This window comes from Anguilla rostrata, chromosome 1, assembly GCF_018555375.3.
Source record: "Anguilla rostrata isolate EN2019 chromosome 1, ASM1855537v3, whole genome shotgun sequence".
NCBI lineage: Eukaryota > Metazoa > Chordata > Actinopteri > Anguilliformes > Anguillidae > Anguilla > Anguilla rostrata.
In genome coordinates, this window is record NC_057933.1 from 44,445,361 (window position 1) to 44,517,449 (window position 72,089).

Consider the following 72,089-nt stretch of genomic DNA (forward strand, 5'->3'; position numbering starts at 1 on the left):
AAACAGCATGACATAAATGCTGTAAATCTTATTCAGTTTGATTTTAGCCAAAAGTACCCCCCGAAGAGATGTCTACGTTCAGTTCATGATACAGATCACAGGACAGCCCACAAAAGCATTGGAAGAGACGTCATTTTTAACAGTTTTATTAAAGCAAGCAGGTTTCAATCCAAATTACTTCAATGCTGAGCTATCGGTTTTCACCGCTTTCTCTCCCACCATATTTCAGGCATTCACACAGTAAAAGGAATAAAAAGGAATGCTTTCATTTTTTCATTTAATGGAATCATTTTTCTATCTCCAACCTTCCATTTTTTATCGTTTTCATTTTTTTTTTCCATTTTTATAATTTTATTAACTAGGCCTAGGTTTGAGCTTCTCTAGACCTGGCTGAATCAATCATATTTCTTTCCTTTTTTTAGAGACTGTTTTCTTTCTTTTTGCAATGTTTTAAGTGTTTTAACTTTTTTCGATGTTTAATTTTTTTCTCCTCGGTGAAGCAAGTTGAGTCATCTGGTCCTGCAAAAAGGAAGACACATTTTAGAGACCGGGCAAATGACACTTAAATTCAGTATAAAAAAAAAATTAAAAACAAATTGTAGAGTAGGGCTGCCAAACTCTGTCGCTGGTTTTCACACCAATCCTAAAAAGCACACTGCACTCAACCGCTAGAGAGCGCACTGAACTGCTAGTTATAGTAGTCAGGTGTGCCAAATTACGGTTGAAATGAAAAGCTACAGGACAGCAGATCTCCAGGGACAGGGTTGGGCAGCCCTGGGGTGGAGCATTCCTGACCAGCCATGGCATTCAAACCAAATTAGACCTGGCATCTGAGCCGCAACCGGGCACGTGCACAGAATCATTATGGAACATTTCACATTTTTTATACTGACGAGGACAAAGATTTGTTCTAATGACATGTTCCAACTCAATTAGAGCGCAGTGACATTGCCAGTTTCCTGCACTGTTAATTAGCTTCATGTAAATTGCCAAGCTACATCACAAACAAAAAAAAGTCACCAATTAGTTAAGAGCAGTCAACCGCTTATGAATTGTAAATAGGTCGATAAAATACAAATGCCCATAAAGACCTTCAGTATAGAACAAGGCTACTCTTGCTGACTCAGATGAAAATCACAAATCTTCAGATGCTCTTGCAGTAGTGCATTTAACAAACTGTAACCTAGGAAGCTACAGGAGCAAACTCAGACTGTCCCTAAATGTATTGTGAATTTTACATTATTAATAGCAGAAATATTGGTAATGTCTAATCAGTGTTAAAAGACTAGTACCGAGACATTGCAGGACCACACACAGCACAGTAATGCTCAAAATGACACTGGGGGGGCGTGGAGGTTGTTACTTTGGAACCTACCTTAAACAGTTGGAACGCCGGGGGCGTTGGTCACGGATTTCTGAGCGGCCTCTTTGGCCTGGTGGGCCTGCAGCACAGCGACTGCTTCATCCACCTGCAGAGCGGGCATCTCCAGTTAAGCTCAAGCACAGCAATGCAAGGGCACCAAAAACCACCCACTGGCACAGAAGCCTGGCTATGGGGGCCAAGCGTGTGGGGAAACCTCAAATCTTAGGCAAGGCAGTAAAACCTAACCCTCACACATCAGGGAGGTTCCACAGAGCTACTGCAGCTCCTGAAACAACAGGGGCACACTATCTACTGCTGTCTCAAGTTCTCAAGCTTCACACAAATGTCAGACTAATTGTGTGCTCAGCTGTCAATTTTTTAGCTTGATGTCACCATATGCTCTTCTGTACCCATATTCTTGGAGAACTTCGGGTGATTTCACTATAATCATCTTTCCATAATGGCAAGCAAACCGCTAACTGTTCAGCTGCAAGCTCACAGTGGATTCCCTCCATTTCCTGAGCTCAGTCTTGGTTAAATGAATTTGAATGCACCCCAGTTTGGGTTAAGTGAACCCAGTCCAGAAAGAGAAGAGGCTGAGGGAGACGCAGACCTTGGAGCGCAGGGACTCGGGCGACTCCAGCATGTGCAGGAGCTCGGAGTTGTCGATCTCCAGCAGCATCCCGGTGATCTTCCCCGCCAGGCTGGGGTGCATGTTCTGGATGAGGGGGAAGAGCCGTTCGCCTGCGGGGCGAGAAGAGAAGCGGTCAGCCCGGGTCAGCCGGTCAGCGTTCACACGCGGGGGTACAGCAGCAGGGGGCGCTCATCCGGCTGGAGGGGAGAACAGACTCACCGAGCATCTGCTTCTGCTCCTGGGGAGGCGCAGCGGCCAGCATGGAGGCGGTGAGGGGCTCCTGTCCCTGCACGTGGACGGCGGGCTGCGCGGGAGCAGGGGAGAGCACGGTCAGGCGGGCGCTAACATTAGCGCGGGTTCAGACGGCGGTCGGACGGGCGCGGCCGGCGGGCTCACCTGCTGCAGGGCCACCTGGGGCTGCGTGTTGAGGTGCTGCTGGGGGTTGCGCACTCCGGCGGCGTACTTGTACTGAGGGACGCCGCGCACGGGGGCTGCCGCGGCGGCGGCGGCGCTGGAGGGGCGGGGCCCCATGGCCTGGGTGGCTGGAGGGAAAGGCGGGTGGGGGTGGAGTCATGTCAATGAAATAACCGCACAGACGCCGGTACAGGCTGTTTTAAGCATGTGACGGGGGCGGGGCTTACCGACTCGCTGGGAGGTCATCATGCGGGGCACCTGGGAGGCGGCGGGTCTCATGCTGCTGAAGGTCTGGGGGCGGGGCGCAGAGGGCCGCATGGCGTTGGGCATGTTCTGGAAATCTGCAGCGCGGCAAACGCACAGGAGCTAAGTGCAAGTCACCTCCCACTGCCAACACAGGCTCTCCCTACACTTAAGTGGGTTAACGGTCCACTTGCTCCCCAAGTGTCTGATACATCACACCCTCCTGAGGCCCTGACGTATTCCTACCGGAGCGTGATGCACTAAACAAAACGAGCCCCACTCATGTGTTACCTAGGAAAGTAACCTAAGCACATTTAACACTCCTATTCTTTTGTCCTGCGGCAAAAGCACAGTTGACTGGCTAGACAGAGTAGCTGTGGGGATCCATAATCTGCTCGATCCACAGTAAAGAGCAGGATGACTCAACGTGAACAGGGCAGCTACAGTAAACCTGGACAGGACTGTACGAACGGCCTGATGCTCATTGGCTGTTAGCCGGCTGTGTCGCAGGGTGACTCACGCTGGGGTCTCACGCCCTGGGTCGCCCAGCGGGGGCTGGGTCTCAGCTGGGCCAGCTGGCTGGTGGGGTAGTACGCAGCTCGATTCTGCGCCTAGAGGGGGAAGAGTAGATCACAAGACAACCAGGTTCACACACACACATTGGACAACCGACCGCTCCCTCGCGTTAAAAGCCAGAGTCGAGCGCGAGCGAGCCGCACCTGCGGGATGGCGGCCATGAAGTATCCGGAGGGCGGGGCGGGCTGGTAGGGGTTGATGACGGGGTTGGGCACGGCGCGGACGCTGGCCATGCGCTGCATGTACTGGTTGGTCAGGTGGGCCTGCCGCTCCTCCTTGCGCTGCGCCAGCGCCACGTACAGCGGCTTGGTGGCCACGATGCGCCCGTTCATCTCCGTCACCGCCTTGGTGGCCTCCTCCGGCGACGAGAAGCAGACGAAGCCGAAGCCCTTGCTGCGGCCGCCCTCCATCATCACCTGCGGGGCGGGAGAGAGAGAGGGGCCTGCCTGAGTCACCGGGTTAAAGCGCCAGAGCTCGCAACAAGGGACCCTGCCGAATTTCTGTGCCAGTCACCGCCAGCAGCCGCAGCCAGCAGAGAAGCGTTCAGTTTGACACGAACAAGCCAAATGGCAAGGGTCTCCTACAGGCAATTCGGCAAGAACTCCTCCGAGATCAGCAAATATGATTTGCTTGTATTCAGTGCTCCGATTGGTCCAGATATTACACCCGTATCATAACAGAACTCAAGCAATATAACATTCTTTTTCAGTTGGATGCACACCTGGAGGCTGTGACTGTGTATACGCCCATTCAGCTGTAGGCAATAGCCTTCCACATTATTTCCTCCAACTACGATTTAGTAATACAATTTAGTGATTAACTCCATCACATGTCTGGGCTGATTACTGCCACTGCAGCAGTGTTACTAAGACAGTGCATGAGGCTGGTCACAGATGGCACTACCTTTGCACTGGTGATCGTTCCAAAGGGCGCGAATTCCTTCCGCAGCCGTTCGTCGTCGAGACCGTCGTCCAGGTTCTTCACGTACAGGTTGACCCCCTGGTGGAAAAAGATTGCGGTGCCGAACCAGGCAGTTTGGTTACACACAACAGCTAACACACACTGAACCAACAGTCAGTTAGTGAGTAAAACACAAGAATAGCTTCAAGGTAATCCACATGTCACACAATGCTTAACACTCTAGACTGCATGTACAGGGAAATGGCCAACAAACAGGCTGCAGGGCCCATTCATACTACGCACTCTTACATTTTTTTTAACTTCATCAAATCAACAGCTACAGAATACGATTGTCAGGGGGATCATCGACACACCAGCTGAAAGCAAGCGCCTGGTTGAAACCCGTATCAGCGAACAGTGCGGGCCTGAAGCTCACACCGCTCGCAGGGAGCGCAGGCGGGCACCCACCTGGTAGCGGGTCATCCTGTCCTGCTTCATCTGCTCAAACTTGCGCTTCAGCTCCGTCTGCCGCTCCACCTTCTTCTGGGCGCGGCCCACGTACACCAGCTTGCCGTTCATCTCCTTCCCGTTCATGTCGTCCACGGCCTGAGAGGGGCGCAGATAAAAACGCTGCTGCAGACGCCGCACGGGGAGAAGGCAGGAACCCGGCGGAAATTTGGGGGGGCGGGGTCAGGATCGGAAGAGGCGGGACTCTGCTCACCTTCTGCGCGTCTTCGTGCCTCTCGAAGCTGACGAAGCCGAAGCCCTTGGATTTGCCGCTATCGTCCATCATGACCCGGATGCTCAGGGCCGGCCCTGTGGTTCAAAATGGCCCAATCACGAAAGAGCAGACTCCAGCCTGTCACAGGTGCCGCAACCCATCCACCAATGAGCATTCAAAATGTTCTATTTTAAGCCCTGGTAATCAAACATACCGTATTTGCCAAATATTTCTTTCAGCTTCTCGTCATTCATGTCATCACCGAAGTTTTTGATGTAGACGTTGGTGAACTCCTTGGCCCTGGCTCCGAGCTCGGCTTCACGCTCTTTGCGAGACTTGAAGCGACCGACAAACCTGCAGAAGAGAGGAAGCCGACCTATCAGCGCCACAACTGCGTTTTACAGCACCATACAAACCAGAGCATGGGGTAGCACTCCACTAAACTACAGACACTTAAAGGGCAAGTACAGTCTGTTTTTTTATTTTTACATTTAAGACCACAGCATGATTAAAGTTTTGTGGCAAAGCATCCAAACAGGAATCACAGGGAACGAGTTAAGATTTTATAACATGTTAAAAACAGTACTGAAGTTAAAATAAACTAAGCACATCCAGAAACGTCCTATGTTTTTATTTCTTCAAATAACCCTAAGAGGCCATTGAAACGGAATACATTTTGAAAAAGTCTGATTGTTTGTAGCACAAATTTATCCCCAGCATTCATGAGACAATGTGGGGCCCATGAACTACTATGTCACTGTAGCAGCCATTTTGGCCAGTGCAACCCACTGTGGAGGGTGCACCGAATTTGACAAGGCTGCACCACAAAAATGCTGAGTGCAATCTCTTAGTTCAAACTCAATAAAAACCTGCATTAGTAATAGGGATGTGAACAACTTGTTAATTGCTGAGCCTAAACAAACACCTCTGGGAAGTAACCTACTGTTGCGGGAAAAACCATCACAACTCGACTTGAATGTAGTGACAGAGCTGCCTCTCTCCATACCGTTCTACCCATATCTGACTGTTGTGATAACAGTCCAAGTGTGGAATAGCACTAACTACGTGTCTTATGTGACTATAACTTTGGGTCATGACTATAAAGATTGGGTCATGTGTTAACCTTTGCAGTGGACGAAGAAACACACAATCTTGGGGAAAAAATTTAGCAGTGCTTATTTTTAGTGTTTGAATCTTGTGGTCTGCACCGATTCAAGTAGTGGCCTGTTTTTATTAGCAGAATCCTGCATCAAGCGGTTAAAAAAATAAAAAATAAAAAAATAAATTAGTCTGTAAATTGCCCTTTCAGAGAGCAACTAGTCGACAGTCAGAAATGAGTTTTTCACATCCCTAATTAGTTAGTCACAAAACAATGCGATTACAACACGGGTCAGATGTTACGTTCTTGCATACCTAGTACGATGCTCTTAAAGTTACTCATAGAAGGACACCATGTGCATGTATTAGTCCCTGCGTATAGCTATAGGTACAGAAGGTATGCAGAACACACTTACACTTTTCTGTCATTGAGCAACATGCCGTTCATTTTCTCAATGGCTCTTTCGGCAGCCTCCTGGGTCTCAAAGTGCACGAAGCCATAGCCCTTTGAGCCATTCTCATCACAAACCACCTTGGAGAAAGGACATTTGTGGGTATGAGAGACTGCACGTCATGCGTTTCAAAAGGACAGTCTCCCCCCAGAAGAGATTTGTTTTTCAAGTTTCAGTAAACATTCGTTGGTAACCAGGGAATGCTTGTTGCCACAGAACTAGCTCTGCACAAAAAGCAGCACCGATGACCTTTGACTACTTTTATCTCAAGGGGGCTCTGGGACTGGGGATGAACCCCAAATATGGAAATGGCTCATCAGTACAAAGAACATGTTGACTGAAACTAAGAAACAGATCACATCTGTTGACCACATCAATTCATCAAGCACAGTACAGCAGCAAATCAAGTCACTCAAGTCATGCAAAAAATTTTATTCACACCAGCACACAATACTCCAAAGCCACATCTGGCTACTTACCTTACAGGACAAGATGTTGCCAAAGGCAGAGAAGGTATCATAGAGAGCCTTGTTGTCAATTGATTTGTCGAGATTCTTGATGAATATGTTGCCCACTCCACTCTTCCTCAGGGACGGGTCGCGCTGAGACCACATGATGCGGACGGGCCTGCCCTTGATTACGTCAAAATTCATGGTGTCCAGAGCACGCTCGGCTAGAAAGTAGGATTTACATAATTCAGTCACACTCCTCTATGGAGTTCTATAAAGGCAATGTTCATGATGTCTTAATAGTTCTTCCTTTTACGGTCATTTCCCATTAGCTAGATTAAATGTGCAACATCCTGAGATGCGCCTCATATTAAAAATGCGTCACCGCTTCTCTTCCCTAAAAGCTCCACCCACTTACACGCCGTTCAAAAACGTGCTCATGCATGGACCATTTATACACATCTACTTTGGCTTAGAGCTGTAAAACCAATTCAAACGGGTCTAAGAAATTTGTAAAATCCAACAAAAGACGATTAAATAATGGGTATGTTCTAGCATATAAATGTATTAAACGCCAAATCTTAAATTGCGAGATACATACGGGAGGTTGGCTAACTGGCTAATTAACATTGTCCAACCGGTCATTTAACGTATTCACTCCAATAACATTAGCATTAGTTGCCTGACCAATAATCAACGCGTATATAGCAACTTAACATTTATTTTTTAAATCGACGCATTTACTGCCCTTCTAAGTCCATAGTTGGTTTCGACTTGAAAGGGCTAGTCTAGGCTGACTCGCCAGCAATTCAAACAAGCTTGCTAAGCAAACATAAAAATGAAACATATGGCGCACACACCTCACTTTCCGAATAATTGTGAGTATTAGAAATTGTTTATTGTTAACTGTTTATGTCCCACCCAGACAAACGAGATATTTAAACACTAGTGGAGTACAACAAGCTGACACAATAAACAAATTAGGCTAGAATTAAATCGTTGTCCATCTGGCCTTCAGCGGTTTAGCTAGCACGCTAGCACGGAGCAACATGTGCGAGTTTAAAATGTCTGCGTCGCGGCGTTGACACTAACGCCAGGCATCGAGCCACCACCGATAGCCTAAAAAACAACTAACACACTTACCATCGGCAGGCTGCTGAAAATTGACATAGGCATATCCAAGAGAACGCCGAGTGATCATATCTCTGCACACCCGGATAGACAAGATGGGCCCGGCGGGGCTAAATTTCTCATACAGCATGGCTTCAGTGACATCTTGGTGAAGATCCCCAACATACAAGGAGGCCATCGGGTAACTGGGAGCACTTGGATTCATCTTCACTTGCGTGTTCCGTTACAAATTTAGAGTGACAACTAGTACCGTAATAATAGCGTAACTTTTGTTTTAATTAAAGATAAACGAATCAACCCGACATGCAAAATTCGGTCCCTAAATGACAAAACTACAAGACTTGGCTATATGCTAATTATATATCTATCAAGCTAACTTCACACAATGCGTAGGCAAATGTTTGCCAGCCAAGCTTATCTTCCCAGGTAAAATTTTTGTTCGCCAGCAAAGTAATTCCTTAAATTGTCGGCTTCTCACAAACGTGCGGTTGGTAGTAATTAGTCTGCTATCCGCATTCAGTTTCAAAAATAAAAATCTAAAAACTTGACGTTGACTTGGTCTTGGTCTGTCTTGGTCTGTCTGACAAGGATACCTAGGATACAAGGATGCTAGTTATCTTACTAGCTAAAATCTTTACGCAATTCTAAAATTCAGGTAGGCCTTCCCCTTAGTAACGTTAGCCAGCTAACTAGCCAGGTCGCTTTGATTCGGTTATCGTTGTTTTTGCGTGTTGTATCGTCCAGTCTACGTATTCTTGCTTCACCGAGTTTAGTTACAAAAAGATTTTTTCTTATTTTTGTTTTTTGTAATTTTTTTTGTTTTTTTAATTTTTTATAATAAGATGTGTGCCGAGGCAAGCTCAGGAGCACACACGCTCACACACGCCACGAACAGCCGGGGTTTAGGGGAAGGACGCTGATGGGACACCATAATATATACCCTCGCATCGTTACGTCAGTAGAACGAACCATTCCAGTGGCGTAGATTTTGGGGAAAAAATAATCCAGGAAACAATACAGTTTTTTAAAATTTACTATCGTAGATAGAAGTACAAAAAATAACAGACAATCGTGTTATGCTTCTTTCCTTCTGTTTTTAGAATACCAAAAACGATAACGAATTACACAGTTACGTAAGTTATAATTCATATCTTCAAACAAAATTAGATTTGAATAACTGTATTTGTGTATGTGAGTTATGTAAAAAAAAAAAACTTGTCCAACATCTTCGTCAAAAAAATGTTTGTTGAATGTTTATATAACTTACACTTTGGGAAATATTGTTAAATAAATACACATAAAGATCTGCCTGAATGAATGAATAAATGAAAAATGAATTTCAATAAATACATAAACAAATAAAGAAAACCAATACCACTAACGTATTATTATTGCAGATTGTGGTAGCCTACTTACCATGGAGGTAGCTTTCATGTCTTTGTTTTGACTCAAACAGGAGAAGGTGAAAATGATAACTTCTTGACAGGAAGCAAGCAAGAATGCCATACGCAACATGGGTTATTGAGGTATTTAGTGCAACTTTGCAGGCTTTCCAAGAAATTGAAACTGAAATGAATAAATTCACTTACATAGAAGATGGCCAATAGGTGGCAACATCTACTGTAGCCTACCAGCTGCTCTTGATGCCTTTGGTGTAAAGGGACTAATGGAAACTGAAACTTCAGGAGAGTGATAATATCTTTAATTCCTGAAACCTGTCAATTTTAGAAGGGGGAAAACTTCATCATTAGTGCATTAGAAACATAGCAAAGGGTAGAACATTACTACTGGGACACTCGGATAGTACAGCTTGTAATGATGTGCTCAGTCATAAGTATGTGGTGGCCATCTATAAATTTGTAGTGACTGTAACCTGTAATGTTCAAGAACTCAATATTTTAGTTGCTTGCAGCTCATTGGTAATCCTTTGTAGGTTTTCCGATCATAACCCTGTGAGAAGTCTTGCCAGATTTTAGTGGAGTATTGTAGAGGACACAAATCAAACTAGTTTATAGTGATAACGTGCTGAAAGACAAAATTTTCTATTTAGACAGTGGATACCTCGTGCGCTATATGGGTTCTCAGAGGAGCAAGGGTCTCTTTGTATGTTTTGTGTGAATACTCTGAGGTAGGGTGACCCGACGTCCCCGTTTTCCTGGGACAGACCCTGCTTTTGGTGCCCTATTTTCTTTTCTTGTGGGGAATTGACTGAACAATTAGTGCTACTGATTGGCCAGACTGTACTTACACCTGACTCCCAGGTAAAGGGAGGCTGGAAAACCAGCACGGCCCTGAAAACCGTGATTTGAAATCTGGTCACCTTACTCTGAGAAAGCCTGTTATGGAGAGCTGTTGAGTAAAGCTGGCAGTATACTCAGTAAGAAAAAAGAAGTTCAGGATTGAGAACCACCGGCGAACATGTCCACGGACACCGTTGTCGGTATACTCTGTGAGAACACTGCGCCATTTAAAGTCACTCCACGCCGCTGGGGTGTGAATAATTACAAATAATTACGAGGCAGCTATTAACCGGGGCTGGAATCTCAACCAGACCTCTCACGGCTAACCCAGGGATGTATAAAGAGAAGGGCTACACGAGATCACAACACAAAACAAAAAGTTTAAAGTGTTTGAAGTGGCTTTAGTTTATCTAGCTAAGCAAAAAAATAAAAAAGGCGAAGGAGATGGTACGTTCGCCCTCTAAATCAGAGTAGGACGGAGAATGGAGAGTTTTGTCTGTACATTCGGCAAATGCGGAGTTTAGGCGAGGGGGTCCACTTTCTCTTATTTCTGAATGTGTGCTAGGCGTTTTGATGACTTGCTGAAACAAGTGGCAGCATTCATAAAACATGCGGGAACTCACAGAATTCCCATCTCTACAGAAGAGAGATTGGCGTTGACTCTCTGTACATTAGCATGTGAAGTCTGCCCTCTGAACGCTCAACCGTGACATATTAACCATGTGATATTAGGACCAATAGCTGAGGGGGGGGGGGGGGTCGGAGAACAAGAAATACGTTTTCCAAAAGTTCTCCCTGGAGGCCGTCGCACACTGCACCGTACGAACACACAACACCGTGTCTTTTTGTTCTTCAGTTGTTCTCATTGCTTCATTTTGCTCAAAAAGTTCTACTTCTTACGAAGTATACTGCCTACTTAAGGCAGGGGAGAAGGAAATACTTTGAGACTTACAAGAAATAAGTCTAAAAATACTTTAAGTTCCAAACACGACACAGCACAAAAATGTTACACGACGAGTATGTCATGAACTGAAAATTTATGAGTAGGATCACATGAACCATACGGACTGAGTTTGGAAAGAGTGGCAGAGAGAGAATATGAGTGGGAATGTGCTTATATACAGTGGCTTTGGAAAGTATTCAGACCCCTTCACTTTTTCCACATTTTGTAATGTTACAGCCTTATTCTGAAATTAATGATTAAATTCATTTTTATCCTCGTCAATCTACACACAATACCCCATAACGTCAAAGTGAAACAGGTTTTTTTTGCAAATTCTTTAAAAATAAAAAACTGAAATATTACATTTATATAAGTATTCAGACCCTTTGCTATGACACTCAAAATTGAGCTCAGGTGCATCCTGTTTCCGTTGATCATACTTGAGATGTTTCTACAACTTGATTGGAGTCAACCTGTGGTAAATTCAATTGATTGGACATGATTTGGAAAGGCACACACCTGTCTATATAAGGTACCACAGTTGACAGTGCATGTCAGAGCAAAAACCAAGCCATGAAGTCGAAGGAATTGTCCATAGACCTCTGAGACAGCATTGCGTCGAGGTACAGATCTTTGGGAAGGGTGCATTAAAGGTTCTGAAGAATACAGTGGCCTCCATCATTTTTAAATGGAAGGAGTTTGGAACCACCAGGACTCTTCGTAGAGCTGGCCCCCCGGCCAAACTGAGCAATCAAGGGAGAAGGGCCTTGGTCAGGGAGGTGACCAAGAACTCGATGGCCACTCTGACAGAGCTCCAGAGTTCCTCTGTGGTGATTGGATTCCAGAAGGACAACCATCTCTGCAGCACTCCACCAACCAGGCCTTTATGGTAGAGAGGCCAGATGGAAGCCACTCCTCAATAAACGGCACATGACAGCTCACTTGAAGTTTGCCAAAGGGCACCTAAAGGACTCTCAGACCATGAGAAACAAGATTCTCTGGTCTGATGAAACCAAGACTGAACTCTTTGGCCACAATGCCCAGTGTCACATTTGGAGGAAACCAGGCACCGTTCATCACCTGGCTATTGCCATCCCTACGGTGAAGCATGGTGGTGGCAGCATCATGCTGTAGGGATGTTATTCAGCAGCAGGAACTGGGAGACCAGTCAGGATGGAGGGAAAGATGAACAGAATAAAGTACAGGGAGGCCCTTGATGAAAACCTGTGCCAGAGAGCACAGGACCTCAGACTGGGGCGAAGGTTCACCTTTCAACACGACCCTAAGTACACAGCCAAGCCAATGCAGGAGTGGCTTCGGTACAAGTCTGTGAATGTCCTTGAGTGGCCCAGCTAGAGCCTGGACTTGAACCCGATCAAACATCTCTGGAGAGACCAGAAAATAGCTGTGCAGCAACGCTCCCCATCCAACCTGACAGCGCTTGAGAGGATCTGCAGAGAAGAATGGGAGAAATACCCCAAATACAGGTGTGCCAAGCTTGCAGTGTCATACCCAAGAAGACTCAAGGCTGTAATTGCTGCCAGAGGTGCCTCAACAAAGTACTGAGTAAAGGGTCTGAATACTTCTGTAAATGTGATATTTCAGTTTTTTTATTTTTAATAAATTTGCATTCAATTTCTGAAAACCTGTTTTCACTTTGTCATTATGGGATATTGTGTGTAGATTTATGAGAATAAAAAATAATTGAACCAATTTTATGATAAGGCTGTAATGTGACAAAATGTGGAAAAGGTGTAGGGGTCTGAATACTTTCTGAAAGCACTGTAAGTGTTGCTATTTTCTAGGCCAAAAACATGAATCACACTATGGTCAGCAGTTTAAGGGCAGGACTAGGTGACTGCTTGGCTGATTCTTGAGATTAACTTCACGCATGCATATACAAATTTTCAGATAGCCTTGTCAATCAACATCCTGAGAAGGGGATTCCTTTTTTTAGTTGCACATAGGCATTTAATTCACTCAATAATTTTGAGCACCAGGTGATACAGAGATTTCTGTATTCATACTTTTTAATGGTTCATGTACTTCTAAATAATACCACCCTCACAAACTGCTCTTAATATAATATGTAATGAATTACGTCTGTGGAAAAAATAGGACTACCACCCTATTCAAAACGGCTACGTGTAGAAGGAAATAAAATTGACCTGTAACAATTAGGACCATGTCACAAGTTCTAAATAACAGCACCCCCTGTTGGCAGGATGGATTACTACACAACATTCTCAACTGAGGCATTTTAAATGATTTCCTGCATTCCAGCATTAGTTGTCCCTTACAGTTTCGCACAAAGTGTCCATGTGATCCAGCTCAACTAATAAGGTGGAGTCATATTACATTCTCGGGACTGCAACAAGGACGTCCACTAACATTTTTTCAGAACGTACAATTTGATCCATTGCGCTTTTCATAAAGTAATTTTGCAAGTTATTTTACTTTACAAGAGGTCATCCTCTTTCCTCTTCTCTGCTTTGGGCCGTGGGTGTTGGAATGAGCTCTCTACTAGAGTCGCTGCCTATCTTCCATTAAAGAGTCAAAATACACTTTTTAAAACTGCACCATGACTCTACCTATGCTAAATCTAAAACTGTGTCCTCTAACCCATTTCCTTCTTAATAATACTACATTCTCCCATTTGTATCCAACATGGCATCTAACTTTGTAAGATTATGTACTGACTATTGCTATCAGTTGCAACTCTGATATCTTAGCATCAGCAGTGTTTGTTGCTTAAATCTGTATGTCTGCGCTTATATAAGTCACTTTTGATAGGAACGTCTGCTAAATGCATAATTGTAGATGTAATCTATAAACAAAGAAATATTTTTTTCAAAGAAGAAGAAAAGAGAAGAAGAAAAAACAAAAGACATTCTGATAATGTTGTTTAAACTAAATTGTCACCTGGTGACAATCTCATTTAAATTAATGAAATGTTGAGTGCTAACTGAGATGGCAGGTAAAGTAAAGTATTAATTATTATGCTCTTCAAATGATGGATGAAGCAGCCTCAAGGCAGAGTTTAGGATCAAACTCAACAGGTTGGCTGCTTGGGCTGCATAGACAGACATTTTGTATTTATTTGATTTACATTCGATTGTGTTTTTAAAATTGAATTATACTGACTGAATTGCATTAATTGTTTTAGTATTATTTATTGCATGTATTTCTGAAATATTGAACTGAAAATTCTGTCCACCACGTTCTCTCGAAAACTGCAGACTACAGGCGAACACCATTGCCAGAAGGGGGCGCAGTCCATGTAGACAACGACGCATATACGTTGATAAAAATGTTGATGAAATACCATTTCATATTATTATACACAGAATAACCACCCATTAGCCACATCTGTCTGCCAGGCCATATTTTTTAATGAGATAATTACTATACAGTCCCCCCCCCCAAAAAAATACAGAAAAATACAGAGCACAACAATTTCAAAAGAAATATCCAAGAACTAAAATTTTTGACCAAATTTACTTAATGAACCCAAATGCTCATTCTGTGATATCTAAACTGTCAAAATCACATATAATCACAAATCTCTGTTTATCTCACATGTATGCCTGATACATGGACAATGGACTAAACCCCAAATAATTAAATGGTCGGTGCCTTCTTGGTCAACTAGCCTATTTCAGCAAAATATTACCAGTATATACATGGTAAGTAATAGTTATGTGGACTTGGGTGTTTTGGGCATCTTTAATGTATTACCAAAAACGTTTTTTGCATGTATTAGGCTCTACATTTTTCCAAAAAATAGAACAGTTCCAGTCTAAATCATAATGTTCACGTAACGGATATTATCGCAGTTTGTTATGAATTTCAAATGTTTAATGAAATATATTACGTTTATTCACGAAACAAATCCTCTATCATTTGTTGTCCGGGTTGACATAAAGTTATTCAAAATTCTGTGACCTCATAGGCCTACACAACTTCTAGTACACTGGGGTGGCAGGTATGCCGTCTTAGCAGGGCATGCCCCATAACTATACAGCACCAAGAGTTTGGCACTTTTCAGTACAGAAATAAATACAATGACCACAGACTCTCAGCCCCTAAGAACATTAATTTCTGTATCTTCAGACCACATGTAAACACACAGAACTCAGATACAGCTTCATATATCCACACAATAAAGCCTCAAACTTGTGTTATTTTGTGGTTTTTTTCTTCATGTTCTTCTTTTGCCGATTTCGTCATCACAAACGCTCCAGTTCCACAGTCAATAATTCCCCCCATTGGACATTTAGCTACATCTGCCAAAAAACAACATCTGATGAAAGTAGCCAATATGATTGACACTGCAGTAGACAATAAAACTTGCCTGACTATTCACAAAAGTGCACGACACATGGATAGATAATGTAACTGGGTGCACTCATCATTTACGCCTCACTTTTTGATGTTGGAGAGTTGCTGTATGTGCCCACTCAGATCTCAGGTTGTGATATATTCATTGGCTCATTTCACAGAGATTTATGATTATTGGCTCCAGGTAGAATTGATTGCATCCATGTTCCACCCCTTTTCCTGAGTAACCTGATGTTCTGTACTTGTTTACAAGCTGAATTTAATAATAAATAAATAAATAAACAGAATAAATTGAGGCAGTTTCAAATTCATAGTTCAAATTTCAAATATATTAATTCTCACATTTTAAATTCAAATATTTTTGAACCTTATTTTCTTCCATAGAAGTGCTGCTCACACCTTTTGCTTTTTCATTTTTCACACTGCATATCCTGTCCATATATGACCTAGAATAGAGACTCTTTCCCGGGACAGTCCTCTCCTCATCAGTCAGGCATTCCTCTGTAGTTATTCTTCTTGTGTCTCCATGACAACACGGACTTGGCCTACACCCTGGCTTTGGCTAGCCTATGTGCAACTGACACACCCAAGCTGACTGTGTGCAGCATTTCCCAGAACTTCCAAGGACAAAAACTCCCAAAGAGGGACAGGCCTGTTTGGCAAAAACCACATAATGGTCATTTGAGCTCATGGTGTGGGCTTTTTTTCCTTATCCAGAACTGGAGACACTAGTACCATAGTGGCATGAGTCTGTAAATACTGAGCACTGTACAGGGTATATTGACAACCTGTATCAAACAAGGCCATGACACCAGACCAAAGGGATTGCAAGTGGCATTAACAGGGACACTTGCAGCTTGTAATAGTGTGGCCCTCCTTCTATGCTTCTTCCACAATTGAAGCAGAACAGAATTTTCTCTGAATCTCCGGATCTATTTGCTTACTTCACTGTGAGTCACTCCCAACAGACAGTGATTCAGTGTGTATGAGTCAGCTTTCTGATGAGCAGAAGAGAGATGCAATCTCTTCAGCCTTCCTCTCGGGCCCCCCAACTGCAAACACCTCTCAGGGAGAACGGGATCAGAGCACATTCTTTTTTTTTTCACTAAGCATTAAACAGATGGCAATTAGTCACAGTTGTGACAGGTCTAATTAATCTAAACAGATAGGCAGTAGGCTGAATTTGTCACTCTGTCATTCTTGTGCCCTGGACATTTCACTACAGATAAAGCCAGTATTTAACAGCACGCTAACAGCTATGGAAGCAATGTGTTGGATGTCCTACTTTGCTTACAGGCCTAAAGTGACAGCACATTCAGAGGTCTTTAGTGGAGGGGCTCCCAACTTTTTGACATAGTTTTGAGCAACTATTTTCTGTGACTCATCCACCCCATTATTAAAAACGTAGATCTATATGTTCCAATATGGAATAAAAATGTTTGCAGTGTTGGGGTACAATTTGCCCAATGGCGAAAGTTTTAACTTGTATTGACCCTCAATCAATACAACTCAATATACATTTTTCTGAAACATGCAAGCAAACATTCAAAAGCAAAAATATATTCTCTGTAACAAACGTACGCAATAAACTTACAAAACTTAATATATGGAGTGTAATATATGTACATTAATTATTTTTTTTGTATGCCGCATACAAATTTATTTTTTATTTTGATGTCCATGGGAATTAGTCTGTGTATCAGAAAGGGTTTTAGCCTGGCTACGCAACCTTGGATCTCAAGGTAAGAGCACCCAGGAAAACATTTTGGATCTTCCATCGGGCACACAGGCATGTGCAACAGAGACAAGAAAAAACTCTGAATTGTTCAGACAACATGTATAATAGTACCAAAACACACATACTGTTACATTTTCCTCACACAATACTTATTTTACTTTGTTCTTTTTGTGGTTTGATGACACTACTCACTTTCCAAAAATGTGTATTCCGTCATGCAAGGTAAAACCAACCATAGTTTGGGTATGTCAATACAGCAGTAAAAACACTGCTGCTAATTTTTCAACATTATTCTACTATCAATATCTGTGACTAAATATGGAATGCATATTTTATATTTTTTTTATTTATCAATTTTATATCAATTGATTGATAACTGGTGAAGAGGACAGTCCACGCTTTCCAACAGTATATGGCATGTTTTATTTTAAGTTTATTACAAAGAGAGAGACCCACTTATCTGCGTGAGAGGTTGCTTCAGTACAGCATTGTGCAGTCAACTGTAACATTAGTAGTGCAGTAATATACAAGCACTCGTTGGGTTGTCATGACTTGTCATTTCACAAGTCTCGGTGGTGCTCACATTTGGAATTCTAAAGCCTTAAATAGAATAAATGGGTGAGGATTGTGCAAAAGGGTTAAGCATACATACTTACTAAAAGCAGTTGAATGGATCCACCTGGTACTTCTTCCTTATTGGAAGGCCTCACCCCAGTTCCTCTAGCCGAGTCATGATCACACAGCAGCGTCTCAGCTACCATTGTTGATCAGGGAGTGAAGACAAGCATGTCTGTGACACGAGCCATATTTTTAAAAATGTATTACTATTTTTCACTTGCTGTCAAGTTTCTTCTGGATCTGCTCCAGAACTGCTTTCCCCATCCCCCGCGTACACAGCCAGTTATATTGACAATGACATTAGCTGGTGCACTCCCCTCACTCCTGTGACACTGAGTGACCCGAGTGACTGAGGCTGCTAGCATGGCCAAAGTCGGTATGTCCACTTGATGAATGATTGATTTCTCTCAGTTGGAGTATTACATAAAGCCGATTGGCAGGGATTTTAAGCAAAACCCCCTAACTTGTTCCCCTGATGGGTCTACACTTATATCTGATACTCATAGTTGGTGCTCTAGCAAGTTGAAGACACTCTCATATTCAACTGCACTGTGCCTGCTGTGGCAATATCACCTTGTGACGTTATGTTGTTTATAGAACTTCAGTTTAGCTGCAGAAAAGTGAAATATTACAGAACAGAGAGACAGGACCTAGGATGTGTTTCACATAGCCAATATGCAAATTTTAACATAGATCAACTGTATTTGTAGAGTGGGCAAAGAAAATTGCAGAATGCATATCAGAATGTGAAACTCAAATACAAATATGTTTGCCATAAAAAACCATGCAACAATGCAATCTCTTTGGGCAAAATAGATTAGAAATCATACTGGCCAACCACCCAGCCATGAGGGACTGAAATTGGGTTTCTGGAGCTATGAACCCTCATCCTGGTGAGTTTAGTGCCGTCCTCCGGGTCTTAAGTTCATGCTGCCCACCTCTTCTCCCTTCCATGTTGCATACACCCACCTCTTCTCCCTCCCATGTTGCATACACCCACCTCTTCTCCCTCCCATGTTGCATACACCCACCTCTTCTCACAATGTGTGCCATACAGTTTACAGGCCTATGTTGCTTAGCAATTTTTAAATCTCAAGATCTCAATGACCGTTTAATTTTATGCATGTGCCCAATTAAAAGCTTTGCGGTCAAGAGGTTAATATCAGACTCAGATGGTGTGTTAACGTAGGATTCTGCATTTTTGACACAGATAAGAGCCAAAATCACACCACATTCTATAAATGCAGATATTGGTCTTACTTTTTGATTGTTTATTGATCATATTTACACAGCTGTTGTTCATTATCAATGTCTTTTTGGCTAACAAAGCTAACAGCAAACAGTGTGAGATGTGGGTATAAAAATTGGGAGAGCTTGAGCCACTCAAATTATCATGTAATTCGTGGTGTGTAGCTCAGCAGGCCTGGGTCTACAACTAACCCTTTAATGTGAACTAGCCCTTTACGAAACGCATATGGATTACGGTAATCTGACATTTTGCAGTATGACCACCCAGCACTGCCACTTTGCTATATAAATAAAATGCAATTATTCAAGACACATAGCTGTAGCCCAATCCAAACTATAACAGGCTGGCTCCATTAGAAACCCAACACAAATTTGCTTGAAAAGCACGATCTACTCTCCACTCATTAGACGGACATCCAATGAGCCTTCATATCCAAAATCATCAGCAATCTCCTATAATTTCAGCTCCTGAGCTCTGTTGCTCTTGATAGAATGTATCCTATAGACAGTCCATTCAGTCTCTGAATGTGTTTATAAAGCATTTTGATACGCCTAGTTGAATAGCTGGCACTCTTCTTTGCCGTCTTCCTCAGCTGGCAAGCAGACCTTAAAATATGACTGCCAAAACTAGCTAACAGGTATGACAATTAGACACTTGGACAAGCATAGACATATTTCCCAGCAATCTTTGCATATCAGGAATTAACATTAGTATGAAAGAAATTACCACAAATAATTTCATTGAACAATTTAAACAATGTTTTCTGTAGAACGGGCATATAGGTTAAGTTTTACATGATCACAGACTGTAGTACAACAAAAGCGTATTAACCACGATCGAGAGGTGTGCTTATTGAATGATATATAAAGCGGACAGCACTCATAGACCTCTAATGTGTTTTCCAATGCGTAACAAGTGACTCGTATGTAACAGTTGGCGCGTGAACGTATTTTTTTCATGCAGGGCAAGTTATCGGTGAAGTTTGGGGCCCCACTAGTTCTGACCCCGTTGCAAACGTCCACCTCTTTTGCCTTCCATATTGTACACAGCTGCTTTTCCCTTGCATACTGTATACACACCTATTATTAATCAATAACACCAATTTAAGTGGACTGTATGAATGACTGCAGCAGATTTGAAAGGTTTTTTAGGCTCTGGCCCTGGCATGTGAATGAGCCTAAGCACAGTCAAGCCATTCCATTGCAAAACTGCAGGAAATAAAAATATGAGCCATCATTACAGGCATTTAGCAGACACTCTTATCCAGAGCGACTTACACAACTTTTACATAGCATCCATTTATACAGCTGGATATATACTGAAGCAATTCCACTTAAGTACCTTGCTCAAGGGTACAACGGCAGTGTCCTTACCCGGGAATCGAACCTGAGACCTTTCGGTTACAAGCCCAGTTCCTTACCCACTGTGCTACACTCCGACCATCAAACTTGTCCCATCGCTCGAGCATTCAAGCAAATGAGAGCATGACCCATTAAAATGAACAAGGCAGATACGAGGCTGATGTGAGGAGCAGAACAAGCAAGGACAACGCTTCAGCACCAGTGGATTTGGACCAGACAACTCAGCTGGAAAATCAGGAGGCAAATGATCAGGGCAGCTGAAGAGAAGGGATTTGGCAGTAAACGAATACCTAGGTATGAGATCAGTAATTAACTAAATGCTAAGGTTTACTGCAGTTTACAGGGGTGTAAATTATTTGAATAGACAAGACTGGAGAGGCTTTTTATAAAAAAGCAAGTTTGGTAACTAGCTGGGTAAGTTACGAAGCTAATGTTAGCTATCTTAATTTTATAGGGATGGTTATTTGGCAAAGAATAACTTCTACCATCTTATTTTAAATGCGATCAAAACTAGGTCTCGTAAGAAGACTAGGGGGGGAATTTTTTTTTAGCAAGAGGCATGTTGCATGATGGTAGATTGTATATAGACCAAAAATGGTACCAAAATGAAGGCTAACTCCAGCTTCCTGCCCTGGCTCCCCTAGGTCTGCATTTACACACCGAGGACGTCAAAAACGCTGCAGGCCAACGGCAGGAAGTCGCACAAGATTCAGTTCTGCTTTGCTCAAACTGACATTTTCAGAGGAGGAAGCAAGTTCAGAAAATCCTCAACAGAGCTGTGCCTAAAATCGATAAAGTGACTTGCAAATTGTGTGTTCTGGACTGATAAAACGCATCAAAAAAGACAGCATACATTAAATTATTATTATTTTTATTTCCACTTACATGAAATTACATTTTCCCTCCAAATAACAGTTATGCTTGGGTGTTCTGTATGAAAATCTCAAAGACATGAAACAAAGCTAGCCAGCATCACAGCAGTCTTCCGTAACGTCCCCATTAACTACTACTTAGCCACATGCATTTTAGGCAAGTATCAAAAGAAAATAAAATAACAAACCCTTAAGTTGGAAATAGCAATTACTAGATAAGCACGTGGGAAAACTCCCACTGCTCTGATCAATATACAAGATTATAGTTACAGTCTCAAGCCTTTTTTGAATGGTTGCTTTGTTCTTAGGGTTTCTATACCTCGTACTTCTGCTGCACAGGAAAATAAAAATGACTTGTGGGTACCCCAAGGTGAGAAATTGCGTTGAGCAGACAGCAAATGGAATGTTACCTTTCTTGCCCGTATCTGCCGTTTGACGTTTGGTTTAGATGCCCGTAGCCACTCTGCTAGCGGCAGATTTAAACCTGCAGCTGTGAACCCGGGACGGGCCCATGTTGGCTGCGCCGTGAACTACAGACGTCAAGAAGAATGCCAAACACTTCAAGATGACTTACATATGCTGAACATACATAGTGTATATGTATATATACACACGCATACATATACATATATATATTATATATATATATATATATATAAAAAAAAAACTAAACTACACTTGCCACTTCTGCATGTGTGGAGAACCTGCCCTCCCCTTGCCCCCAACTCTCCACATTTTTTTTTTTTTGTGTTGTTGCAAGGCCCCCATTGGTCCTCACATGAAAATGACAAACTGACACACCCTAACCCATGTACCATCATCCCCCACCCCCACCGCTCCCCCAAAAGAAACTAAAAATAACTAGGAAAGGAAGAGGTGACATGGTGGTGAGAGAATTAAGAGGGACAGAGACAGAGAGAAAGAGGGAGAGAAAAAGAAAGAGGGGGGGAGAGAGAGAGAGACAGAGAGAGAGAGAGATAGAGAGAGAGAATGAGGCAGGAATAATGAGGTGGTCTCAGTGTTGGTGAGCTTTGATGACAGGCTGATTGGAGACGAGGCCTCAGTTCTCTCGACCCTCTTCAGTGTCCTCGCCGTCACCCTGGTTGTCTGAGGTCCACAGCTGCAGGCAGAGAAGGGGAGGGGGGGATGACATCACCTCTCTGTTGCTCAGATTGGGGGAGGGGTTGGGGCCTGGAAATCCCCACATATGTCAAATCCTGACTATAAATAACTGCGGGAATGGAAAACATCTCCCCCTTAAGTCTGTTCTTCCTGGAGAGCAGAAGCAAAACTGCGCAAGGCCTTTCCGAGCGGCCCGCGCCGCACTGCATATACTCACTGTCAAATTGTCTCTCAGTAGCTGCATGATCAACGTGCTGTCTTTGTAGGAGTCTTCGTTCAGTGTATCGAGTTCTGCGATCGCGTCATCGAAGGCCTGAATGATTGGAAGGGGGGCGGGGGTGGAGACGGGAGAGAGAAAAGGTGAGGAACGCGTACAGCTAGCTCACGGGTCACAGCCGGAGCGTTCTGACGGGCGCTCTGGCCCCCCCCCTCGCGGGACGCGTACCGTTTTGGCGAGCTGGCAGGCCTGCTCGGGCGAGTTGAGGATCTCGTAGTAGAAGACGGAGTAGTTGAGGGCCAGGCCGAGGCGGATGGGGTGCGTGGGCTGCATGTCGCTCTTGCTGATCTCGAAGGCGTCTTTGTAGGCCTCCTGCGAGGTGGTGATGGTGGCTGAGGAGGAGAGGGGAGAGGCGGGGGGGAAGGAGATGCTCAACACGCTGACAGTACGCAGTGTCCCCGCCCGCATTATCATTGAGAAACGGGGAGCGGGGCCCAGCACCCCAAACCCTCTGCTGAGGCTGCTTTAGCACCAACGTCTGGCGACATGCAAATCACAACCATGTGCTCCGAGGATTTAAGGCGCTACAAGATTTAGCCACGTAGTGCAGCCTTCTGTGAACTGAGACACACAGGAGCCGGGAGGCTTGCACGTTCAGCGTGGCGAACAGCAGCGCTCGTGGACTGCAGGACTCGCCTCTTTCGGGCCCTTCCAGGGGTCTGTTTAAAACGAGCGAAAAATGAAAAATAACGAAAAGGCTGCATTCCTCCAATTCCCAACGAGACAGACGCTGGCAGCCTCATAGAGAACATGGAGGAACAGATACAAACTAACGAACAGGAAGCATACACAGGACCGGTACTTAACATGGGAGGGTTCATTTTTTTGGAGCGCGAGAGCGTGGAGTCACTCCTTCATGGTCTGGTGTGATGAGGTGAGCGGCCGTCTCCTCCGTTTCCTACAGCGAAGCGGCACAATGGCCCGACTGTTCTGCACAAAGGGAACTCTCTCCGTTTCCCGCTGCCTCAGTATCTCTCTCTCTCTCCATGAAGCCACTGTCCCTCGCCCCGCTGCTGAAGGAAAGTGACTAACGCTGGAGAGCTACCCGCAAGCCTGTCTCGTCATGTGCCGTCAGAGGGACAACTCACGTAAAATTACCCAGATAACCGGCCGGTAATCACTAAAACAAGGCTGCAGTACGATGTTTGTGCGAATGCTAACAGTGACGTAAAAGGGGCAAGCGTGTGACGGCCATACCGAGATGGGAAACTACCGGTAAACTCCACGACTGGAGAGAAGGCCAAGACATTTCCTGGCGTAGGCTACTTCTCAGTGAAGGCCAGTTTAAACCTGTGGGGAAGTTTCATTATGACTTGCTCTTTGCAAGTCTCAGTACCCCTGGAAACAAGAATAATGGCCTCTTAACAGGCACAGCAAACAGCTCAATTGGAAAAATGAGCAGCTACAAAACCAACAGGTTACAAGGTTTTGTTTGGAGGGGCATAGTCTGGGCCATGATGTACAACTTTCCCCTTCACTTTCATTGACAAAAGAGACTATGTACATCCCAGTCAGCTTCAACTGGACTCACATTAGACCAAACATCTCCCTGTTCAAGGGGGATTCAGATAATGGAACTGGCCCAATATCTTCTTTCTGTGCCCATACGTTGATGGGTGTGACTGCAACAGCCAATGGCGGTTCTTCCTTTTTCGCTTAAAGTTATGAATGGGGCGTCTGCGCGGCGAGAGGAAGTACAGTGCCCTTCACTTTACGCAATACAGTATTTCACAACGGAGGAGGCGCATTTAAAGCGACACGCACGCGTTATGCAACGCAGGACCTAGAGAGTGAGGCGTCTGAAAGGACAGCAGACAGCGACGTGCTTCAGTGGCGCAACGCGTGTAATCATTACACTGCCAGTGCTACTGGATTCTCAAAGAAAGGCAGACCGAGTCTGAAGGAATCTTCTGGCCCCAGAACAGCAGTCGCAGGGACTCCGCCAGACTGGAGACTCGAGCAGGCACAGGCAAGATCGCGATCTGACGCCCAGCTTTAGCTCAGCCTGCGGAGGACGTCAGCCACGGTAATGTCAAACCACGACGCCCGCACCCCGACAGACAGACAGCCCGCGCGCTCCAGGATGTGACGGCGGAAACTGGGCGTCCTCGTCTCGGCCCTGACGCGCCATATAGACATCTGGACCGTGTGTAAAAAAAGAAAATGGAAGTGGACAATGGCGGTAAACCAAACGTCTGGCTGCTAAAATGGGCCTGTCCTGCTCGCGCTTGCCTTCACAAGTTCACCTACGAAAGAACGCTGCTAACCGATAGCGGGTGATTGGTCAAAAGCTTACAAGATTAATCAGCTGCAACCTCGCCACTGATACATATATGGGACAACAAGCCCAGCTACATCATGGACATCAGCACAGCGGGGAGATGATGTTAGGAACAGTGCTAAGCAGGCCGCTGGAAACTCCACAGACATGGCGGTAATCACGATCTACCAGGAGTTCAGGTTCCAAATGGCTCACATAGAACAAATCCAACTACAGATATTCTTACAGACTCAACAAAATAAGATCCCTCTAATGGGATCCTTCACGTAACTCGGTCACTAGGCAACACAAAATCGATTCCTGAAACCGGCCACGCGTCGTATTCATTTTGCATTCATTCTGCATTCATATTCATTCATTTTGCATTCATATTCATTCATTTTGTGACTGTTCTGAAGTTGAGGACTGCATCATTACCTACACAGCAAAAGGAGAAACACCACCGCCCACTGAAGATCTGAACAATCCAAGAGATATCTAGTCATATTATTTTATTTCTTCACTGCATAAAATGATTTGATATCTATGACATGGATGAAAAAAATACCTCTGAAGAGTGCTACCCTCCAAAGGGAACCCCAAAAAACCTAAATAGTGCTTTTGAGAGAAGCCAGAGCTTGTGAGCAACACTGCCTTCAATGATGCGACTACGTAATGCCACATCTGATTAAACCTCGTGCTGAAGGTAGGCGAGCAGAACGAATGCACGCTCAGACAGGCCCAGGTCAGAGGGAGTGGATGCCTGACCTCTGGAACATGGGTAAAGCCACAGCGTTAGTGTTGTGCGCATCTGGGTGGAACTAGCAGTTTCCGTAAAAAAAAAAAAAAAGAAAGAACCATTTTGGTGAAATTCCCAACCAGCAGGGGGCGACTGGGGTCCCGTTCGCCTGCTTGCGTGGGCGGGCGTGCCTGGACCTGCTCGGCCGGTGGAACGGGGCCCTGGGAGCACGCCCCTGCAGCGAGGCAGGGGCTCTCCTCCCCACTACAGGCGTTACAGGCACATCGCACGCAGACACGCCCAGCGCACGCCCATTCCAACTACCACCACTGCCCAACCACTGGGGCCCAAAGACCCTCCGTGCTGAACCCGACCTGCCCCGTTATCCGCATCCGCCCATAAAAGCACTGCAGAGCCGGATTATGGCTCCCCGTCCAGCACCCCCCACCCCTCCTCATTCCCTCAGAACACGGTGGGGGGTGGGCTTACCGGTCTTCTCATCCCCCACTGCCACCTCGGCTAAGTAGCGGTAGTAATCCCCTTTCATTTTCAAGTAGAACACCTTGCTTTCAGGTGGGGTGGCTCTTGGGATAAGGTACTTGTCCAGAAGACTCTGAGGGGAAAGGATAAGAAAAAAGACAGGAGACAAAATATTAGAAAACAAGTAGAATGTAACACTTTACACACACATAGGCAAAAACATCCACCACATGGTTATTACAACTAAGTCTACGGTTATTTTATGTTTTTTTTGCAACCCAATATAAAGAAAACAAAACGGCAACAAATAACCAGTAAGCATGTTCAATTCAAAGGCACAAACCAATGCAAGAAACCTGTGTGACCACATGAGCTTTACAGAATCTGTGGATTTTACGGCACTGATGACAGCACTACGGCAACAGTCTTCCCTCTTGGCAATGGGACCCAACTATAACTGCAGAGTTAGGTACGCATTCTTTAATCATAACCTCATGTAGAGTGAACGGTAATGTTTACAGCATGAGAGGGATCGTAATGGGTGCTGTGATGAAGACGTGGACTTATAAAATAATGGTAAAACCAACAGACTTTTAGCAACTCTCTTAGTTTTTCTCGAGCACAGTGCTGCAAAGGTACGTGTACTGCAGATTCACAAAGTTTGTACGCATTTACACAAGTCAAATTCCAGAGGTGAAAACGCTCACTCTGGATTCAGTGGCTTGTTAAAACAGGGTGGCCTCCACTGAACATCTCTTACACAGTCACACACACAAGAGCCCAAGTGTTACGGGCAAGCAGATGCTTTTGGGATGGGGGGGGGAGGGGATGCCAGGAATTTTGCACAATACTTTTCAGAGCATTTCCTCCTTGCAGAAGCTGAATTACAGACGTCTTCTATTTATGGTGTGAAAGTTAGCGCGAGCACAAGCGCACGTGCGTTGGGTACCCCAGCACAGGTCCCAACCGAACTCCGGACTGACGCCCGCCGCTGACGCGGGTCGGCAAGCGGCTCCCCGGTGCCCTCGTCGCCCAGAGAACGCCGCGCCTCCAAGTCTCAAAGCCTGCAGAAACCGAACCGAAGCTCTGATCTGACCCGACGACCGCGAAGCCGGTAGGCAGGCCGCCCTGTTAACAAGGATGGGGAAACGCTAACCCGCCAAGCGGTGATGTTGGGTCCGTGAAGACAAATGCCTGCACAGGGTGCCACCACTTCTCAAACGAGTCACCCTGTAGCCACAGAAACCCCAGGGCAGCCATCTTTTCAAGTAGACATCATGCAGTATACAACCGTAGCCTAGCTCTACGTCTGCGCTCATCAACTGACACACGACGCTGTAGGAATGATCCAGACACGCGCGGGTTCTCACGGCCGCGCCCAACCGGATCCGTGTGACAGCTCAGCACGGAAACATGCCTCAATTTCAAAAGAAAGCGGTTGCGTTATGAGCGGTGTAAAAATAGATAGAACAGTAAAAATAAAGACGCTTCCTGGACGCGCTTCACTGCTGCGACATCGCTGCACCCTGTGACCCATGTCCTCCGGCACGCCGCGTTAGCACAGCCGCACTCTGCGCCTGGCGTTCGGCTGCGCGGTGACCCTCGGGGCAGAACTGCGTTCGAAGGCTGCGCTCGGGGCGAAAGTGACTCATTCACAGGCCTTCCCATTTTTCACTCAACACGCTCTAAGGACCCACGCAACTGACAGCATTTCCCCCACGGCATTCCCGAGAAGCAGGTACGCCGTTTCGACAAAGCGAACGTGGAAACGGCGACGCCCAGAAAACGTCTCGGCGCATCACCACCTCCCTCCGCGTCTGGGAGTTACAGGTCGGCGATACTGCTGAGTGAGCTGGCACAGCAGCGCTCTACCTTTGGGTCTGCACTCCCAAGCAACTGCATCAAATGTTAATGCCTTTATTTCCCTCTGACACGCGTGCCATGTTTCGACCGAGGGTTCGGCCCCTGTCTCAGCTCTACGGTCCACGCCGCGGGAGGGAGATGACGGCAGGCCAATAAGGGCAGCTACCAGACGGGACTACGCGGCGGCGTTCGGGAGGAGCAAATCCGGTCGAACCGCGTTCTCGGTCAGAGCCGACCCTGGAACGCCCGGCCTAGTGAAATAAAAGACCGTAACATGCATTCCACTTTTAAGCATGGACTCGGCACAAAACAGTCGTGCAACCTGAAATAGTCTCGAAAGACCTACGGCACTGCATTATATTCGCCCTACTTGCATACAGCTGTCATTAGTGTGAACATTTATTTTAATTACTTTACATACTTATGTAACACGTCAGTCTGATGATGTAACATCTGTGTTTGCCTGTCCAGGGACTACGGGCGAAAATGAGCTCGATAGCTGACTCTGGCATGCTGACATGACTGAACACTTAGTAGATCAAAATACAAATTGTTTAAAAAATTTCATGATTTATGTATTTAAAAAAAAAAACATTTTCTTATAGTTGGACTAGATGAACACACGTAACCCCAGTCACAAAACCGCATGCAGAATGTAGCTACTGAATGTACAGTACAGGTACAAGAGCACTGTTCTAAGGTCAGGGCTATATTTACAGAGTGGATTGTGAGAACTGCACATTTCTGGCAATCCTGCATATTAGTTCAGCGTAAAGCAGAAAAATCAAGCAGCGTGTGTATTAGGGGATGGCATCTGCCCAACAGACAAAATATCTCAAAAATGAATAAATACATAAAAATAAAACCAAAAGGAGTTTTGTAAAATCCCACCTCATTTGTTTAATATGGGGGGGAAGAGACGGCTCCCTCCCACAAAATGTAAATTCCAGCTCAGACTGTACTAATCCAGAGGACAGGCCAGCCAGCAGCTGCTGCGTGGGGCACAGCTGAGAGGGCATGCATAGGGGGCGGAGCTGGGACTCTCGGTTTGTGCAATCGGAAGGGTGGGGGTTGGAACACAAAGCGCTGACAGAGGTAGCCCCTCCCCCTCTGGGTCGAGTCGAGAGAGAAGGGCCCCACACAGCAGCGCCTTGGGGAGCGGGCGTGACCTCCCCCTCTCGTCTCTCCTCTCCGGGGACGGCGGGTCAGCAGCCCAGAACGGTGGCTCATCTGCTGTCATTATGGGATTATGACCCTATGACTCAGCCCGCCGGATAATGCACCTCCACCGCCGCCGCCGCTCGCCGCGCTCCAGCGAAAACCGAGCCCGAGCGCAGCCAGACCGGGCCCGGGGGGGGTCCGGCTACAGCCGCCCCGCCCCGGCCCATGCACTTACTCCCCCCACAGCGGTTTCGACGTCTTCCTTTTGTCGTTTCCTGTCAACCAACGGCACGCGTTCAAAGCTCGAGTGTGGCTGCGTTTTTTTGTTTCCAGTCAGACGCTGGTCTGTCTGAGCGGTCGGACTGACGCTTAAACTGTGCACGTAAATGACAGGCTCGGATGTCCACGTAGTTACATATTCACACAAACGCACTCTTTTTTTCAGCTGGACTCAGAAGACAGGTCTTTCAGGCACACTGAACACACACTTTGTGCAAGCAAGCCCTGCGGTGTTGAAATGGCTCTCCCCTGCGCTGCTCGACGCCTGTGTGACCATGAGTCCGGGGAGCTTTATCTCAGACATCTGAAATCCGCAGCAGAGAAGCTAGCTGAGAAACCCGTCTTAAACATCCAATGAATTTTGCTCGCCATTTATTTTGAGTAACACAGGAAACATTAAACTTGTGCAGGAATGCATTCATTGTGACCAGTTCACCAATGAAAGCATCAAGCATTCTTGGTGTCCAAGCGTTTGCCAACAACCTTGCTGCTCGACGCACACAGTGGAATAGTTAGCATGCCTAGCTTATACCCGCCCATTGTTCAGAAAACAATCAAGTCACCAGATTTTGAGATAAATAATCTTAGTCTGTCAACCACGCCTGTTGTGAGAGAGACCTCCATAATGTTTGGGACATACATTTTTTCTTGATTAGACTCCGTACTCCACAATTTTAGATTTGTAATCAAACAATTCACATGCGGTTAAAGTGCAGATTCTTACTTTATCATCTCAAGGGTATTTTTATATATTTTGGTTTCACCATTACCGCACTTTTTACACTTATAAAAAGCTGAGAATCTGCAATTTAACCACATGAAAAAATCTCTATGGCTTTGTTCCAAACTTGGTTTTGTTTCTTGCATAACACAGCTCAAATTATACTACAGTCTGCGGATGCCTGGCACTTCGGCCTTAATGGCCTTTTAAAAATAACTCCCCGTGGGTCAATTTCCTCTGGAAACTTGATAAATCAAGACCTTTAACCAAAAAGCCCCAAATTAACGATCAATAGTATAACCGCTTTCAGAACATTCCTGAAATAATGACATTTCAGACTCTTATAATACCATCCTACACTGGGACTACTGCTATTTATTGAGGGTGTGGCAGATATTTTCGCGCTGCTGGCCATATTCAAAGTTTGACCTTGAACTTAAACGTTAAAATCAACAATTTTAGAACAATAATGTAACAGCAAGGGTAACAACACAGAAATAAAGCCCACATAACCTGAAAACCTACTGCCATAGTTAGTAGCCTTGCCCTTAAAATGACAGAATTTCAGGTCTGGAAAACTAGCCAAGCTGATACTCCTAATTTATCCATTTTATTCTGTTCCGAGTTCTGTTTTTTGTTCTATCATTTATCATATAGCCTTTTAATCAAGGGGAAAAAAAATAAAACGCTGGCATTGGTCACAGCCTCAGAAATTCATGCTGGTCATTCCTGATTCCCCTCATCAACCAACCATTTCTGATGTGAACCACCAACTTAGTGAAAGTGCACACAGCAGTGAACGCAGGCAGACACCTGAAAGATCAGCTAACAGGGGTTCTGTACACATTTTCCAGGGAGAAAGAACTAATTTTCCCTTGCCTTTTCGGTTTTTGAAAGGCTGCACTTTATTATGGTGCACCAGGTTTTGCCCCCTGCAGTTGCCATGCAACATCTATCCGATTAACCCAGCAAGGCTTCATTTTAACTGCACCTCCTGCTGGGTACACCCCTTCTCAGGAGAGATTTGCAATTCTCCAGCCACAGAAATCCCTGTACCATCCTGAATAAGTACTGCCAATTCTGATATGGATCCAAAATATGGGGAGAGCAGGAAGGGGGAGGAGAAAAAAAAAAAGACAATTGTAGCTATCATTATCCATGATACAGGTTTGAATAAGGCTTTCTATATCCAACACCCAGAGCACATTAATTCTGGTATTTCCTGTAATTCTGGCTGTTATGAATATATTTAAACATATTAAATAACCTGCACGCAGGTTTTAGTTGTGGGGAAAAGTGTAGACACCAAGAAAAAAATGGCAAGAGCTCTGGGATGTCCCTGCAAAGCTGTAGCACATGCCCGCGTGACAGCAGCGCAGAGAGATCTACCGCCTGGCCCCGCCTTCTTCTACTCCACCGGTACTCCCCTGGGATCATGCAAGATGACAGGGCCAGTCATTTATGGAAGTAGAAAAAATAGCTTAACAGTAATGACACTCTGCAAACCATAATAACGGTGACTCCACAATCTTGCTCCAAGACACTGGTGTGATGGAGGGGGTGGCCTCCTCTCTGAAGGGCTGCTCTTGGCTGATCTGCCAGGCCCACTCAATGCTCTGAGCTCTGCTGGACAGGACAGCAGGGTCCTCCGGGCGGCCCTGCGGCGCACACACGCGCAGCCGGCCTCCGCACGCGCTAGGCCCGAGGCGTTTCACGCTCGGCTCCGAGAATTACGCCCGCCCTGCCGGTCTGAGCCGGCCCCTCAGAGATAATTAAAAGCGCTCGGCCTGGAGTCAGGTTGCTCTGCGGCTGAAAACGTTGCTGTGGCTCGAGATGAGCTCTTAAGAACCCCCTTTTTGGTTAACCTGGGCAAGGCTTCGGCGAATCACAGTGCGGTACGGCTCGAGAGCTGCCCAGGGTGGGAGAAATGTAGCACCTCCCCCCCCCCTGCTTCCTCTGGCAGTTACTGGCAGTGGGCGGGGTCAGACGCTGGACCAATTCATTGAGGAGAAGATTACAACAGAAACATAAATGGAATGCCAGAACTGCAGCATTTCCTTTTTTAGTACAGAGGCTCTGCATTACCTCACAGCCAGGGGCACTGTGGGCCCCTCCACGGCTTTATCCGGCAGGAGCACGGGCCTCCGCTAAGCGCCAGCGCTCTATCCGTGGGCTTTGCGTGGCACGCAGTGCTCTGCCCAATGTCCCCCCACTTTTGGCGCCCAGACGCCTGCATACCCGTCCAGGCACTTCCCCTGGGGGCAGAGGCAGCCCTGACCTGGGATCCTCCCTCCTGAAGGACAGCCCTGACCTGGGATCCTCCCTCCTGAAGGACAGCCCTGACCTGGGATCCTCCCTCCTGAAGGACAGCCCTGACCTGGGATCCTCCCTCCTGAAGGACAGCCCTGACCTGGGATCCTCCCTCCTGAAGGACGCCCTGATCCTGGGATCTCCCTCCTGAAGGACAGCCCTGACCTGGGATCTCTCCTGAGACGCCTGACCTGGATCTTCCTCTGAAGGACAGCCCTGACCTGGGATCCTCCCTCCTGAAGGACAGCCCTGACCTGGGACCTCCCTCCTGAAGGACAGCCCTGACCTGGGATCCTCCCTCCTGAAGGACAGCCCTGACCTGGGATCCTCCTCCTGGCGCCTGACGGGATCCTCCTCTGAAGGACCCTGACCTGGGATCCTCCCTCCTGAAGGACAGCCCTAACCTGGGATCCCCCCTCCTGAAGGACAGCCCTGACCTGGGATCCTCCCTCCTGAAGGACAGCCCTGACCTGGGATCCTCCCTCCTGAAGGACAGCCCTCTCTGCACAGGGACACCTGAGTCAGGAGCATGCTAATGAGCCTGGCTGAAGGAAGGACCCAGAGCTCATGACAAGCGATTACAGCGAACGAGGCCAACTCATCTGGATTAGTGTCAAAACACTTCACCAACGGCAACAGGCCTGGAGAGCTGCAAGAATATCGATGGAAGAGTTCGACGTTTGTGGTTCGATGGCGGACCAAGAGCGATGCACATCTCTCTTCAAGTCAGGCAGTAGAGAATGAGAAATGAGGAACTCTGATAAGAGCAGGGGTTTCCCCAGATTTCTGAATAGCCAGTCAGGTGAGAAAAGCAGCCACCTAGGGATGTCGGTAGCAGGGAGACAAATTGTTCTGATGATATGATTTTGTTTGGCGTGGGTGGGGGAGGGTCCAAGGACCTGAACTGATTGCGCAGATTAACACATTCATCACACTGTTCAGACAGTAGCCATGCTGGACTCTACCTCCCCCGCCTCATGAAATTTAGTGATTGCTCCACCTAAAAGTATTCGCCATTTAGCTGCCAGCTGGCACATGGGTCACTCCATCAAAGAGTCACAGTGATTGGGTGAGAGGGCAGGTAAAGCACCACTGGTTGCAGTCACCGAGGAGTTCCCCAAGCACCAGTTCTAGCTATACAGCCAAATACAGACCTCTGTTTGGATGGCTACTTTTAGACATATTCTTAAGGTTTGCTAATAACGTAGTAATTCCATCTTCGAAAAAAAGTCTTCCCTGCTGCCAAAGCCCCAATCTGGCTGCTTTTCTCAACTGGCTGGCTACTACACACACTTATCTTGGTTTCGTAGACACAAACCAACTAACTAATTTTCAACATGCTTGATTTGTATCCCCAACCTACATTTTACAGATAGACAGGGAAACCAGGCTTTAATCAAAGACACAAGCTTCAAACAGGAAAAACTCCATTCATTGTTCCAACAAACCTTAAGGATGAGGGGGTAATGTCACAAATGCTCCCTCTATCTGACAGTAGAGGGTTCAACCATTTCCACACTGGGCAAATCTGAGTGTATAAATAATGGACTACACTTGCCATGAATTTGGTGTGCAGGAGTCTTATTCCTGAGCCCATATTCCCTGGGCTGAGTGATGAATGTCATTTTGGAGTTTTGTGAAGAGGGTTACAGCTACATGCTGTGTGTGTGGGAGTCCACACTGATTTTACTGGTGCCACCATTGTAACAAAATAAAATAAAAATAGATACACTATTCAAGTTTGACAATGTAGTCAACCAGTTAGCCAGCCAACCATTAATGAAATTCAGGTCAATACAAAACTAACCCCTTACTGGCTGAACAGCGATCAAGCTATCCGTAATCTCAAATTAAGCATGTTTCATTGCTTTGAACAGAAAACCAGAACAACTGGACATTTGGCCAGTTAGCCAATGGTATGTCCACTGTGCAACCATGCTAGTCGGCAATTTTTCAACCTCTGCCTAGCTCACCAGCACGTCCTTGCAGATCTCCTTCAGCTCCTTCTCGATCTTCTCCCGGTACTCCTTGGCCATCTGCTGCTTCTTCTCGTTGCCCTCGGTCTTCTGCTCGATGCTGGACACCACCCGCCAGGAGGAGCGCCGGGCGCCCACCACGTTCTTGTAGGCCACCGAGAGCAGGTTGCGCTCCTCGTTGGAGAGCTCGGCGCTGTCCTCCGTCACGGCCTTCATGGCGGCCGCCATGTCGTCGTAGCGCTCCGCCTGCTCGGCCAGCTTGGCCTTCTGCACCAGCATGCTCTTGTCCATGGCTGCTCAGTACTGAGGAGAGAGAGAGCGAGCACCGGTCAGCACACTGGACGCCCATACGCAGCGCTGTCACGTCCCCATCACCCAACCCTCTTACTCATTACAACGCAACTCCGGCAAAAATTCACATCATACACTATCCGAATGAAAAAAATCCAACTTCATGCATACACATTTCATTATATTAATACACCCTCCTCCACAATGTTAACTTATAGACTAGCAACACGCTTGGAATTCCTTAATTGCGATTTGTGCATGTAGTCAGTTTCAGGTGTTTCCAACAGGCACAGGTGAAAATGTGTTGCAAAAGAAATTGGATCCGACCATTGACCTCATTCTTTTGGAAGGTAAAATAACAGAGTTGAACTGGAGAAATAGAAGGAGAGTGTTAGCTGAGCTGAAAAATCACAAGAAGATACCCAACGGTACAGAGGCATCTCCAGCCTCCTCAAACTGGCCAAGTGCCAGGGAAACGTTCTCTGATCCTCTCACACACACAGTAGGCTAATTGTCTGCCAAGTTATTTTGTATGTATTGTATTAATTAAATCACAATAATTGTAAAACTGGATCAATAAAGTGCTTTTTAACAGGACATTTTCAATTTTGTACAAGTAATTTCCACCATTGGATGGACAATTGGCCCAAAAAATTAATGTCAAGCCCTGCTTAAGTAGATAGCTAAAAGTAACTCATTTCATAGTGGTTCTTACATAAAGTAAATGGATAAATAAAACCAGTCAAATTAATAAAAGGGAGAGTTGGTTGTCTGCAGCAGTAAAAACAAGACGAAAAATAACACTCAGTAACCGGTAGTGCTGGACACTCCCTGAAAGCAAACGACACACAAAAAAAGAGCAAACACCGCTAAGTGGGGAGATCACAACTGGCCAAGTGAAAATTTATGCTTTGTGAAGGTCTAAACAACATTTCTGCAGTTACACAAACAGAAGGTCTACACCCACAAGAACTTCAATGGCTGCTTCAGAAGCTGACAAAACGATTGTGCAAGTGCAAATTCCCCTTGCTGCTACCTCTTGATCTATAAACGACATGAAAAACCGCAATCAAGACATCCGCACATGCACTCACAGGACGTGTGAAGCAGAAATGGGTAAGAGCTCACTAAAATTTATAATGTTTCTGCCATCCATGCCTACTGGCATTAAAAATAGTGCATAAAAAATAAAACAAATACTCAATAAAAGAACACTTTCCATTTCAACCAGGCAATCTTGGAGTGGTTTCTGTGACTACAAAATATCTAAGAGTCTTGTCTTTACCCCAGGTTTGACTCTTGTTTTAATCTCCTAGCCAAGTCGGAAACGTGACTCAGTTTTGTCTACCAGTTTTGTCTGCAACAGTTTTACAATGAGGATTATGGACTGGGCCTTAGATCAGTTAACTTCAGAGTAAAACTAAAGGCAGGCACAATTAATCATTACCAGGTCCTTTGAGAGTGGGAAATGAGGGGTGGGAGACTTAACTTGGGCACAATTTGCTGATGCAAACCAGTTTATTTAAATCCATACTCCAAATGTTCTACTGGCCTGTTCAGTAGTATTAACTCAAGGGCAAAAAAACTACAAGCATGTTTTTAACAAGCAGAACAGCATTAGCCTACAAGATGTTTCTCCTCACAGCTGAAGACAGTGAAGCATTCTGAAATGCCCCCTCACCCCTGGCAAATTGACAATGACAGCCGTTTGTTTCCCAACAAACGTTCATCTGCCTAAACAGTGGAAAAGGTCATTCATACAAAGCTTCTTGAAATCAGGACTAAACATCTGCTTCCCACATTATGTGTTTCTTGTCAAACATTTATTGTTAAGTGACTCGCTAAAAACCAAGCTACTTTCTGTGAAACGTTTTTCAAACTTTGTACCTTGGAAAATTCAAATCTGCAAAAGTACATCATTAATGACCTGAAATTCACAAAACAGCTACTCTAATCTGTGCCATTTTGATGTTGTGTCAGAAAACTGCTGTAACATCCACCTTGCTACTACTATGGCTAAAATTCTGCAGACAGGGTCACATTATCCAAGCCACATGGACTACAGAAACCAGCCGAACTCCCTGTAACTTCGACTGCCATAAATCAATATCCACTTCGACTGTCTGGATCATGTAGGATGGCCCACGGGTTTTATGTCACTTTCCCTGACAGCACTGGTTTGCAATGCTCAGTCAGACCCTAATTTTCCAGCAGCGCTCTCGAAAACGTGAGACCCAAGTTACGCGCATCAACTACTGAACCCCAGTACATGGCATGCAGCGTTTGTCAAGACCAAATCACTAAAACACGAGTCCGCTGCACGTAATGACAAACGTGCCTGAATCGCCCTGGTGTACGTTTATACAGTTAGACAGCGCGCGATTTGATTCGGTAATGGTATGTCAAAATGCCCTGCCGGAAATGCACTTACGCATAGCTAATTGAAAATTCATAAAATCAGAGGGAATGACGAAACATTGTTAGCCGACAGCTGTAACAGCCACACTTGAACGCCAGATACCCCAAAGACACAGCAATATTAAATGACCGACCAAGACAATGCAAGATTTATATAACATTAAGAGTTACAATTCGATGTTGGCCAACTTCCGGGTTACCAATGAATGAGATAGTTTTCGAGACTAAAGTTTGCTAATTTAAGAAATTGGGCTGTAACGTTATTTAGTTGTATCTATCGTTTGAACAACTGGCTAGATACAACAAGCAAGATAAGACAGCTGGGTAATAAACAGCTAGCTAAAATTGCACAGATACGTCCATATGTTTACCCGTTTGTCCAATACCTGCACGTTCAAACAGAAATGGCCAACATTAGCTAGCTCACTGTGTTAAACTGACTGGTATCCACTCGCAGTCCAAACACTGCTATTATCGAAGTAGTTAGCCTAAGGTGGTGCTGCGAAAGGAAAAATGCGGATATGTTCTCGTTCCTCACCACACCCAGTCCCTTACCTATTGGGAGCACCAAGTTTCCTTAAATCGCTGCACATGATGGAAGTGTGTAGCTATTACCATATTCCCCACACAATCTAAAAGCTAGTCCACATAGATGCTAGCCGAAATAGCTAAGAAGCAACCCGGCTTAGCCATGTCATCAGTTGACTGCACGGGGCAGATCCGGAAATCACTATAGATTCTAACGTTACTAGAAACTCCCTGAATTAAGAGCCAGAATGTTTGGACAAACAACCATGGCCAAAAGTGAATAACTGATTTGTAGCCAACTAAGTTAGCTAGTATATTTATTTAAACAGCTCCAAATCGCTGTCGGGTTAAAAAAGCTATCTTTGCTAGCCAGCCATTCCCCTCGTGACCCGCTTTCTCAAAGGCGGCACAACGTTCAAATACAGTATACCAAGAACGTGTCATTACGTTGTTAGCTAGCGAGCCATCAACCGTATCTACTACACATTGCAAATGCAAAATGTACATACACCTATCAATCTCATTTCAATTAAGGATGCCAAATTGTTCGACATTTTACGACCAGTCTATGTAGCGAGCTAGCTGCTACCGTGCACGAACTCGCAAACTAGCTAGCAATAATATGGAGGCTGACCCGACCGAGCCCATTCTGAAAAGTATAGACGCAAACTCATTCGTCCTGGTCTTCTAATTCACAGCATCACTAAATTATGGTAAAACATCAAATGTAAAATTATGCAACCGTCCACATTAAACAAACTACTACTAAAACGAATTTGTGATTCTGCACTAGAAAAATTACTTTAAAACAGATTGAATGAGGCAAGCAATCTAGACAGCGTTAGCCAACATAGCTACATTCTGTTAAAATGGAGAGATGGTGCCGATCTTGTCCCGAAAAGATAGTGCAAGCTAGTTAGTCAACTTGCAAGACAACGTTAACCAGTTAACCTGGCTTTATGGCTAGTAACAACATTGCTAATCATCAGTCCGCGAATTAACAACATATAATACATTTTAACTAACGTACCCAGCGAGCTAAATATTAACACCTGGCTGTTGGGCTGGGCTGAAGAATAAATCAAGTTAGCGCTAGCTAGTTTCCAAGACAATTAACGTTAGTAACGTCCGTTAGCCGTAACGGAGTGAAAGCAGGTAACGTTAAGCGGCCAGCTAAGTAACGCTAGCTAGGTGACTACATTTCTAAATGAAACATTAAGAATTGACTTTATTACTACAGGAGACAAGAGATAACCAAAGCCATCGGTACAGCTGAACTATCTGGCTACACAAAGCTCCGAAACCAGCGCAACGCTTCATTGTTCTGCCTAACGCCTGTTAGCAAGCTAGCATGCTACATGGAACACACATCTCATCAGATCAAATTGTTCGCCTACATCCAACTCAACGATAGGAAAAACGATGTCATGCTAAATATCTCTGATATATATGCCGATATTATTTGTAATCCTTAGCTTACCTGAGTGTGTGAGACAATGGTGTTCTTGCTCTGGCTACACAGCTGATTCTCGCAGGCGGTCTGTCTCGGTCTAATCCACGGGGTTTCCCTCCAATCACACCAGCCCCAGGAGCAGAGACAGGGCAGGGAGTGGTGACGTCAAACGTTACCAGGGCAACCGTTGATTGACGTGCTCTGTGATTGCTCGAAAACCGACCCGAGACTCCGGCCTGAAGTGCACGCTTTTCCCTCCACTTCTCTGTAATCACCGCCCATATCCTACTCATCTGCACTCCCCCTCCTTGCCTTGCCATATTTGTCCTTTCACACAGTGTTGTTAGTTTATTTCCCTCTCCCTTTTCACAGAATACCATACCATGTCACTCTCACCTCAATGATTCATTCCTTTCCCTAAATTATTTGAATGCGTAAGGAATAAGCGGTTGTTATAGCCATTGGTGAATGACACGCAAACAAGCAAGCAGCAGGGAGGGGAAGTTCTGTCAAAACTGGATGACCAGTTTTGTCCAGCACATAAAACCACTCTGTAGTCATATGAGCATACTTCATCTGGGAGTGTGTAACACATGAATGTGAAAGGAATGGTAAAGAACGTCCATGTTGCACATACTGTATATCTCAAGCTGTCAAAGTGAAAAGGCATGTGGACTTATTTTCACCTTTGTATGTGAATGAAACACATTCAATCAACAGTCAATGCAGAGATCTTGTCTCTCATATCTAGGTTTATATGGAGCTAATGAGGCATATGGCAAATTTATGTTTACAAAAAATACACCCTAATCTAAAAAAGTAAGTCATCCGTGTCAGAATACTGAAATAAAAAATTAAATTAAATTAAAAAACAGCTAGCATCTCCAATTGCACCCAAACGTGGAATGTCCAATTTGCAAACTATGTACAAGTGTGCTCATATTAACCACTGCTGACGGCTCGGGAGAATGATGACAACTTGTGGTTCTCTGACGAAACATGCAGTGCCAGCCAGATTCTTCTTTTTACATCGCAGCCACAAGCCAAACGCATGCTGAGTGGGGGCAGAGGAGACCCAATCATACGTGTGTGCAGAGCAAGCTACAGGCGCTCGGGCGGCCGAAAGGGGTTGCTTGAGCAATGAACACTGCTATCCCCGCCGACTGAATCCCTCGGGTGACACAAAGCCAATGGTGCACCGCCCTTGCAGGACTGCCAGCCACAGTCGGCACAGGAGCGGGTCGGATTCGACCTGAGACCGTGGATAGCTAGACCTAGTGATCAAAAGCAGTATCTATGTATTAATGTATGCATGTATATATGGCCACCCTGCTATATGGATGTGAGATTTGGACCAGTTACAGCCGTCACATCAAATCTCCTGAAGATCATTGGCTTCTCCTGGAAGAACAGTGGTCTTCATATACTCTGGCTGCAACAATCACCCAGGATCGTCCAGTATAACCCACCAGAAAACTCATAAATGAAGGAGACGTTGGGCATTATTGGACAAAATGGGCAAAACAAAACAACATATGTATGTACAGTATGTGCAGGTATGTGTGTATGTACGTATGCACGTGTGTGCGTACATACAAATGCGTGTATGTAAATATGTGTTAACGTATGTAAGTACGTACATATGAACACACTTATGTATGTACTGACAGGTGACAAATTAAAGAAAAAACCTGAATGAATGAGTGGAGAAACATATATGCAGATGTTTTCATACAGGTGTATTTGGACAGTAAGCAATGAAAAACAGAAGAGCAACTCTTCTTCAGGTGACTGAAAATGTCAATGCAGGATGTGATCAGACTGAGGACCAAGGACAGTCAGTCGACAACTAAATAGAGAGGGATATTATAGCAGGTTTGCAGTGCATAAACCCATCATTAGAAAGATGAATGCACATTTGACAGTTCCATGGTGCAATAACCATAGGTACTGGTCCACAGAGATGTGGAAAAAATGTGATATGGTTGGATGAGTCATCATTCACCATATTCTCGACAAGTGGGCGAGTGCATGTGTGGCGCACACCAAAAGAACGATACAGGCCTGAATGCTTGACCCCTACAGTGAGGGGGTCTGGTGGCTCTGTTATGCTGTGGGGGCATTTTCCTGGCATGGTTTGGGTCCGCTTATACCCTTAGAGGAAAATGTCACTGCAAATCAATACAAAGTTATTCTGAGTAATCACCTTTAACATTTCTATCCTGATGGGAGTGGTCTTTTCTAGGATGATAATTCCCCCACCCGCAGGGCATGAGGGGGCACTGAATGGCTTGATGAGTATGAAAATGATGTGAATCAAATGCTATGGCCTTCGCAGTCACCAGATCTCGACCCAGTTGAACACCAATGGGACGTTTTGGACAGACGTGTTAGACAGCGCTCTCCACCACCATCATCAAAACACGAAATGAGGGAGTATCTTTTGGAAGAATGGTCTTCCATTCCTCCATTAGAGTTCCAGATACATAAAGAATCTATGCCAAAGCTCATTGAAGCTGTTCTGGCAGCCTGTGGTGGTCCAACACCTTACTAAGACAATTTATGTTGGTTTTTTCTTTAATTTGTCATCCGTCTGTAAGTATGTACATACATACTGGACATACATATGTTGCTTATGTACGTACATACATATGTATGTATGTTTGTGTGTATATGTCAAGATGAGGAAATCCCTAAGGGGAAATTGGCTAATACATGAATACAATACATACCATTTATAACAGATACATAAACTAACATTGCATGTGACCCTCCATACAGAAGCCCTTTTCATCCAAGGGAGCCCATAGTGGTTGACTGAGGGGAGAAGTTAGAACTCAGTAGTACATGGAAGGGGCCTAAAAATGTTTTGGCCTGTCAGATGATTTTTCGTAGATGGCCTGCAGAGAAGGGTGCTGCCTCACACCCATAACCTTCATGGCTGTCTGAGCCAGATGGGAAATTTGGGATTTAATTGTGACTGTCAAATTTCCAAACCAGTCTGCATTGCCATAGGGTATGATGTTTTCTCTGCCAGTGCGATAGAAAAGGAGCATAACTTCCTGGTTAGCTGCAAAAACTGTAAGCCTGTGTTAAAGGATTTACTGGTGATTCACTTTCTCGGTTTATGGCTATTGCACAAGGCATTGAGAACACAGTAAGAAGTATAAATATGTCCGTTTGTATTTTGGAGAAATCTTTAATCATCGTCCTATTTCACGGTTGGAAAGCTGTCATTTTCTACGTCACGAATACAGTAACACTCCATTTCCAGCCGTAAAGAAATCTGACAGGACCACCGTCTTGTTAGACAATGCAAAATTTGAATAACGTTAGGTTCACTTAAATTAGAGTGCCTTTAGATATTTCTGTTATTCCATTTAGCTAGCTAGCTACTTTATAGCTAGGAGTTCTCATAAGCAATGTATCATACGTAGCTTGCTAGTTTGCTTTAGAGGACTAATTGTGCTTTATCTACTGCTAGTAGTGCAAATTATAATGGATATAAGCAACGTCCTTACCTGTATCTATCGATTTGATATATCTCTGCTACTGTGACTCTCCAAGAGAGGTATTGGGAGCTTAGTACGGAAGTTGTCATATAGCTGACGTTTCTTACAGCCACGTGTGAATTTATGTGGAATTTTGGCTTGAAATACGTTAAGTACATTGAAATGACTGAAGATAAAATTAGCATTGTTTGGTCCCTACTGGAAGTGTACGTTCAACCACCATGTACTCCTTTAAAAGTGTGGACACTGTACTGGCACAGGTAAGTAGCATCTTTTGTGTATCTATGCTTTGGGGGGGGGCATTGTATGTATGAATGTATCATGATAGTATGATAGTATCCATTGATAGTTCTTGAAATTTAAAAATAAGTAAAAAAAAAAACCACTATCCCATATCCTGTGAGATATATATCAAGTCATGACTAAAAGTTATGCTTAAGGCCTCATTCTAGTTTTCAAATAGCAACCTGTTCCGATCCTTTGGCTTACGAATGGTTACTGCTTTCCACACTGTTATGAATTCATGATGATGACACAACAATGGACAACCCAGCCACACATGTCCAAAGTGAAGTGTCTTACAACTCTTTGAACAGATAGAGGAACAAAGATTTTGTTTTGTTGAGTAAAAGGTTTCCAGATGAATAAAGTGTACCAAATATGACTTGGGAGAACCAGTATTTTCTTTACATTTATTTTGCGGTCCAGTATTTATCCCTTAGATGTTCATTGTCATAACAACTCGATTGGTGAGTCACATAACTTTCCCAGTTATGCCAGACAGCCTACTGGTGCTCTGAGAGCAAACACCAGTCTCTGTAATAATGGAGAGAGACTGGTCACAGGCCAGTTGGTGTGGAATTAAAAGAGAGAAAGGGGTGTTTGAAGAAATAGATGAGAGGACAGCAGTGTGGCTGTTCTGTAGCACCACAGGTTATACAAATTCCTCACAGCCTGTAAGCAGAGTTCTGTTTCAGGGGACCTGCTTTAGGTTTGCCATAAAACTATAAATATATTTTTTTACAGACTCACCTTCCCTCCCTTCAATTAGTCTGGTAGGCCTACATCACTAAAATGGAGCACTTCATCAAGGATCTGTTTTTCTGTCAGCAATGAGATTTAGATTAAAAAGAGGCCACATCAAAACTTTAAGAAAATATAATTTAAAAAAAGAACAATAACAATAATGTAATATTTCTATAATCAATTAACTAAACTCAATTAACTCATGTTTTGCCTCTATCGTATCACACATTGTATGAAGAACAGTATTTAAAATGTTAAACCTGCAGAGTGTAATCATATGTTTTATTGATTTCTTAAATCAATTCATTTTCCAGTTTGTACTATATGTTTATGCTTCATATGTACAACAATTACACACCCAGCATGATTTGCAGTTGAGGTTGTCTTATGATTAATAGCAAATCTACTGTGCCAAGGTTACAATCTACCCAGAGTGATGGGAAAGAGAATGGAAAAGATGTTGCATAATGAAGGAGAAGGCCCAGAATACTGTGCCAATGGATATCCACTGTGGAGATCTGACCTAATAAATCATGCTGTGTGGCTTGATGGGCGAGGGAAATGTACGATCGCATTCACATTCATATTCACAACACACAAAGTGGAGACTAATCACATTGACCCGAGCTGCAGCAAACATCTCCCAGCTTGTTCCTTATCATCAGTGATGAGATAAATTCCAACAAGGACTTTATGGTATCCAAGCACTTGCTTTCTGCTGCTTATGATTTACTGATTTAATTAGTCTGTAATCGCTGAGGGCTTTGGATCCAGATACAGGCAGCAACGCTGCAGAGGCGTGGACGCATGAAGATGCAGTGTGTAGTGTAGCTTGTCCTCAATCCATTACCAAAGCAAAGTATGCTGATAATTGGAAAATGACTCAGATTACTCCCATTCTAAAATCTGGCATACCCAATATAGCATCAAATTATAGGCCAATTTCCATACTTCTCATATTCTCTAAAGTTTTAGAAAAGGTAATGTCACAACAATTAACACATTTACCGCATAAATAAATTGCTACATGCAAATCAGTTTGGCTTTAGAACTAGATACTCAACAAAACTGGTTAGCTGATTTTTTAAAATCTCTAATGTTTTTTAGATGAAGGGAAACATAGATGCATTTTTTTCAATTTTAGAAAGAATTTTGATCCTGTTGATCATGACGTGTTTTTTTCTCAAGCAATAATATGATTTGATTCTTGTCTGTGAAACAGGTCTCAGAGGGTTGTTGTTGATAATTCAAATCCTCATTACTGGGAAAAAATGTGTATGTGTGACATATGCCACAAGGATCAGTGCTTAGCCCTCTGGTGTTAACTTTATATATTAATGACCGTCCTGACTGCTGTACAGGGGTTGGAATGCAAATGTATGCTGAGGATACTGTCCTGTTGGCAGCAGCAAAATCACCAACAATCACTGCATAAAACTAACTGGCTGTTTAGTCAAGGTGACAAGATGGCTTCAATTAACCCTGAATATTAAGAAAACCATCTCTATGTGTTTCTCAATAAGAAAGCATTTGGTTAGAGCCCCATTTAAAGTGCAAATCAAGGACAGTGAGCTAGAGATGGGGAAATGTTAATAATACTTGGGCATAGTTATGTATTCACATTTAAAATTTGATAAACATACTAAAATATAAAAAACAATCAAGGCAAATATTTCAAGACAATTTTTTTAAATAAACTTTTAGACAGATCAAACTAATACAAGGCCTTGGCCGAGAAACCCTTGGGAAACCTCTTAAACTTTTGTTGTCTTCATTTTACGCATGCACCCCATTGTCCACAGGGATAAAAAATGTATCGTCCTTACCAAACCCCCTGTGATGAAGCCTGTTTGTTGAATTTTAAACCCAAAATCAATAATTTTTCATGTAGAAATAATGAACCATAAATTGGTGAATAAATGTTTTCTTACTTCACAGGCCAGAGAGACTCTAGTGATCTACATCACTCATTTTTATTACAAAACACAACATAATTTATTTATTTGCTGTAATAGATATGTGGTGCTTAACATTTATTATGACTTCATAACTGCAGGGTTAAAAAGACTCAAGGCAGACTTTATACCCTGATAGGGTATTGTTTTTGTGAAAATATAAAAATGCGTTTTTTGTCATAGTAGGGTCACTCCAGGAAAAGTCATCAAACTTCATGCAGAGAAAAATTAAGGGGATTTTGCTGCTGTTAAACATTATTAAAGAAATACAACCTGCTTAGTCTTGAAAGTTTTATAAAATACTCTAATCTCATCCTAACTCTTAAGCGTCTTCACAATTTAGCCCCTTCCATATTTGACCCTTTTGTCTCTAATATGTATTATACTACCATTAATTTACAAGGCACGTAGAGACTGCCCACCTTTTAGGACTTCCTTTGGTCGAACTGCATTCTCAATCAAAGGTGCAATGTTATGGAATTTTCTACCAGGGGGGTCTCAGACAAATTATTAATCATATGGGTTTCTCAGCTTCAGTCTGAAGATGGGCCAAAACTGTACTCATTTATCTAATGAATATAGTATGTGGATCTCTCTTTTTCTTCTGCTGTCATGTTCTCTGTAATGTTGATTGCATTTCAATGATTGCAAAGATTTGGCTTGCAATTACTTATAATCGTATGAGTATCTTGATTTATCTTTATTAAATTGTCTATATTTTGCAATGTACAGGAATTGCTGTATTTTTAAAGCCCTTTAAGAGACTAGTATTGGAAATTAGCTTTGGTATATGAACACATGTAGAATATATGACAATGCTATTGCTTAATGTCAATGTTATCCCTACTTATTAGTTAGTAAGTAAATAATTAATGCACATTATTGTTAATGATTGCATTATTTTCTTCTGGTAATATGCCTGACCTCCTGGCAGAGCATGCGTCAATGTTCAATATATGCGCAGTAGCTGCCATTTATGCATTATTGCACAGAAACAAATGCGTAGATCAAAGGCAAGCCTTGTTCTAAAGATGCTACCTCGTAAAATTTTAAATTCTGTTCCATATTTAATATCTTAGAGGTTTTGACATTTTCACATTCTACATGAAATTTTGACTCCTATTTAATCCAAGTCTACACCCCATGATTTTGTGTGAGTTCATAACAAGGACACGTCAGTGGCATCTTCTTTGTGATGACATGTTTCAGGTGGTGACGTTGACGTTGCAATCAAAGAGGAACACAGGACACAAAGTGTCTGCGTGACAAAATGTTCAGCTGTTCAGTTTCCATGGGGAGTGAGGGAGTCTATTTTCTTCACTGTCACATGATTTCCCTTCAGAGTGTGATCTAAAGCCAGTAACCTATTTCAAGCAGAATCATTCATACTGGATGCGTTTTTGAAGACTGATGTATAGCACGCTACTCTGACACAATGTGTGTGTAAATAGAAGGAGGTTCCGGAAGAACTTTCCAGATCTTTCAGAAGTGGGAAAGCACAGGGCTGGTGGGGCAGATTTTTTCTTATCCATCGCTAGCAGCCACACCCAAAAGTAGCCCTGAAGGGATGTGGGAACGATTAACTACAGCAAACTCAGCAGTGAGAGTATCTGTGACCTACACAGGGCTGAGAACTCCCTTTGACATACTGCACCTCCCTGCTGTGGAAACGTACTGACTCAGTGGTATCTGTACCGGCAGACACGCGGTCAGGAATGCTGTCCAGGCTGCGTGATGGCATCAGCCAGAAACCCTTTCGCCTGCCGTACTGAAACTATTCGGCAGCGCTAAACCACGCCCCCGCCACCCAGGAACTCTGCTTTGCGGTGGCCCTCTTGTGGCGCAGGTAGGGCAGGAGCTGATGTGGGAGGGGTGCAGAACACATTGGCAGGAAGAGGCTCAGTGTCACAGTGCACACGGGCGGTGCAGCTCACACAGGTGACTGTGGGACGTGGGCGGTCACGTGGGAGGGAGGGTGGGAGGGGGCGAGGTCGCTGGATGCCAGCAACAAGCTGCAAACTCACGAGACTGACTTACCGCAAACCACTCCTTGAAAAATAATTTAAAGTAACTGCTTGAACAGATTCAGGTAAGTGACAAAACAATGGAGAAAGTGCTCCCTACAGCAACAGGTTTTGTGAATTTTTTTAATTCAAATTTCTGACCGAGCACATTTTTTCCAAACCCCATGGATGAAGAAGATACATTAATTTATTTGTGATCTAAAAGTAACATTTTTTTTTTTCCAGAAAACTGAATATCTAAAATTAACTTTTTAAATCACTCCAAAGACAGCATGTCATTTTTTACTATACTGCTGTCCTGAATACCATTTTTAAAGGGATATGTCTGATACATATAATTTTATCTCTGATTCTTAAAATCATCCTCATTTCCTACGAAATACAAGAAAACCCACATAGAGAAACAGGAAGTAAGGTTACACAACACTACCAAAATACTGGCCATGTAAAAAGTATATCATGCTATACAAATCTACATAGATTAAGTGATTATTTTCACCATCTGGATGACTCAGCCCATTCACTGTGTCAATCAAGGAACTAAGTTCTCACACAACAGAGATCAGCAAACCTGAATCTGTGGAGAATTTATAGTAACACAGCATGTCACCCTCAAGCACGGCCAGTGATTTGCATAACTGGTGATGAGAAACAATACTTCTTGTTAATTCACACTAATTCTATTCTGGGTTCTGGAACATGACATTATTACGCGAGTCCCTTTCTAATTATTAATGACAGAATATGTTTTAATGTTTTATTTAGAAATGACAGAAGATTATAGCGGATCAGTTGACTGCAAGACATACTTGCAGTTCATGCAGGGCAGTACTAATGGCAGTGTTTACTAAAAATAACTGATATAGACATGATTCCACTGTGTGTCATTCTACACTTGACTCTTATCTGATACAGTACTCTTGAGGCCAAATAGAAAATATGTTTGCAGTACAAACAAAACATGGACAGTCTGAGTTTAGGGGAGGAATGTAACAGTTTAATTATTACCTTGGGACTTTTTTTTTGGCTTGAGAAATTATTTGGTTTGGTCATATTTCCTGATAGGACTGACAGAAACAAAGTGGCTAAGGAAGAGGATAATTTTTCTGGACCTTGAGCTATTCCTCATTTATTAAATTCCAAATGCCTCTTCAGTAATCACCCACTTAGCATCATTCTCTTAAAGAACATTCGATCTTGTTTACTCCAATATCATCAAAGCCGTTATGAGATATAAAAATCTGCACCGAGAAGTATTTAAATGACATTTGTGGAGTTAATTTATATTTCACACACATATCTTTCAGTATTTTCAACGCTTTTGCACACAACACTTAATATTAATTCAGTTAATCATTCATCAGTTCAGAATGTCACCGGCCCAACCACAATTTCTCACAGATGTAGGACAACGCAGACCTCGATGTGTCCTCCAACATTACGGCTCAGTCCTGAGCACAGTCAGAAAGGCGAACACTTGTGGGATGAGGTTTGGATGTGAACGAGCTCCCTGCACGTGTACGGCCCTCTCTGTCAAACCTGTCCGACCAGTCCTGCTAGAAACTGGCAGAAAAAACTTCCGCTTGCAGAAAGGGGCTCAGTTCACACAGAGGTCATAGAACACCACAGACTAGATAAGGTAGTGACTAGAATAGAATGCCAGAGAAAATGAACACACAGGATTATTTTTATGTCAACATTCGGCGAGGGACATTGAAGTTGAGGGAAAAGCGTTGGTTCAACGATGACAATCGCAGAAGACCTAAATAGATGGTGAGTGATGAACAGTTATGGTAACATGAAAGTAAGGCTTCCACATATCCATTACTATCTGACTGGAGGAAGTGTTTTTTTTTCACTTTGAATATTTTCAGATTAGGAAGTAAGATAAGAAAGCACCAAGTTCCCCCAAATGAAAAATCTTTCTTGATGCTTCTAGAAGTGTAACATTAAAATTACCGTAATTATGTATTTTACATTTTTGTTAATTTTATTTGTGGAATATCCTCACCAAAATGATATGGCTTCATATTACAAATTAATATGAGCTGGAATGCTTATACACTGAAACATTTTCCAATACTGCAAATGTGCCAGCAGAACCCGTGCCCAAAATTAAATTGTAGTTGTGGGAATATTGCGAACACTGACTAGTTTGCTTCAGGTTTGGAATAAATCCAAAATGTCAACAGAATATGAACATAATAATCAGGTTTTATCTTGACAGAGGAAAAAAAGTTTAATTTGTGGTATTATTCCTATTAAAGTTACCCATTCTTCCATGTTCACATGGATGTCATTGAACGAGCTATGCATGGTGAAAACACAAGCAGCAGAAGAATGGACAGTGAGTCTGAATGAGGACTAGGAAAAGAGAACAAACAAATATCACACATCTGGTTGTTGCTCAAGAGCATACTCAACAAGCAGAAAGCAATGCAGGAACGGTTTCCACCTGCAAGGTCTTTGTTAAGATGGTAGGTGGGCCTTAGGGATGAATATCATTTTTAAAGAGGTTGCCACAGGTTTTTTGAAAAGGGTTGCCATGGTTACGGGAGACACACCGTGTATCATCCTGGAATGAGAGCAGCTCGGAGTTCCTGATGCCATCTGAAGTGCAAGATGCCAGATGCAGGTTCTTTTCAACTCTGCACTCATGGGCAATGCAAACAGCCAATTATTTGATGCCCTGAAGGTCTGGCTGCCAAAGTCTGCACTCCCACAGCCAAGACTCAGAAGCAGACCATTGGGGGTACCAACAACAGACCAATGCTATAACAGGACAAGGCGCTTGGCAACCTCCCTACTTTAGTTTTTAAATGATTTAGACACATCTGAATCTTTTATGACCCAAGTTTCAAATAAATTAAAAACAGCAGTGTGCAATGTGTCTCCTAGTTCCTAGTCAAGGTTTTAGTTCGCTGTATTTCACAGGGAATAATATTCACTCAAGTTGCAATTCCCAGAACCAACAGATACAAAAGAATCTGTCTTAAAATGATAAAGCTGAGCTTTGTCAAACCACACTAGTAGTGGCCAATATTAGTTAATTTTCAGAGATAAAACCAAGCTTCAAGCTGGCCTCCAGGAGCTAGTGCATCCATAGAAACAAACTGTCCAATGCCCCTTCAGCAGGGAAAAGAGGCCCCATTTACTCACACAATGCAGAGAAAAAAGCTGGTCATATCTTAACATTGTTTATAACATGTGTTGGTGACAGAGCGCCATTTCCCAAGGACAACAAGCTCAACAACTATTCTCAGCCACTACTCCAACCCACAGTATCCTGTCCTGTGACTAACAGATGTAGCTGGTAGTGCTATGACTGAGAGGGGGGACAAACTGGGCGTGGCTCTGAGGCAAGTGGCCAGGGCCTGTGTTTCACTTCCTGCTTCTCCTGCTTTGCCTGGGTGAGGCAAACAAAGCGTCACCTGCCAATTTTCCATGGAGTGTTCAATGGACAGATTTACAAGAACTTTTACTGTGCTTAAGCTCACAGCCCGTGGTACCGCTCACCTTTCTGAAAATGTGATTCTAGTGTCTGAGACAGATACACGACTCATTTTGATATTACACAACCAATTAAAAACTGGCATGATAAATGAGGTCTTGGTATAGTCACAAGTGTTTTTAAATATTATTTTATAGACAGACAGCTACTCTTAAGACATAGACTGTAAGACAGATATGATGCTCACAAAAGCAGACACAGAACTTGTGTACTTTGTTCATTTGTCACATCCTCTCACAGTGAAAAATAAGTTCAAGAGACTGCCAGGTCATTCTGAAAAGATGTGTATGCAAAACCAAAACTAAAAACTGCACTAGCATCGGCAACCGCAAGCCTTGTCTCCATATCCTTTGAGAAACTGCGTCACCCACACAGTAATTCAAATTGAACTTCATTCATTGCACAAGATTCAAATCTGCTGAAAAACAAGATGGTAGAAATCGACTGAAAAACTGAAAAGTTTCACTTATATCTTATGACTTTTGCTAACAGTTGCTATTTTTCAAGCAAGTGTAATACCTACAGTACATACTTTAAATGTGCTGCACTTTAATGTTTAAATAAAGCTTCTATAATGCTCCCGTGTTATGTCATCAATATCTGGAATCGTATTATTTCAGCATGTCATCGGTTTCCTGATAATGCCGTCAACTGGACATGACTCCACTTCCATCCTACCTTATATAAAAATCCTTGTTCCGTTATTAAATTGACGACTATTCCTTCCTGTTACGGTGTGCATACTAGGTGAATACGCAGGGCTTCTCCTCTTTGGAGATGATAAACATTTTCAATAAAATGCACAAGAGATTTATCAGCTGGCTAACCTTTTTCATAAATGAATCCTGTAGGGCTCGAAAGGAGCTTTTTGTAGTCTGTTATCTGATGTAAAAAGTGTAAACCATTTCACCAAAAAACTAATTTAATCAACTGGTTGCTACCCAGCACTTTCACATTTTGCCCTCTGAATAGTTTTACAAGCTTCTTTAGTCCAGCTTGCAGGTACCAGGCTATTGCCCCACTTGTGAAGCACAAATGTAGCGGTGGCTGAATGTCCACTTCACGCCAGGCCTTTCTTTCAATGCCCATCTGTTCAGACGGACCTGCCAAGCCCTCACAAACCCTCGGCTGCTCTACACTCCCGGAGCGCTGCGAGTTCAGAGAACAGGCCATGTCTCGATTCTGCTCTCCGCAGCGTGTGCCTTTGCTAGCCTGTGTGCGTGTGCAATGCATTTTTTGGCACTGAGGGGCACTGAGGCTGGCTTGGAACACAACATCACAATAAATAAGAGCTGCACTAACGTTGGGTTTCATTGTCAAGTATATAATAGCCAAAGCATAGTTCAGCCAGAAAACACAACAGAATGTCTTGAATTCACTCAGAAATACACAAACATATTTTGACATCCAAATGCAGTTTTTCCATCCCCCCTTCCCCCCTTTTGTACTATGCTCTTGAGACTCTGCAGGTGGAACTGCAGCTGAGCACCTGTTCCACAATTCACCTGCGAGCCTGTGACTTCTTTCAACCCCCAACACTACAGGCCACATGGCACACCACAGGATAGCTGCTGCTAGCCAATTGAGAGACTGATTGACAAACCAAAAACTGTAAGGCGCTTGGCATGTACACACCTCAGGAAAATAAAGTCAACTGCCTCCCGTCACTGAGGGCACCTGGCCATACTGGCCGAACTAGCAGCTTCTAGGCCACAGGGCTCAGCTTTCATTAGGTCCAAGAGACTTTACAGAATGATCCACCCTGGAGTTCAAATGCATAAGACATTTTTTAGTTGAAGTGTTCTATTTTGTTTCCGTACCCCAGGTACAATGAGAGAGACTGAGTTACAGGCCAAAGAAAAAACCTTTTTGAGCTCAGAACAAACCTTCCAAAATGCAAAATCTTAGTCAGTGAAAAAACATTATCTGGTTTGTCCTACCAGTTCTGTAGCAAAAATTAAAGAACAGCACTAACTTTGCTCTAGATGCCTATGAAGTCCTGTTGCAACAGCAGGCGTCAAGAAAGAGTTTGTTCGCCAAATGGTGCAGGGGACGCGTGGGGGAGCGTGTGCGTTTGTGTATGCAAGTGCGGCGGGGGCGGTCATCCTCTCCCACTCTTTCCAGCAGGCATCAATGAAGCCCAGCTGGAATCACACTGGGTTACTGACCTCAGCCAAGAGAGCCAGCCTCTCCATCTGGTAGCAGCATAGTGGGGGTACTCCCCACTTCCTGTGTTAAAAAACACATCATCGGTCTCCGGGCATCCATGGAGTCTTACCCTAATCTCCCACCAGAGAGGTGACACTGTCCCTTGAATGTTTGACACACTTGTTTGGAAACAAGACCACTGACACTTCAACACTATTTAACATGGATTAATAATGAAATGGATACAAAAAATGGGAGCCTGCACTGCAGACCAAAAGGATATTGGACATGTGGGACAACAGGATAATTAGAGGTGGACTGACAATTGTATATCTCGACATAACCAATCAACTTTCCACCATTTTCACATTTCTTAAAGTTGGTGGCATTTATTTAGCACAATGAAAACAATGTTGAAAGTCAGTATGGACCGATTTCTATATTCTACATTTAAACAAAACAATAAAAACGAAAGGTTCACAAAGATTATTTTCAAGCACGCTCCTCTAACCATATTTTCATATTTAATTTCAAAATGTATTTTCTGAAACAAAACACGCCAACAAACCAAACTATTAACCAAAGTAATACTTTATTAAAATGTTATATTACATCATAGGGGCACATTTAAAATTACAAGAGTAAAAATTTTGCTGAAAAACAGACCAGTCTCTAGGACAGCGGAGTGCTGCCATACACCAGTGGTTCATTACAGCAGAGGATTATAAATAGGCTGAAGATAAGACTGATTCTCAATTTACTCCAATCACCCCTCCGTTAGCACTTTTGAGAAGCTCGATAATGAGACACTGACAGCTACTTAGCAGCAAAAAACTACAGCTCAGTCCAAAAAGGGTACACCACAGGGCCACCTACACACACTACAATACACAGCACATTCAGAAATCAGGGAAAGAACAGACGTTTATTCCTGAAAGCGACAAAAACCGAAGCCATGCAGAATGGGAATGCTTTCAGGATTCCGGTAGCAGTAAATCAATGTGAAATCATTTTTAGAGGAAAACAGGGAAGCCAAGAGAAGCCAAAGCAGGTGGTTCCATTTAGATTTTCCCAGTTTTTTAAAACCAGATATCACAAGAAGCAAATGACAGTATGGCAAATCAACGTGGAGAAAACATGATCACAAAGGAATACAGGGATGCTCAATACTACTGGGATAAAAACGAACAAAAGCAGCCTTTGAACTATGCGCAATAACCAATAGATTCACTGTGCCAATCAAGACTTTCAAGTGAATTTAAATATAAACCATAGGTTCTGTTCATATGGTCATTTCTCTGAGGCAATGATTGATTTTATGCACCATGTACACATCGACGTGTGAATGTTAAATACAAAGTGGTACAGAATATAGAAACATTACCCTCACTGGGGAACATCCCACCATCCTATCATTAAATGCACGGCTTCCATTTCTCAGGGCATTATAAAATCTTTCATACGTAATACCGCCGGGCACCGCAGAGACCCTAACAGACGAACAACTGTTCTGGCCGAAAACAATTTTCCAACAAAAATCGGCACATTTGAAACATTTGGAGACACGTTTAAAACAGCACAGTGGTGATATTAAATAATATAAACAGTGTAACACCACCTTTGATAGTTTTTGTTCTGAATCAAGCCTGATGATCTGATGGTTACAACAAATTTTGATGACCTAATAAGAAAAAAAACAAAACAATTTAGCATCTTTTTGAAGTACCATCTCATTCTCATGAAATTCAAAGGGCCTCGGTTTTGAAATCCAACTGAATCGAACGTTCTTGAACCATTTATTATCCTGACAAATTCTGCACCCAAATTAACCCCCAAACCAGCACTTTTTTTAAACTGAAAAAAATAAAATAAAAAGTGTTTCCACAGAAAGTAAGAAAGGGAGACCGACACAGTCCATATGGCGAGTTGGCGTCAGTGTGAAGGTTGCATTGCTGCCTGTGAGAGAAACTGCAGTCAAGCTCAGGGGCGGCACGCTCGTCCTGAATCTGTGGGGGTCTCCCCGGCGCTCTGAGGCTGTGCAGAGCCCGGCCTCGCCCGCTCAGGCCTCCACGTCCGCCAGCTCCGGGGGCAGGGGCGATTTGGGGTGTTTGCTCTCAAAGTGCTGCTTGAAAGTCTTCGGGTCGGGCATCTGTGTCTGGGAAGAGAAGTCACGGGGTTAGATATTATGACAACACATTGTTTCCACCGCCAGTGCTGGATCCCGTCCACATGGCTGAAGTTGAACTGGGAAATCCAGGCACACAGTCTTGCAGGTTTCCCTCACGGAAAAAGGGAATATACAGCAATATATTGCATATTTATGAACTTAAATTGATAGAACGGATTTATAGCAGTCTACTATATTGCAATATCTGAAAGGAGCAATCATTTGTATATCTGCCAACATTTTGTGCTGTTACATATTCATGCAAGTTATTTTTAAATTCATTCCATTTTCTCTACAAGTTTTAAGGGCACAACTAAGAGCAAATTCTACAACTTCGACCCATCTGGGAAACAGCTCTGCCTCCTTTTTAGTTCTAAAACAAGTAAACAGAGAGTAGGCTGCCTTTATACATTTAAAATGAGGAGTGAAATCAACAGGAGCTACTCTACCAATATATATCCCATTTTCCTGGGAATAGGTAGTCAGAAGTACAGCTACAGACCACAAAACAAACAAAGATACTTCCTGTGAAATCAGCACCCTAACCTCAGCATGAAACAGCCAATTTGAGTTTTCCTGCTGCCAGATTCAGACAAGGCCACACAAGAAAGGATGTGCTAGGTTATCATTTTCTTGTAATAAGAAAACTATCTAATTTACTTCAAAGAGAGACTTGAGGAAGAGGACCGCAGAAAAAAAGGTGCTCAATGGGGCAATACACATAAAGTGAAAAACAGGAGATTGACCATATGTGGCAATAAACACAAATTTATAAGTCTGTTAATGTACACAGAGTATGTGTAAACCAACTCCGTATAACGTACATTCCTGCTATTCCATACGGCCTCTGTCCTTCACCCCTACCCTCACCCGCACACCATTTCATCTGGCTCCAGGTTTCTCCGGAGGAGCCGCGCCCGGCTGCTTACCCGGCACACTGCGCAGGTGAACACCAGGGCAGCCTTGGCGGCAGCCTTCTGGTCGTGCCCTTTGCTCTTCTTCGCCTCGGCCTGCTTCTTGGCGTTCTTCTGCTGGGACTGGATCTTCTGGTGCCCACGGGCCATGGCTACCACACCGGCTGCCCAGAAAGAGCAAAAGAAGCAGTCGGCTTACCAGCTTCAACTGTGCAGGCACTGCCCTTCCCTGGAGCTGCCTCACAACACTGTCCGGAACTATGCTAAAAATTGCAAGCAGACCCCCCAAATAAGCAACGCTTGGGCATTATGTACAATGCAGACTTTCAAAGTCCGCCATCAAACCTGAAAGACAGCTGGCAGACGCATACCAGGCAGCAGAGCCCAGTCCCCAAAGGGGATCAAAGGGGCTCTGCTGGAGCAGGTCCTTTTGTTGCCGATGAGCGGAGCCTCAACACTCCGGATCAAAGACATGAGACAGACAATGGGGTCACAGTCTGGGTTCACACGCACACAGCAGTTGACTCGCATAAATTGCTGTAAAGTCGATATCTACCCTACAGTCAGGGATGGGCAAAAACATACTAAAATGCATCTTGTCACAAAACAAAAAGTAGCTCCAAATAAATATCTATAAAACATGGGATTAAAATGAGAGGCATATGTTGCCTTGAAGATCTCTCAGAAATGGATACTGAAAAAAGTGTTCAACCTGTATTACAAATAAATACCTAAAGACATGCATTTGAAATGCTTGTCTACCTATAGTCAATGTAATTATCACTTACCAAGCACGTCCACCAAAATCTGTAGATATGAATCAATGCATGTGTGTGTATAGCCTATTTCAGTAACTTACACACTGCATCCTAAAAAGATATTTCGCACTCACAACAGTTTGGCAAACCAGGCGAGAAATTAGGTTAATCACATTTATTTTGGGCTTTCGCAGAAAGTAATTAGTCTGTGAAATATTCCTTAATGAGGCCAACACCAGGAATGTGAAAAAGGCAGCAGACACTGGCCCAAATTATGTCACCGTTGAATATCTGAAAGTGTTTTCTGTGTATGGCTGCTGTAGGTGGAACAGGAATCATAGATATCAGCAGGGCACGATATTACTTCCGGTTCTGAGGTTGAGTACTGAAAGCTGGCCCTAGTTAGCAGCACCATCCACAGTACCGTTTGAAGACAAGATGGCATTGATTACGTTGGCGTCATTTTTTGGCGCAAACCACACCCCGTAGTTGCAACAAACGTTCAGAATCGATTCCATTGGTCAACACAACAAGAGCGCTGACCATACCCCCCAAAAAATGTTGTCACTGATTACAGTGAACGCATTTTATGGAGGAACAGCGAGCAAAAGTACTAATAGTCAGAAACCGAATGAACATTTGATGTTTAAATCTGATTACAATTAGAAATATTTGTTGTTTGGTCTGGCATGGAAACTTTAGTGATATTCAAGTGACAGCACGCCCTTAAATGTAATTGTGTAGCACTCATATGTGGGCATTAGGACTTAATTCCCATGAAGTTCATGCACAGAGTGAAAGGCATCAATGTTCATTTGCACTTCCAAGTAGGGTTGTTAATGATTGATCGATTACTTTCCGTTAAAAGTTTGATCAATCAAATTAAATGATCAAATTGAAAAATTTGGGGTCTCAACGGCCATTTGCCATTTCCGCAATTTCCTCAGTTTAGTGCTTTCTGTGATTTTTCCAGGTTTGGGCGATAACTCAACCTAGCCTAAACGTAGCCTACAGTGTTATTCGTACAGACGTGTGAATTTTACCAATATGGCCAAATGCTGGGAGAAACAAAGTGCAACAATGTATAAGATTCTAGAATGCGTCCTTGTCAGAGGTTTGACGGCCCCTGTCAACAATTTTAATTCACAGCGCTCCCAACATTCAGTGACAAGAGTCACACAATCCTGTACAAGAGGTATACCAAAACAAACTTTAAAGAAATGAAAACGATAACCATGTTTTATTCTCGTAATGCAATTTCAGCATGCTCTGTTTCTTGCAACATTCGGTGAAAGGCAAAGTAGCAGGCTCTTTCTTTGCATGACAGACCAAATTAGGCAATTAAATGTACCACCCCATCAATGAATTTCACTCGTAGGCCATTTGCTCATAGCAGCCGGTTACTTCGTTGTTTATTTATTTTACTTCAAAAACTTGTTACAGTTGCGCATGTAATTTAATTGTTTCCCACTGCTGTGTGTGAGATCTATTAATTAATTTAATAAATAAATGCGTATTTTCAACAGATTTCTTCAACTCGTTTCATTCTTTCGTGATTTTCAACACATTTGCCTGCAATGTAGACACCGATTGTAATGTTTTTTTCATCTATCCATTATCATAGTTTCCGAGTACTAAGCAGCTATTTCAACCAAACTTTTTGTGGACCATTTCAGTAAAGGGTCATAAATGGAAAATCATATCTGCTTGGTCATGGCCATTTTGTTTTTCAGCCATCTTGGATTTTGTTGGAAAAAAAAAACCCATAGGGACATCTCTTGGAGCGATCACCCAACCAAGCTGCAATTTGGGATTTTGTATCTTTGGTCCATTGTTTTTAAGAGCTGTTAAGTAATATACGTACAAATTTGGCAATAAAGGCACCATAAAGGTTGAGTCCCCATTCTACCCATAGACGTACGCTCTATGATTCAACCTTTCGACCATCGGGCCTGGAGGGATATACCCCACGTTTTGTGAAATTTGACCACTTGGGAGCGCTTTACCAAAAAATACAAACCAAAAAAACAACAAAAAAAACACCAATTTCTCTGAAACTCAAGATTCAACCAAATTTTTTGGGAGAACATTTCAGTAACGGGTCCGAAACAGAATTGGTCGCATTGAGGCGCCGTAGCGCGTGGCTCATTCATTGCCGCTTGCGCAATATTTAAAATTATATTATGCATAATGAATATGTATTAGATTGCATCATATATACATTATATTGTTTCATACATAAACTGAGGACAATTCCTCATGCGAGGACATTTGTTTTTCAAAAACGACTTCCTGTTCCAGGACATTGATTAGTTTCTATAGTTATCAGGCACTACTAGTTACAAATAGCGAGGAAAAAGTAAAAATCCACAGAACACATTCCGGATCTCTGGAGGTTAATGAAACTTTTTTCGGACACCTTAATGAAACCATCCTAGCCCCTAGTCGTATAATGACGACGAAGGAAGCACTTTGCAGAAAGGTCAGCAAACAGCAGCCATGCTTAGCACATGCACAGTTTACCCCAGCTATAAAGCTAAGAAAGTCAATTCGATTCTACCCTCATGTAGGCGACTAGGCACAGTGTAGCCTACCCTGAAAATTATCTCGTAGCTACAGGCATACAGATTCTTTAAGAGTTTGACTGATGTGCAGTAAACTAAGCAGTAGAGTTAACCCGGTAGACATATTGTGTCGTAATATTACACGATATAAACCACATTATCTTACGTAGACAAGATATCTACTTAACACAACCCAAGCAAGTTGCTTAGTCATCTATATTTAAATATGCATATGGTTATTCTGAGTCGAAATCTAATCTGAGACTATCGATACGATACCACTGAAAGCATGTGGCAACCAACCACGCCGAGCAGCGAAAAGTGCCTTAGAGACGGCTAGCTAAATGTTAAAACAAGATTCCAGTCGCACTCAAAGATATTTACAAAACAACCATTTTGAAAATAGTTGCTTAAAGTAACGGTAAATAGTAAGTTCATTATATATCATGCTGCACTTAGCTAAACAACTTCACCCCTGTAGTCAGCATAAAACAGGATACAGGACTTCGTTCTATGAGGCTCGCGCCTGGTGCAACTCCTCGAATCTTCAAACATTCCAATAAACATTTCTTTCAGATTAATCACAGAGGCATATGCCTTGAGAATTGTAACAGCGACAAACGATTGTATGTGGGAAGTTACCAAGCGGTTACAGCTTTTAAAAAATCAAAATGTAGCACTGGGTCGAACAACAAATCGCCGCATTTCAATCGACCCTTGGTAAAACGGTACAACTGTTAAAGCTATTTGTTGCTGCGACCGAATCACATTAGCCTACATATCACACGCTTTCCATCGTGAATAGCGATATCTACATTATAAATTATACTTACCTGTCGAATCTAACTAAAACAACAAAAATATGTATATGACTGAAATTATGTCTCCGCTTCTTCACTTCTGCTCCCTCTCCAACACAGCGTAGCCCGCCCGTCAGTCAGTGCTTGTTTGCAACCAAGCTTATGCACACGGCCCAAGAAGACGTCTGAGCAAGCGAATGACTTTATTCAACGAGAGGAAATGTGTATGGCGTCCCTGCCTCTTTTCCTGAACGGGCTTACGCTCTGGGTGGGGGGAGACAGCCAAGCTCTTCCCGTGTTATATAACAGCGAGTGGTGGGGCAATATATTTTCTTTAGACGTGAGTCGGGGTTTGTACTGAAACAACAGAGTTCTAAGGACTTGGGTTGGGTGTTTCTTTTACCAGATGGAAAACAAATAGCTGTCAATCGAATTCTGGTTTGGACGAAAGTCTGCTTTGCAGTGTGGCGACCACTGCACACGCTTTCAAGATCTCGACTATAGCGTAGGCTACTTGGTCACTTGTTACGAAAGAATACCGCGAATTCAAATTGCTCATCGAGGCCAAAACGGAACAGAATAGTTTACGCATTACTTTCGGGTTCAGTAATCACGAGCTCAACGTTTTCTATGAAGGAAAGGGGTGCCATATCTGTCACTAAGCTTTTGCCAACACACAGCTCATGACCACTAGCTATCTGTTTTTCAGTTACACCAGGCAGCAGAAATGTTTGCACAATGATTAGGCTATTTATCTGAAGCCTCGATGTCAGGGAAGGACAAGTTGCAAAGCAGCTGCCAGATCTGCGTTCATACGCTTTTAAGCGCGAGAATATCTGCAGATGCCCAAGCAAATGTAAATAAACCGCGGCTTAAGTTTTCTCCATTCTCTCAGTTTCGTCGCATTGGTCTGAACTGCCTTTAAGGCCTGTCAGTGGTTGAGAAAACGTTTTGAATAAATAAAAAAACCCTCGGAGCATACCATGCACAATTTTCACCTTGAAAAATATTATAACTATTGTATATTATATTATGCTCAGTCGTTACTAAAATGCACTGGCAATCTGTGTGTGCACTTCTGCTCAGTCCTTGCTTGCCTGTATTTGTTATTCGAAACCGTTTGGGACGTTTCTGGGCGTGACCTCTTTTTTTCATTGTGGGCTGTATCTGAAAAGCAGGTGGCTAATACAGGAAGAAGGAGAAGAAATAGAGGAAACGTATATGGATTGGCTGCAGAGGTGTGTTTTCAGTTTGGTTAGTGCTGAAGACGCCTTTGTGACAAACCCATGGGCTAACCTGACGCGAACCAAGTGTCTGGTCAGAATTCAGTAACGTTAGGCAGCTGCCTTTATGAGCTGAACTAAATTCAGATTTGTTTTCTCAACGTTAGCTTGCTGGCCGAGAATTTTCTGTGGGTCCAATATTTTACAAAGTATGGACTTAAGCCTGGAGAATAAGATTCCAATCCACTCCTCTTGGCTCATATGGGCTAGCTAGCTATGTCAAAGGTGTGAGTCCACCAGTTGGAAAATCTATCCTTAACATAGCATTGTGCACTAAATTGTTTAGGTGAATGTGCGGTCATGTGCCTTTGTTGCCAAGGGGTCTGGCTGGTAGGCTGCTGCCTGGAGGTCTTCTAACCCCCAATCTGCTGGAGGGGAAAGTGGCCTCCCAGTGAGCTATACAGTGGGAGAGGCATATGACTTTGTTGCAATAGATACACAAAGCTAGACTATGCAAAGATGAAAAAAAGACAGCAGGTGTTAGTTAAGGGGGTCCATGCAGCATGCGGAAATTACTCAGTTTTTAAGCTGTGAGGACACATTGAATGAATGGTGCAAAAATATTCAGCCTTTGTCTCAAAATGTGATGTAGTATTCTCTAGCTTTAGAGGTCAGCATACATACAAGTTTCAAGGTGATCAGCCATTCCTAAGCCCGTGACACGCCTGCTGACAACTGACTGGCTGATGCTGGCCATATTTTTTCAGATATGACTTTATCATTGTACATCCAAAGATTCAACTTGATTGATAAAGCAATTGAGGAGTTAGAGGTATTTTTATTGTGTTTTTATTTATTTTCTTCTTACAGTGTGACCTATTGGCAAAAGGCCACCAAAATTAGCATACTGCCTCAGACACAATCATTGCAAAAAATCTGCCAAGATTTGCGATGATTGGACTAAGTATTTATGAGTTACAACTGTTTTAGTAAAAATGGCCATGTCCACAACTGTTGATTTGCATATAGCACCCATATTGTTTTGAAAGTAAATTTGTTTTAGATAATTATTAAATTTCAGACTCCACAGATTCTTTCAAGCCTAATTGGTGACACTCAGTTTAACGGCCTAGGACTAGTCAACAAAAGATGGTTTTGTCAAAAATGCAAAATGGAGGAAAAACAAAACATTTGCTGATGTTGTTTCTTGAGGCATAGCTGTTCATCTGAAGGAATTGGGTCTACTAAAGTAAGTTTTTTCATTAATCACAGCCAAAGATGTGCTCTTGGAAAACTTGAATATTATGGTGCCCCCTAATGGCCGACTGATCCCAAATTCTGCAAGGTAGTGCAAAGTCAAGAAGTCAATGTACTCAAGTTTCATGATGACTGGCCATTACTAAGCCTGTCAGATGGCTGCTGATATCAGATTGGCTGATGGTGGCCATGTTTTTAAAGATATTTTTATCATTTGAATCATTGGTGGGGTCTTTCACAGAGATGGGGATACAAAATTTCAACCTGATTGATCAAACGGTTTCAGTGTTATAAGCATTTACACGTATTTGGTTCTTACAGTGCCACCTACAGGCAGAGAGGCACCAGGACTTGTATACTTCCTTCCAGAATCACATACTGTACTTGTCTACCCAAATTTTGAAAGGATCCGATGTGTTCGTAAGTTATAGCTGTTTTAGTACAAATGGCCACACCCACAACAAATGATTGATGTCTGGCAGCCATATTGTTTTGAAAAGTCAACAGTTTTTGATAATTATTGAGGTTGAGACTCCAGAGATTCTATCCAGCCGAATTGCTGACGATCGGCCAAGCGGCCCCAGACCAGTTCGCAAAAGAAGGTTTTGCAAAGAATTGAAAATGGCGGATAATTTTGCAAAAGTGAAAAAGAAAACGCACACCTTGTTTTAGCGAGGTGCAGACCAGAAGGACATGCAAGTAAAACTTAAAAAGAAAGAAGGGTCGCAGCAAGCTGCCTTCGTCAGGGCTTTAGCACAACAGTTCACACACATACATATAGGTTACTGACAAATTGGATGCACCTGTGAGACAAACAATCAAGATCATGTGGTGTTTAAACATAAATCTACACAGAGTTGTGAAAGAACACACAATCAATTTAATTATTTCCACTTTACAAAATAAGCATTACAAAAATAGACATTCAATGTTTTTAGAATCTATTAAATAGGAATTAATTCATAATAATCACTATCTTACACATAATATGCATTTTATATTGTTTGCGCATACATTTGGACAACAGCAGCCACCTCAATAGAGCATAGAACAAAAAATTTTAAGGTGAAAATTTTTTTAGTAATGTATTACCTACAAAGTGAACTTTTAAACCTGTCCAAAGGTAAGGTAAGAACACACCTGCACATTGTCACCCTTAGTGACTGTTTGGCAAGGGGTTATTCCCCGTGGATTGAGATGGCAAAAGGAACCATCACTTGGACAACGAACAGAAGAATTCTGTGACCGATGGTGCGCAATTGTTAACAAATGTTCTATAGATTTAATGACTCTAATTATTGACCAGTTGAAAAAAGATCTAAAGGAAATAGCTCAATTGTTGACATACATCAGGCCCTACGGACAACACTGAACGATGAGGGCAGATTCAATGAACTTTTAAAAACCAATCAAGAACTCCAAGAGAAGATGGCCAAAGAAATCAAAGCGGCCAAAATAACGAAGTTCAACTGAGACAAGAGAGAAACAATGGAGGGCAATGTCTACTTTTGGAGAAACCCGGATTGGAGGAGGTCCCCTGCATCTCAGAACCCACGTGTGTGACATGGATGCACCTCCCATTACTCTTCATTCAATCGGCTTTCCTCTGACAGCGCCTCCACCTCGTCCATCTCCAGCACTGGTTTTTTAGCCAGCAGAAGACCACCACGCGGACGCATGCGCGTGAGTTGAGCCAAAATCCCAAATTTCGTGCAAACAATTTTTATAGGAAGAGAAGCTCTTTTTAAAAGATTTACAAGAGGGGTCTGTATAGCCACATTTTGTAACTATTGGGCAAACAGGGCACTGGAGCTTGGCTTGTGAATGTCAGTATTATCCCACTTAACAAGTGCCGTATCCCAAAATTGCTCAGTGGTCATAGGAAGGTACCCAGTTTCATAGGTCTCTCCCATGTGGTTAGGCAAACTGGGGACAGAGGAAAATATCTAGTAGCATTTTGAAAATTGGTGGCCAATCCAAGAGGTCGGCAACACACAAGGTACAGACATCCTGTATATGCCAGATGCGGAAATTGATCACTAAGACAACAGTGATTTTTCATAAATTTTAATACAATTATTGTGCTCTATAGCACCACCAAATTATTCCATTGGGCCAGTTTTTAGAATTTGGCTCTTAATATGAGTGTCACTAGTTAAATCTCATAAATATATGTGGAATCTTAAAAATGCCATTATGTGGGAGTTTGTAACATTTTGGAGATAAGAAAGCGCCACTGATATTTATTGACTCCTATCCTATCTATATTTTAATGTATCAAAATTGATTTTGAATAATAATTTTCAAGTACCTCTGTTTGGCTGTATACGGTTTCATGCAAATTGGTCAATTTTTGTAGGAGAAGCATTTTAAGTGTTTTTAAAATAATGCAAAATTGCTAAATATCCAATAAGGCAAATTTGTTTGTTATGAACCGGGGATTTTGTGGAAAAAAAATTGAACGTGAGATTGAACGTTCAAAAGTTATAAATGCAGTGTCATCCTACAGTGCCACCATCAGGCCACTCTGGGTCAGTTTTCTTATCCGAGCAGTAGGTTGGAATGGGAACCCACCTGCCAAATTTGGCTGCTCTATGATGTACAGTTTTTGGTATGCAAAAACACCTTTAGAGAAGAAAAAGAAAAAAATTGGAACAAAAACAATAGGGTAAGGGAGGTTGAGAATGGAGGAGACGTTTTTGATTGTAAACATTGTGCATAATATGTCTTCAATATGATGTAGGCCTTATTTTATCAGTGGTGCAAAGTAAAATGCTAAGGAGTTGGTGCTGTTCTCAGTGAGTTTCAGTTAGCTGTTTGGGAGCCATCGGTCCCATGGGACAAGGCGTATGTAGAATGAACTTTTAGCTTCATCAATGCTTTCACTATTTTTGTGGACCAATACTGTCCTGCACTCTCCTGAAAGACTTGCCTATGGCAATCTTTCTTTGCAGAGCCAGGTCCCAAAGAGGGACTGCTTTATTTCACAGTTTCAGAGACATGAAATGACTGTGCACTGGGATATCACACAAAGTTAGGACTGCTTGTTGTCTGCATCTGAGAGTGCTACCTGCTTTGTGCCATCTGTAATAAGCTGAGAACAGTGTGGTGTGCAGTCGTTTATCGGTGACGTGGCACAGACCAAGTTTAACTGATTTCCCAGGCACACTTGCAAACACCACAGCATGGATGTGAGGACCATAGTGTAAGTGCTGTGGGATGCTGAGTGGCTCTATTAGGGAAGTGTCCAATCAAAAATGTCAGTTAATCTTAAAAGCCTAATTACTGCACCCCAACGCATGCCCACTCACTTTGCTGAAAATGCCATGTTACGCAACCTAATTGTTGGATTATCATAATTGAGCATATCAGAGTGAATGTACATGCCCCTTCTTATGAGTCTAATGATGTGCCTTTTCTTTCTCAAAGACCAAGTTCCAGACAAGTTCTACATTCTTATCTTTTAAAAAAGGATTTTTTTGATACTGCACATTTTGTAAAAATGTTCTGTTCTGAAAGAAAGATACAGATAGTAAAAAAACATCTTCCTCCCACATTAAAGCATTTCTTTCCCGCAGGGGGGCTGTCTTGTATATTCCACTGTCCACGCAGTGCATGAAACCAGCAGATGGTTTGAGGAGCACAACACTGACGCCATTCATATGTTATCACATGGCCCTCTCAGGCACCATTTCTGAACCCAAATGAGTCTACCGTAACGTCTGTCCTCTTCTACCCCTACTCAATGCCCTCAGAATAAAAATGAGTAACACTGACACAATGTCCATATCTGAAATATTATAAATGGCAAATAAATGTAAAGAGACAAAAATATATTTGTGGTGTGGGGATGGCTGGTTTAAGCAGCCACACCTGCCCTGGGTCAAGCTAATTAGACCTGGCCAGTTGGATAATTGGTTAAGAATGAGATAATTGGCCAGGCCAATTGGACCCAGGAACAGGAGTGGCTGCACCTGTGCGTAGTGAGGTAATCACTACGCACAGGTTAAATCTGCTCATTTGGCTGTACCATCTTGCCAAACCCTCGTAAATAAATGTGGACTATTTGAACATCTTTTCCCTGTGTCTCTGTGCTGGAGGGCCCCTAGGAAAGCCACTTCGGTGGCCTGTGGCAGGCGTGTTTGCCACAATATTATTTGTGTGTGTGTGTGTGTGTGTATATATATGATATATTGTGAATAACTCAGTTCAGTGTTATATATACATACATATATATATATATATAAATATATTTTATTATAATTAATTTTTAATTATATAAAAACCACAAAAAGATAGAGATGGGGGGCATAGTGCAGCAGGTGCCATGACAGGAAATTGAAGCGCCTGCCGAAGGGCTGAGAGTCAGTTGCTCTCAGGACTGCACCTCATGGCCCTCATTAAGTGTTACAAACTATGTTGCCATAAATTTGATCACAAAAGTACTTTTATTTAGTTTTACTCCTGCAAGTATTTAAGATGCTTATTTGGTAGGTGCATATACAGGTTTCGTATCTCTCCACCTGTCTCCCAAGAGACGTGTAACTTCTGATTTCAGAATGCATTTCAGATTGGCCATAAGATGGCAGTATTAGAACAGAACAAACAAGAGAAAATATTATTATTTTAAGTTCAGCTAAAATACAAAATGCATTGACATCACAGCAGTCATTGACCTTTCTTTTTTACTTCACACTCATCAGTTTCCTTTATGTGCTTTGAGTTTAGATAATGTAATGAATGCTCAAAATAAAGGCAGCATTATTTCACTCACAGTCATTCCTAAGTGACCTCAAGTGAACTGGAGAACTTTAAGATGCCCCATTCATTCCTGCTGGTACTGCAAAAACATGTTTCTCACCTACTAAAACATCCCAGGATAAGGATACATCACCTCGGGAACTTAAATTTAAAAATTCCACTTATATTATTTATTTTACTTCATTTTTTTTAAACAATGATGAGCATTACATTACATTACAGGCATTTGGCAGATGCTGTTATCCAGAGCGACGTACAACAAAGTGTATAACCATAACCAGGAACAAGTGTGTCGAAAACCCTAGAGAGAAGTACCGTTCCAAGTGCAGGGAACAACCGCATAGTTTAACTTGGAGCTTACTAAAATACTTTTTGTGTCATAAAAATAAAACTAAAATATCCTGTATAAATGTCTTCCACATAAAGCAAGGTCATGGTGCATGTAAACCCATGGGGTCTTCAGGCAGCCTATACTCAACACCTTTGCAGCCTCTTTTCACTGTGTATCACAGGACACAGGATTTGCCTGGTGGCTTTTCAAAGGGGTGAGGATTTACCCTGAAGCGCACTGGTATTGCTCTCATTGTGGCCGTGGATGTCTGAGATCACAACAACCCTCTGCACCTCTGTTCTTTTATCCGACGATGCAATGCGACCTCAGCTCAAACTGACCTCTGTTGTCAATCAGGAACTTCTGAGTACAAAATTAGGCAACCCCTGCAATACCATTTTATGTGATTACCATCAATCCAAAGCCCTAACATTGTTATAAATAATATCAGAGTAATGACTGAAAAATATCTGTTTTACGTTCTGAAGATTCATTGTTGGTTTCTTGAAGGAGAGAAAAAGTTTATTATTGATTATAGTCTCTTATATACGAGGTATTTCATCCCTTACTGCAGTCCAGTTGCCTATGGCGGGATTGGGCTCTGTATCTTGGATTGGGCTCCATAAAAAAAAATTCTTCTTCATCACATTATAATTTAATAGTATCTTCTTCAGCTTATATTATTTATATCAAACTTGAGTTGATGCATGCCACATCCAACATTGATATACATGTACTTGCCACCAGATGGTAGAGTACCCACTAAAAACATTGATGATAAATTAATCTGCAAAGAAGAGTAGACATCCTCATTCACAACATGTGGTGAAGGATTTGTGTGGCAAAAACAATGAAGGTAATTTATTTTGCACAGGCGCCCTCATATTAACTTGATAAAGATCCTTAGGTTCAGATCAATGATTACACAGAGCCATAGAACCCCAGGATAAGCTGTGAGAGACAGATAAACCAATCAAACATCAACCAGAAAGGGTGTGGCAGGTATCACACACTTGTGTGTGTGTGTGTGTGATTACAGTATTTACAGTAATAGATTAAGAATGATGACAATACCTGTATCCAAATAAACTAATTATGAATTAAATTCATTTTGAGATTGTGAAAACGTTTTTATCGTATTTAATCTATTTACAGTTTTCAGGCATCAAACATTTTTTTCAAGGCCAATGGCATTACATCGTGTGTTGTATCAGTGTCCTTTTAAATCTGTCAGTTTCTGAATGGAAGGATTTGACCCAACCTACTCACACTAGGATGGTTTGCAGTGTGAGTAGTTTCATAAGCAAACCAAAAAGTACCACTCACACTTTTTGGCTTGTACATGAAAACCACTTTCAAGAAATTGAAAGGAACAAAAACAGGATGGTTTATTTGAAGGGAGACGTTTGCAAAATGCTGCCTGAAATTGGCTTTAATTATGCTGGGCTGTTATTGCAGCTAGCACAAGGAGATGTCGAACTCTTGACAGTGCAGCTGAAATCATTTATTGCAGGAGAGTCAGATATTGATTGTAAACACGTACACACCTGGGGGATATTCGCTTCAGTGCGTCAATTGAATTTCATGCAGCACGTCAAGTCCAGCCTGTATTCACATTTAAAGCATGGACCGGTTCATGCTTTCCTTTTTAGGCATGTTTACCTGGTTACTGGCAGCAATGTAAGAGGCTTCAGAAACTTGTACCCAGTCAGTTGACATGTGCAGTCATATTAAATTAATCATTGGGTGTTTGAAGGTGCCATGCCGCTCAAAACTCTACATGGATTTTTTGATCATTACATCATCTGGATGCCTCATCACAGTCACTGAGCCCACCATTGCAGCCACTATGCAGTATGACTTCAATGGACTGGAGAGTCTATGAGGACTTTTTTGTCCAGTCTGATGGGGTGTTTGTTTGTCAAGGAAAAAATTGGCTAAAGTCACTGAGCAGCCATGGCAAAGTTGTTAAATTTGAGAATGAGAAAATGAGACGAGAAACTGAAAAAAGATGCAGAAATCATGGAGTTTAAATTCATTAAATTAACCAATATATCTCATGTACTGCAGTGGGGAATTATTGACTAATATGCGTGATTGTAGCAACAGTAACACGTGCTTTAAGTTTTAAAAAATCAGTGGGCAGTTGCTGTTAATAAGAAATGTGAGTCAATGCATTAATAGGCTTTTGTATTGAATCTCTTTTATCCATCACTGAAAGAGCACGGCTTTTTGCCTTTAATAGAACATTGTTAGAAACATAGAGTGCTCAAATTGCATTACTAAAATAATAAAAAAAACAGGGTTACTGTGTGTTTGTTTTTAAGTTACTAAAATTATATTTGGTACATGTTGTAGCCTGACTTTATAGTTACCATTCAAAACTGCCGGAAAAATCACAGAAAGCACTCAAATGGGGAAAGACACAGAACTACCAAAAAAGAGACAAAAATCATGGAATCAGTGACACCTACAACTTCTGCGACAAACACCCAGCCATAGAATTACTCTTCTGTGAGAAATAAAATATGACCTAGAACCTCCAACACAATGTTTCCATTCCATCCTAGGAATAGTCAGGCTCCTTGCAACATAACATCTTGCATTTGGATCATATTCCACTACAGCTGGAATATCACTATCAGCATTTTGTCCTGCACAGTCCATAGTGCTGGACATGCTCTTACATCACACCAGAAGATACTGCACATCAATTTCCCCATATCCAATGAAGATATTCAACTGCACATTTTAAGCTCTGCTTCATATGTAAAATATAATTAGAAGGCAGTCCCATTCGCTGATTGCATAATTATCTGAAGGCTTAGTAAATAAGATGTTAGTTTCACGCAGACTGCGTACGGACCAACATACACTTGTCAGGCTGCATTTCCTGCCGCAAGTCTTTTGGCCCATATTGTCTAACTTGTAAAAAACTGAATTTTGGATGTTGTACTTAGAGGAGTACAACAAAAAAGGTCAATCCTGCAAAAAAGGTAAACAAGTATTTCACGCCTTTTCTAAACCAGTCATTAAGGACGTATAATAAGACCGAGCAAATGCATAATTAGCAGCAACTGGGAGGAGCCAGGAGAGTGACTGAGACCCAGTTTTCCCTAAAGTGAACCCATTTTTAGGTGAATGTTTTACAGGATTATTGGAATAGTAGGGGGCAATGCTCAACATATAATTCCAGACAGAGGAAATGATAAACAATCTTTTAGAGTGAACATTTCATGCATTTTAACATTTCAGTGCATGAAAGAAAATGCTCACACCGCCACACCACTTAGTAGAGCTCCATGTGAGCAGTGATGTCACATTTTATGCACGCTAACATGTAGCGTTCATCTTTGGAAGGCTCCCTTCCATTTCCAGCTCTCCATAGAGACTGCATACAAATCCAATTCCTTGTCAACATTGATGAGTGGCTGTCCATCTCCATGCACAAAAATGGGTTGGTCCCCTTCTCCGAAGGCAGATATAGTTCTGCTGTGTATTTAAGGAAGCACAGCAAATAAATTATGTTCACAGCTGGAAAAGGAAAAGGTGCTGGGAAAGTAATATCTGTCGGCCATAACGTAAGGCAGAAGTGTTTGTCTTGCGGTACACTTGGTATTAGCCCATGGTTACTGCTGTGCGTGGTTTTTCCCATCGTTTCACAAATCCCGATTGTGACATTGTACTGTTGTGTACTGCAATGGCAAGCTGGCATTCCAGGGTAAATACTCTTGCATAACTGATGAGATGTTGGAACTACACATGCCTGTTAAAAAATTCATATCACTTTGAGTGTTTTTTTTTCTATGTTGAGGATAGCTCAATGGGATCAACACACACATTTCAATAAGAATATTTTCACTGGCTAATGCTAATGTGCATCCATCATACATTAAATCATGCTGCCTGTCTTTCCT

At 43.0% G+C, this 72,089-nt stretch overlaps 3 protein-coding genes and 1 non-coding gene across 4 annotated transcripts; all 4 read right to left on the reverse strand.

The window, feature by feature from the left end:
• Nucleotides 1-130: 130 nt before the first annotated feature.
• Nucleotides 131-8,900, reverse strand: LOC135239742 (polyadenylate-binding protein 1A). Its single transcript, XM_064308646.1, has 15 exons — nt 7,994-8,900; nt 6,881-7,074; nt 6,366-6,481; nt 5,066-5,205; nt 4,852-4,946; nt 4,599-4,736; nt 4,134-4,229; nt 3,374-3,646; nt 3,175-3,265; nt 2,639-2,752; nt 2,394-2,539; nt 2,217-2,301; nt 1,977-2,107; nt 1,376-1,469; nt 131-519 (listed from the first exon to the last, which is right to left on the reverse strand). Exons 1-14 carry the CDS (start codon nt 8,184-8,186, stop codon nt 1,377-1,379), a joined length of 1,905 nt encoding a protein of 634 aa, XP_064164716.1. The 5' UTR covers nt 8,187-8,900; the 3' UTR covers nt 131-519; nt 1,376.
• Nucleotides 5,540-5,673, reverse strand: LOC135242185 (small nucleolar RNA SNORA5). Its single transcript, XR_010326265.1, has one exon. It is a non-coding gene; the product is annotated as a small nucleolar RNA SNORA5 (small nucleolar RNA).
• Nucleotides 8,901-21,325: 12,425 nt separating the features above from the next.
• On the reverse strand, nt 21,326-39,410 carry LOC135239869 (14-3-3 protein beta/alpha-like). The gene is made up of 6 exons (XM_064308859.1): nt 39,249-39,410; nt 34,529-34,834; nt 26,231-26,354; nt 22,911-23,074; nt 22,683-22,778; nt 21,326-22,463 (listed from the first exon to the last, which is right to left on the reverse strand). The coding sequence occupies exons 2-6, from the start codon at nt 34,820-34,822 to the stop codon at nt 22,404-22,406; spliced, it is 738 nt and encodes a 245-aa protein (XP_064164929.1). The 5' UTR covers nt 34,823-34,834; nt 39,249-39,410; the 3' UTR covers nt 21,326-22,403.
• A 14,560-nt stretch (nt 39,411-53,970) lies between these two features.
• On the reverse strand, nt 53,971-61,174 carry znf706 (zinc finger protein 706). The gene is made up of 3 exons (XM_064308907.1): nt 60,634-61,174; nt 56,494-56,642; nt 53,971-55,552 (listed from the first exon to the last, which is right to left on the reverse strand). Exons 2-3 carry the CDS (start codon nt 56,626-56,628, stop codon nt 55,457-55,459), a joined length of 231 nt encoding a protein of 76 aa, XP_064164977.1. The 5' UTR covers nt 56,629-56,642; nt 60,634-61,174; the 3' UTR covers nt 53,971-55,456.
• Between the last annotated feature and the right edge of the window lie 10,915 nt (nt 61,175-72,089).

Excerpts from the sequence above, each read along its gene's own strand:
- LOC135239742 (XM_064308646.1), bottom strand. The coding sequence starts at position 8,186 with ATGAATCCAAGTGCTCCCAGTTACCCGATGGCCTCCTTGTATGTTGGG. Across the intron at positions 7,075-7,993 it reads TTTTCAGCAGCCTGCCGATG|CCGAGCGTGCTCTGGACACC; the intron begins GTAAGTGTGTTA and ends CCTACTTTCTAG. Across the intron at positions 2,540-2,638 it reads GATGACCTCCCAGCGAGTCG|CCACCCAGGCCATGGGGCCC; the intron begins GTAAGCCCCGCC and ends CTTTCCCTCCAG.
- LOC135239869 (XM_064308859.1), bottom strand. The coding sequence starts at position 34,822 with ATGGACAAGAGCATGCTGGTGCAGAAGGCCAAGCTGGCCGAGCAGGCG. Across the intron at positions 23,075-26,230 it reads AGTGGGGGATGAGAAGACCG|CCACCATCACCACCTCGCAG; the intron begins GTAAGCCCACCC and ends TCTCCTCCTCAG. Across the intron at positions 22,779-22,910 it reads CCTGCCAGCTCGCCAAAACG|GCCTTCGATGACGCGATCGC; the intron begins GTACGCGTCCCG and ends CCAATCATTCAG.
- znf706 (XM_064308907.1), bottom strand. The coding sequence starts at position 56,628 with ATGGCCCGTGGGCACCAGAAGATCCAGTCCCAGCAGAAGAACGCCAAG. Across the intron at positions 55,553-56,493 it reads TCACCTGCGCAGTGTGCCGG|ACACAGATGCCCGACCCGAA; the intron begins GTAAGCAGCCGG and ends TTCTCTTCCCAG.